General features: G+C 39.2%; 5 protein-coding genes across 5 annotated transcripts; 3 read left to right on the top strand and 2 right to left on the bottom strand.

Moving 5' to 3' along the window:
- Nucleotides 1–405: 405 nt before the first annotated feature.
- LOC122492319 (keratin-associated protein 13-1-like) lies at nucleotides 406–1224 on the bottom strand. Its single transcript, XM_043596034.1, has one exon. The coding sequence runs from the start codon at nucleotides 1182–1184 to the stop codon at nucleotides 657–659; it is 528 nt and encodes a 175-aa protein (XP_043451969.1). The 5' UTR covers nucleotides 1185–1224; the 3' UTR covers nucleotides 406–656.
- A 5251-nt stretch (nucleotides 1225–6475) lies between these two features.
- LOC122492320 (keratin-associated protein 13-1-like) lies at nucleotides 6476–7321 on the bottom strand. Its single transcript, XM_043596035.1, has one exon. The coding sequence runs from the start codon at nucleotides 7261–7263 to the stop codon at nucleotides 6778–6780; it is 486 nt and encodes a 161-aa protein (XP_043451970.1). The 5' UTR covers nucleotides 7264–7321; the 3' UTR covers nucleotides 6476–6777.
- Nucleotides 7322–28261: 20940 nt separating this feature from the next.
- LOC122492321 (keratin-associated protein 13-2-like) lies at nucleotides 28262–29118 on the top strand. Its single transcript, XM_043596037.1, has one exon. It carries the CDS (start codon nucleotides 28275–28277, stop codon nucleotides 28833–28835), a length of 561 nt encoding a protein of 186 aa, XP_043451972.1. The 5' UTR covers nucleotides 28262–28274; the 3' UTR covers nucleotides 28836–29118.
- An 18774-nt stretch (nucleotides 29119–47892) lies between these two features.
- Nucleotides 47893–48594, top strand: LOC122492322 (keratin-associated protein 13-1-like). Its single transcript, XM_043596038.1, has one exon. It carries the CDS (start codon nucleotides 47930–47932, stop codon nucleotides 48458–48460), a length of 531 nt encoding a protein of 176 aa, XP_043451973.1. The 5' UTR covers nucleotides 47893–47929; the 3' UTR covers nucleotides 48461–48594.
- Nucleotides 48595–55813: 7219 nt separating this feature from the next.
- LOC122492323 (keratin-associated protein 27-1) lies at nucleotides 55814–57244 on the top strand. Its single transcript, XM_043596039.1, has one exon. It carries the CDS (start codon nucleotides 55850–55852, stop codon nucleotides 56462–56464), a length of 615 nt encoding a protein of 204 aa, XP_043451974.1. The 5' UTR covers nucleotides 55814–55849; the 3' UTR covers nucleotides 56465–57244.
- Nucleotides 57245–72089: the final 14845 nt, after the last annotated feature.

Here is a 72089-nt window from a genome sequence, read left to right on the forward strand (position 1 = left end):
AAAAAAACTCAAACACCTTAACCAGTTAAAACTAACAATAAAATTAGCATAATATTTGGAAGGCAGAATGAATGAGTTTATTACATTATGTTCATTTGGGTTTTCATCTCTTGTGAATAAAATGCATGAACAAGAGGGCTGCCTGGGTGGCTCAGTTAGTTAAGCAGCTGACTTCTACTCAGGTCATGATCTTGCAGTTCATGAGTTCGAGCTCCGTGTTGGGCTCTGTGCTGACAGCTCAGAGCCTGGACCCTGTTTCGGATTCTGTGTCTGCCTCTTTCTGTCTCTTCCCACTCGTTCTCTCTCTCTCTCTCTCTCTCCCTCTTTCTCTCACAAATAAATAAAACATTTAAAAATTATTTTAAAAATAAATAAAAAATAAATACATGAACAATAATCCCACTATTTCATTAACGATAATTCATGTTTATTAACATAAATTCCATTAATTGATCTCACCATTTATTTAATTCCACCAATTCTATCAACTAATCCAATAAAATTAATCATTAAGTTCAGTATATGTTAGAGACAGGTTTTTTTGGTCAGTGCTTTGTGGCTGGAGAAAAGGTGACTGAAGACTTTTTCCTGAAGATCATGAAGATGATAGGTTCCCTGTTTAGAGATTCCACACACTCCTCAAAATGTCTGCGTCCTTAACAAGTGGATGTACAGAACCCAGATCCACAGGTTGGTCTGTAACATGATGACTGACAGCTCCTGGAGGAGAAGTAGGTTGGGCGGCAGAAACTGGATCCATAGCTCAGGGAAGGGAAACCACAGACTCCATAACCCAGGGGTCTGAAGCCACTGGATCCACAGCCCAGAGAGTAGCAGCTTCTGGATCCACAGCCCAGGGAATGGCAGCTTCTGGATCCACAGTCCACAGACCCAGGGTAAGCAGTCCAGCAGGGGCTGCAGAACGTGGAGGTCCTCGGGAGGGTGCAGGACGTCTGGCAGGGGCTGGACACCACGCAGGACGTCTGGCAGCTGGTGGGCTCACAGCAGGTCTCCTGACAGCCGCTGTAGAGGGAGGAGCCCAGCTGGCAGGTGCTGGGAGAGCAGAGGTCAGTGCGGTAGACCAGGTTGCTGGGGGAAGAAGAGCCACAGGAGGAGCTTGGGTAGCGCAGGTAGCCCCCAAGGGACTGGGAGGCGACGTTTCCAGAACAGCAGCTGTAGGGCATGTTGGCAGGAGATGTGAGTTCAGCTGAGTTACAGTGAGAAGGTTCTGAGTTTAAATGTCACCTCCTAGACTGGGGCATTTATATACTGTCAACCAAGGGTGTGGCATTTTTTACAGTCACCTTTCCCACACTTGGAATCTCTCATTTTCCTATATGTACATCAGTGATATTTTCTCTAATTGCAGATGATTCCTTCCATCTCATATTTGTGGGAGAATTCATCGTGATGTAGCACCAAGCCAACGAACCATCCCAATGTCAGAAATGCTATGACTATATGTCATTAATGCCAACTAATCACGACTAGGAAACCCCCTACTCTTCTCCTTGGCTGAGACTCGTTGTGCCTTTTGCCTGTACATTGGCTGGGGAATGCTTAGCTCTAAAGGCAGGGATTGAGATGAACCTCAGTGGAATAGAGGCACCTTATTTGTCACCAATGATTTTCTTTCTATAAATGTATTTCATTCCCTAAAATTACTTCTTATACATTACATTACCTTATATATATATACCTCTCAAATCCATTGGAAAGGGGAAAATAGATACGATAAATTGATTGAGAAATATGATGGGTCACAGAGAGAAATCAGGACAAGTGTTTAAAGGCAAAATGACTAAGCAAGATTAATTTGGGACAAAAATCTCAGTGGAGACCAGTTTGTACACGTGTGAAGAAACTCAGAGTCAAATACTCTTGAGGTGAAGGAAGGTAACTAGTGACACTATGGGTCTTTCCATCTGTGTGTAATTTCAATAAAAACAGGTTCTGTATTAATATAGTTTATGGCTTTTCATATACACATTGTCCCTTTTGTCACCTGTAGTGTCCAGTAATCCTGCTCTCCTAGGACGAGTCTTATTACACAATACTTTCTGGTCATTTTTATCTTTAGGTTCTTATCTTACTATTATCTCCATTGTAAAAACATTTTTCCCTACTTCAGTTTTCTTTAAGATTATTTTTCCATTGTAAAATATCCAAATATTTTCTTTTATAGAGTTCTCCACATCAGGCAAAACTTAACTAAAATGAATCTTGAAGCATTTTCTCCGGTTGGAAAGACAATTACCTCAGAGGGGAACTTGTAATTGCAGGAGGCAATAAAAAAGATTGAAATATAAGTGAATTGTCTAAATACTCACTGTGCATAACACTAATAAAGTGGTTTGTGGTTCTTAATATATAGGTAGAAGTAAACAGTAATTAAGAATGATCATTAAAATCTCTTGAAAACTTACTAACAATTTTTGAAATTATAAAAAAATAACTTAAAGGATAAAATTCTAACTTTAAACATTTTATTACCTCTCCCAAAAGTGAGAAAAGTGTGAAAATTTATTATTACACAGAGAAAATGTGTAAGCAGAAATTTGAAATTATCAATAATTAAGTTAACTCTAATAGACTAAATAATCTGTAGAAAATACTTAGACTATCAGACTGGACTAAAAACCAAAATTATTGTCTACTTAAAATAGAGTTTCTTCAATATAAGGAAACAGAGAAGTGAAAAAGTAAAAAGAATCATTAAGAAAAAGAAACAAAAAATGCTATCTCCGTTTTACTAACCCCAAAGTTTGCTGTATGACAAGACATGAAGATTGTTAGATGTAATACAAGATATTTCTTCACAACCATTCTGTCAGTCTTTCAGGATGATATCCATGACTTTGTAATTCATTTAGAGGATACCCTAAAGCCACACCATCCAACAGACTAGCTACTATCCACATATATCAAGTTCAATTAACATCAATTAAAATTAAATTAAATTAAAAGTTTCATTCTCTAGTCATATTAGCCACGTCTCAAGAGCACAATAGATACACGTGGCTGATGGAAGCCATATATTGGAAAATGCAGATAAAAATATTTTCAACAACACAGGAGTTCTACTGGACACAGCTGCCTTAGAGTTCACAGCATGCTTTGTTGACTTGCTAATATAAATGAACACTTTTACTATTTCCTGCCCAATGCAAGAATGTCAGAAATCCTTTTTTTAATTTTTTTTAGTGTTTATTTATTTTTGAGAGACAGAGAGACAGAGCACGAGTGGGGGAGGGGCAGAGAGAGAGGGAGACACAGAATCTGAAGCAGGCTCCAGTTTCTGAGTTGTCAGCACAGAGCCCGACGTGGGGCTCGAACCCACACACTGCGAGATCATGACCTGAGCTGAAGTCGGATGCTCAACCGACTGGGCCACCCAGGCGCCCCAAGAATGTCAGAAATCTTAGGGTCAGTTATCTTTACCCCAATTCATACACTATTATTTTTAATGACAGCTTCTCTTTTTTTTAATTTGTTTATTTTGAGAGACAGAGAGAGAGAAAGAACGAGAAAGGGAGGAGCAGAGAGAGGGAGAGAGAGAATCTCAAGCAGTTTCCAAGCTGTCAGTGCACAGCCCAGTGTGGGGCTGGATCCTACGAGCCATCATAACCTGAGCCGAGATCAAGAGTTGGATGCTTAACCAACTGAGGCACACAGGCATCCCAATTCATGTATTATTATGTTAGGATAGTCATTATTATAATTTCAGTTATGCTTATGTATATTGATAGGTATTTGCCTCCTTGTTTTTATGACCCAAATTTGCTTACATCTACCCAATATATATCTTTTGTTTACTCTTCATTTCTTTTTAGATCTTTTTTTGTATTATTTTGCTTCTGACTATATATAACTTTTATTACATATTTTAGTGCTGGAAAGGTAGTGACAGATTCTTTATGTTTTTGATTGTCTGAAAATTCTACATTTCTCCTTTAGTTTTGAAACAAATACTCACTAGTCAAGTATCCTAGCTTTAAAGGGTTCTTTCTTCAGAAATTTGAGGATATTTAATTATTTTCCTGCTTTCCTTTTTCTATCTGTTTAGAATTCAGCTGTCAATCTTACTGCGGCTTTTTTGAAGGTAACTTGCTTTTTCTTTCCCTGTTGGTGATTTTAAAGTTTTCTCTTCCTTTTTGTTCATCAGTTTTGACTCTGATGCATTCTCTTTATTTGTTAGTTTGAATATGTTCTCCAGAACAATCTCCAATTGTCTCTCCAGCTGTGTCTAATTTCTTCTTAATCCATTCAACAATTCTACATTTAACTTACTGCACTTTTCAATTTTAGAATTTTTAGTTGGTTATTTTAATATGTTTCTCTCTCTCTTAAAATCTTAAATTTCTCTTTTTATTTCCTAAAGTGACTTCTACTACATGATACATATTTTGGATTTAATCATTTCTTAACTTCTGAAAGCCTGGTGAATTTCCCAAGGGTATCAGATGATCTCTATCTACATCATCTATCTTTATCATCTATATATTCATCCGTATCTATATAAAAGTATATCTATAATTATATCTATACCTATAAAGTTATACCTGCATTTACATTTATATCTATATCTGCTGTGTAAAGAAATTATTGAAGGTCATCTCTATACCATACTAATCTAATCAAGCATTGAAATAATTTGGAACTGAGCTTTAGTTCATAGGAAGGGGTCAATATTTGAGGCTTACCCTAGTCCTAAGGTTTTGTTCAGAGTCTCAGACAATTTTTGTCAAAATCATTAGAAGTTTTCAACCTTCAGTTTTGGTTACCTGAGCTCATGAATTGCATCAGCCTCTCATTTGGATTTAGCAATATTCCTAATCTAAAAATAGTCACAAATTCTGAGACTTTGTTGTTGTGGTGGTTGAAACCTCCCTGATGTTTTGTCCCTGGTAATTTCTGAACATGTCACATATATTTTTTTTTATCTAGATTTTTCTAGGCAAAAGATATTAATTCTGAATATATACTTTTTTTCATTTCTAAGTATACCAATTTTTATCTTAGTCCCCCTTAGGAATAAATTTAAAATTCATAATTAATCCTTGGATACAATATTTAGCTTTTAAAATATGAAAGAATGATTAGAATTATGAGAAATAGAAGTAAGTGTCCGAGCACTAAACTATTTTAATGGTTTGAATGGAAGGGGGTAGAAACAAGAATTATTGTGGTTTAAAATGTAATACCTCTAAAAAAAACAAATAAAATGTAAAACCTCTAAATGATGGAGTGACAGTTACTCATCAACTATCTTTTTTTCAAAATTTTTAATGTTTATTTATTTTTGAGAGAGAGAGAGACACAGAGTATGAGCGCGGGGAGGGGCAGAGAGAGAGGGAGACAGAATCCAAAGCAGGTTCCAAGCTCTGAGCTGTCAGCATAGGGCCTGACGCAGGGCTCAAACCCGTGAACTGTGAGATCATGACCTGAGATAAAGTTGGACGCTTAACCAACTGAGCCACCCAAGTGCTCCATTCATCAACTATTTTTAACCATGTATTCCATTGACACACCTTATAAATATCTCCTTCAACTGTAAGTTAACTGAATTTTCAATAATTTCTTTTCTTAAAAAAGATTTTTTTTAATGTTTATTTATTTTTGAGAGAGAGACAGAGAGACAGTGCCTAAGCAGGGGAGAGGCAGAGAGAGAGGGAGACACAGAATCTGAAGCAGGCTCCAGGCTCTGAACTGTTAGCACACAGCCCGAGTCGGGAGTAGGTTCCTTATCAAAATCTATCTATCTTTGCATTTTGATATTCCTGGAAATACTTTGCCTAAGAAAACAGAGAATGATATCATGAAAATGAAAGATAATATTTGCCCATGTTTTTGTGTGTTTAAATACGCATTAAATCACCATTCCTGACGGTACCAAATGCTTATTATCTTTTAGTTTGAAACATGAGTCAAAACCAAGGTGGAAATCATCCTTAGGAATTTAGATTCTTCACTCTAATGTTAAGGCATCACTCATTACACATACATACAGAAGATCATATTGAGAACTCATCAGTGACATTACAGGTGCTTATCACCTTTACCAAGAAAGGGTGAGTGACTTCAAGTCAAACTACCTAAAATTAATACATAGTCATTTTCATTAGTGTTCAATTCCATTTTTCTCTCATGTGCAAGCCTCACCATATAAATCTAAACATTATTTTTGTTTTCTGCATTCCTTATATAACTATCAGCTAGTCTGCTACCTTACCACTTCTTGTGAGGGAATCAATCCCATTCCTGAATCTGAGATTTCCATTCGCAAAATAGTCTTCCACTACCTGTAATTTAAGTAAGAAAAATGTCTGAGGTCCCTCAAAATTAGTTCAAGTCCCCAATTTCTCAAGATTTCCAATCTATTTCCAGATGCAGATAGATATTTTCATAATGTCTTCTTTATCTATCACAGTAAAAAACTTAGCCAATAAACAACTAACAACAATAAACAGCTGGATATCAGAAGCAGTAAGTTTATTAGATTATAGTCATTTGGTTTTTCATACAATTTTGGAAGAAAATCCAATAACATGAATCTTATCTGCAATGCAGACTTTAGACCTTATGCTCAGGGAGTATATTCATTGGAGAATTTTTCAAATAAAATCTGTCAGCCAGTATTTGGGGGCAGACACTAGGTGAGAATTTGATAATCAAAGAATAAGAAGCTAATTCTTCCTGCAAGTGATGAAGACAATAAAGGTTATGAGTAGAGGTATTGGTGAGATGAACAGTAAGGTTAGAAATTTAGTAAAGTGATCAGTAGAAGCCAGATCTACACATTGGTTTGTAACAAGAAGACTGGTAGGTCCTAGAAGTCAAGAAGGATGGGTGACAGAACTGAGATCCATAGCTCATGGAAGGGAAACCTTGGACTCTGCAAGCCATGGGTCTGAAGCCACTGGATCCACAGCCCAGAGAATAGCAGCTTCTGGACCCACAGCCCACAGACCCAGAATAAGTCGTCTGGCAGGGACTGCAGAACGTGGAGGTCCTCGGGAGGGAGCAGGACGTCTGGCAGGGGCTGGACACCACGCAGGACGTCTGGCAGCTGGTGGGCTCACAGGAGGTCTCCTGACAGCCGCTGTAGAAGGAGGAGCCCAGCTGGCAGGTGCTGGGAGAGCAGAGGTCAGTGCGGTAGACCAGGTTGCTGGGGGAAGAAGAGCCACAGGAGGAGCTTGGGTAGCGCAGGTAGCCCCCAAGGGACTGGGAGGCGACGTTTCCAGAACAGCAGCTGTAGGACATGTTGGCAGGAGATGGGAGTTCAGCTGAGTGACAGAAGATTCTGTGCTTGAATATTGCTTCTCAAGTAAGGCATTTATATACTCTCAGCAATGGGTGTGGCACTTTACAGTGCCATCTTTTCCAGATTTGGAGTCCCTCATTTGCATACATGTAACTCAGTAATCCTCTTTGTAATTGGAGTTAACTAATTCTCTTCATCTTATATTTATGGGTGCACTCATTTTATAGCTCTATGTCAAAGAATTACATCCATGTTACAAATGCTATGACGATATGTAATTAATGCGTACTCCGTCATGGCCAAGGAAGCCCCTCTTATTTTTCTGGTCATGACTAGTTGTACATGTGCTCCGATTTGGCCGAGGAATGCTTTCTTCCTAAGGTGGGGATTTCGAGGCAGTCATCTCCGCTTTGTGTCAGTGTCTGAGAAGCAGAAATCTGGTCTTGATGAGGAACCTTCTAAAGATTGCCCCTACATCAAGCCATTTATTTACACTCTCTAATATAATTTTGCATCCAGTACCTACTATTAACAATGCTTACTATGTCCAGTCTAGAGGGCTGTTATAACAGGAAGCCAAAGAGATTGAAAGAGAAGTTAGAAATGGGCATAATCCTGAGCAAATATGTTGTAAAAATCTACTGTTTAGAAAAAGAAACAAGATACAGTGGTAGAAAGAGGGACAGAACTCTCTGGAACTTCTTCTGTCCCCCTAGAGAACTTGTGGATATTCTGTCTTTTAATGCAATCATTATCATATTGGTTCAAAATGAACTTAATTCATGGCTTTTGTATGATACATTTATATGTGCAAAATTTCCTGGGGTCTACCTTCCCACAATACTTAAAATTTTGAATGCTTTCTGAGTATCTCCAGTCATGGCAGATTCTATGTTTTTCTCCCTGCTTTTGGTGCATGATTCTGTCCCTGCTTTCTAACTAGACAGGACGCCAGCTTGCAATCTTGAAGTTTATAATTTGGGGGGACCTCTTTAAGAAAAAGAATACAACATTATGAATATAGTAGTAGATATAAACACGAATGCTAATTTAGAACAAAAATAATATTAGCAAATACAAACTTACAGGATGACAATAAAAACACAAATATCACAAAATCAAGACAACAATATGATATCAAAATCATCACTATCATCTGTAACATTTCCTTTATATTTATGGCCTGCATAGTCTTTGATCACTTTCACATATGACAATGATTTTGTCAACATCATTTTCTGTAGAAAGAATAGAATATAAATCACTTTTTCTTCCATAATTATGTACCAAAAAATACTCAAATTATTTCTGATGACACAGAAAAGGTCCTTTCAACATTGCTATTTATTAGTAACGCCACATCTGTAATGTCCTGTGTCGTTTCTCCTCAGCTGATGCTTCAATCCTGAGATCAGGCTTATCTCAGCCTGGTGTCCCTGCCTCACCTCCCCATCCCAGTCTGCCGGCCCTGGAGGCTGCTGACTTGTGTGAGAATCAATCAGCTATGGATCCTCAATTTTAGTGATCTTCTACTGGATAGCCGAGTAGTGTCTTGGTTCTAATCGTTCTTGAACTCAAAACTCCCTGAAGGTCTTTTATTTCTTTTCAATTTATTTATTTGTTTTGAGAGAGAAAGAGAGAGAGAGAGAGGCAGAGAGGGAGAGAGAGAGAATCCTAAGCAGGTTTCATGCTGTTAGCGCAGAGCCCGACACAGGGCTCAATCCCATAAATCATGAGATCATTACCTAAGCCGAAGTCAAGAATCAGATGCTTAACAGACTGAGTCACCCAGGTGCCCCACACCTCCCTGAAGTTCTGAGGTTCATCAGGTTGATTCTAGGAGCCAGTGGTAATACAGGCAGCCTTCTGGATCCACCTACAGCCCCAGCACTACTACAAGGACAAATGATTGACTCCCAGACTATGGCAGCACAGCCAGAGTGGTGGGTTCCCCCGAACCTCCCTGGAGGAGTGGAGTGGAGCCTTGGAAAAGGTCAGACAAAGAACCCTAAAGAGGACCCTCATGTTCAAGCTTCATTAGGTTAAATATGTCTCTGTCTTTACCTTAGTTGCTCTATCCAAGATGCTTCAACATGTGCTGGTGATATTCTGTCTGAGATATTGGAAACCTGCATGCAATGCCCAGGTCTCTCTTCAATATACCTTCCATGGAAACGTCTCTGTCCAGAGTCCCAACCTAACTTTCAATAATTGCATTGTTGTGGTTTGTTGTTGCTTTTGTTATTTTTCACAGGTCCTCTTTGACTCCAAGTTTTTTTTTTAACAAAGGAAAATATCTGATAGAAATATCACATCGTTTGAGTCTCTTGCCATTTCCTTCCAATTTCAAGATCAAGGAACTGATGCAACAGACACCAAAAGTCAAATATGTGGTGTCAGACACTCAGAAAGTATAGTGCGGTGGCTTATGGCATTGAGTTGTAACTCTGCTTGATAAAATGACTGTACAATTTTACTGTATATGTTTAAATTAACAACTTTCCTCATGTAAAAGCAGGTTCTGTTGCAGCGTTACAAAAAGAAGCACTCTGCAGGACTTCTATAAGTCCAGGGAAAGATGAAGTAGCTACATTCACATCAAACAGCTACTTTTAAAAAGTTTATCTTACGATCTTTACATTTTGAATTTTTCTTTCCTACGAGCTCCCAACTACTGAAACAAAAGTCCTAGCCTACACAATGCTGTGGGCACCATGCCTTTCTCAAATACTGGTTTTCAAAGAACTTCTTCAAAACGGTTGTCTTATCACAAGAGTGGCCCTTTGCTCACTGGATATAGGACAGTTGTTAACCAAAATAATAAAGTTAGCAAAAATTGTCCACAGTGACACAACCCTCCAGCTGTCCTCACAGGGACGCAAGGATGCCCTTCTCTTCCCCATACATCTGACTCTCCTCGAGTCAAGGAGGAGTGTTATACAGGTTGAGATCACAGATAGCAAACTGTCAGGTCCTCTACCAAATCCAGCCCACACACAAGTTTCTTCCATAGGCTTTTCATCAGACTCCAAATCAGTCGCCAATATTTAAAAATCAAAAGAAATCACACAGAATATGGAGGTCTGACATCTTCTAAATTTCTGACGTTCTGGTTATTCTGGGCTCCCTTGCTTGAGGCTGCCTGGAACAGACTACAAACTGCCCCATTCAGAGAAGATGTGCTCCGCCCCCCACTTCCTTACAACTTCAGTTACTCCTCTTTATATAACAGCTCCGGGGCCAAATTTCAGCGGCCATTAGTCATTAAGCCCGCACTATTATTTTGTTGTGTTAGTTAATGTCTCTATCACATGTGGGAGAAGGAGAGGTAAATGGAGAGACTTTGGGTTTTAGGATATTTTGTGAAAACGCACTGCCTGGGCACTTGAAGGATAGTCTTCCATATTTAATAGAGAAATATAATGTGTCCACGTTGGTGGATTGGGACGTAAAACGTCGATCATGAAACAAATCACAGGTCAGATGGACCACCTCACTTATGTTTAAATACTTTACACACCAACAGAACTTGACATGGTCTTTAAATACTGGGAAACAACTTAAATCAGTGGTGTCTTAATTCTGAATATGCAACAGAATTTACAAAGGGCCATTTTAGACATACGAACCAAGCAGAAAATAAACAATTTTATTTATTGACTTAGGTATGTATGTATATATGTATGTATGTATATATGCATTTATAATTTTGGGGAAAGCACAAGCAGGGGAGGGTTAGAGAGGGGGGACAGAGGATCCAAAGCAGGCTCTGTGCTAACAGGCTGACAGTAGTGAACTCAATGTAGGGCTCCAACTCACAAACCGTGAGATCATGACCTGAGTTGAACTCGGACACTCAACCAACTGAGCCACTCAGGTCCCCCCCAAAATGAACAATTTTAAAAACCAAGTGATTGAGCTCCTCAGGCCGTTCCACATGTGGTTCTAATGTACCACCATGGTTATATTAAAGGGTTAACCAAGTTAAATTAAATTAAATTAAATTAAATTAAAGGGTTAACATCTAGCCAGGAGCCCACAGGAGATGCTCATAGCTGTGTGACATCATACTACATGCCTGACAACTGTAACCACCTCTGTGCAGGGATTGTCTTTCCAAGAATATAAAGTACAACATTACAGAGAGAGAAAAGGAAATCTATTTTCTGCTTATAACATCATAATTCTATTGTAATGGGCAGTTGCTGCTAATAACACGCTGCACCCTCTCTTCTTGCTACTGTGCAGATATAATAGCTGTTACGAATGCTGTTGTTTGGAAATGTTGAAGATGGATTTAGTAGCATTAATATCCATCCTGCAAGATGCAGCACCCTAGGGTTTGAACAAAGGCTACGTGTCACTACCCAGCGACATTGTGCAGATGGCCTCATGATGAGTAGTAATGACTCACTATAAATACAGGAGAGAAGAATAGCAATTGTGACAGACTGTGATAGCTAAAATGGAAGGCAGAATAAAAAGGGCTTTTGCATTAGAAATCGGATGTGGAATGTGTGAGTGGAAGGAAGTGCAATGGCCTGGAGTACATCCTTGTAGGCGCTCCATAGACATGTTGGTTGCATGTAAAGGGAAATTGTCTTCATGTTTTAAATGCCTTAAGCAAAATAAATCATGTAAGAGTGTTATGTAAGTATTTATTTTTGTTCCTTCTTTGATTGGGCAGCTTAGTGAAGGTTGACTATGTGTATCTATTGGACACAGAAGCTTTTCTACTCCAAGGCCACGGCTCAACTAAGACCCATAGGCTTAATGTTTTCCAGATGATAACAAGTTTTGACCCAGTGGAAAGTAGTGAAATGAAGAGAAAGAGTAGAGACTAGTAGACGTGTGTGTGTGTGTGTGTGTGTGTGTGTGTGTGAACACCTTCCTCTCCTGCTACTTTGTGGAGGTCTGGCCTCTTCTTGAGGCTGGCGTGTCCCTGTCTCCTGCTTCATTTCTTTCTCTCCCAAGCCTTTGCTGACTGAAAGCACAGGAGTGGCATATAGAAGGCAATTCCATATTTACTCTGCATTTATTCATCTAACCTCTGGAAAGTGACATAGGATTAGGGGAGCTCTCTGTTCATGAATTTCTTCCCTTTCCAGTGCAGGGGTGAGAGGGGATGGTACATGAGCAGGCATGGGTCGTGGCATGCAGAGGGGAGCAGGAACAAGAAAGGTAGAGGAAGAAGTTATTCCAGGGCACTTCTGGATATTCAGCGGCTTCAAAGTAGAGGGTACTTGAGGTTTCTTGGTCCCCAGGGCTCCTTTACTCTTATAGTTAGGCAGGAGCCCTAGACAGAAAGACAGTTGATTTTCTCTAGAGAGGACCTTGTTTAATACTGCTTCATTGACTGAGCTGTGTCACGGTGGCTGGCTGGAGGCACAGACATAACAGAGGTCATGGTTTCCCGGTGTCTGTTGGAGGCAACTGGAGAGAGCACCAACATCAGGGACACCTCCAACCCAGGGTCTTGTTTTGGTGTCTTTGCTTAACTCCACTGACTCATTTTCCAATTTCAGTGCTTAAATTATATGATGCTAAAATTTGGTTCTGGTGCCCAGAGACTAATTCCTTTGCAAGTTCTGCCCCATTCAAAGTAGACTCAGGTTTCAATGAGAGGGGATAAAGGCTGTAAAACAAAGTTTAGCTCACGTATTCCTCAGGAAGTGTTGTCCGCGGGTTACGTCTTTCTTGCTGGCTACCTTTCTTGACATTGACTTTTTAACTCATGTTAATATCAGGATCTGATTTGTTTGTAGAGATCTGGAATTCCAAATAAATAAACAGGGTAATCTCGGGGCATTGTAGATTGGACTATGTTTGATCACTCAAGATTTGAAACTCTGGTGCGTTTCAGTAATGCCTGTTAAAACATGCAGGTCAGAATCCCACCAGCACAGAGGTGGCTGTGGGGAAGGGGCCTTCACGACTGAGAGAGAAGGTAATGTGAAAACTCAAAAGCAAAGCCTGGCATTGCCTTTCCCAGCACTATGATCTTGTGCCATTGACTTGAGCTCTCTCTGCCCCCACTTTTCTCATCTGTGACATGGGAATAAGGGTATCTCTTGCATTGGGTTATTATAATATTATAAAAATTAAAAGATATAATATAGGTAAAATACCCACAAAATTGTCTGGCAATTAGCATAGAGTATATGTGAATCTTTGCTCAAATAATCCAAGAAACCATTTCCCAAGTGCTTCCGAGGTATCGAATTTGAGAATCGTTGCTGTAAATATCTTAAATACATTTTTATTGCCTGAGTCATTCTTTAACAAAAGAGCAAAATGTTTATAATTAAATGAGAAACTTGGGATTTCCAAAAGTACACTTGCTTAAAAATAAGAGTATAGCAACTGCAACCCTCTATAGAAAGCGCTGTTTTAAATTTTCAGAAGACTGATCAGCAAAACCAGTGATAAATGATCTCTTAAGTTAATGGCTTAATGCTATGCTCACATGCTATGTTTCTTATCCTTCTCGAATGTCCCTTTCTTTCTCTTCCCAACCATCCCTTACTTCCTTCCTTTTCCTTTTCTCTTTCCCCCATCTTTATGTTTCACGCACCACTTATCTTGGTTGAGCCGTCTAGACCAGTAATACTGTCAGACCAAAGAAATGTTTCCATGTGTCCCATTGATTAATGTTGACCCTCCTCTATACTTACTTCCAAGAGTAGTTAAGCATTTCTATTCATTTATCTTACAATGCTTGCAGTTTAATTAGTTTTGTTGGTATTTTATTTCATTGTAGATCAGACGTCTTTGAACGAAAAGTTTCTAGCTCCCATTTAAAATTTCGCAATCCCCATGTCATAATGCCTTTTTAATCAAACATTCCCAAAGGCAAACAATTTCAAGATGATTTGCAAATGTGGCCCTGATGACACTGTTCACAGCTGCACATATCTGGCCTTTACAGTTTTTAGTCTGTTGCTTTTCCAGAGTATTTTAGGAATTGCCAGCTTCATGCATCCCATCTTAATTTCCCAGATACAGTTGACCTAGAGGAAGGACCACCCTCCTCTCCTCAGTTCCTGTGTCACCATAGACTTGCAGTAATGTTTATTAAGAAGATGATACAGGCAGTTTTATTATTGGCTTTATTATTTTTACTTGTTGACAGTTGAAAATACGTGATCCTCTGTTCATGAACCCAGATTCTGCTGCTTGGTTCCTTAGGAAACATAAATAGAAGAGTCTGGTACCTTGTCAGTATGAGACACTAGGAAGTGGAGGGTTGCAGGCACCCTGCGGTGCTGCATGGATGGTGATTACCGGATTATTGGCCATGAAAATAGTCACCTTCGTCCTATATGTGAGAAAGGGATGATCTGTGTCTCTTAAGTAAACGAATAAAACATATTCAGCCATGTCTGTGCAAAGGGAGATCAATTTCCTTTTCATTAGATAACTGATTTAGTGAAACCCCGGAGGACTCTACCAAGTTGTTTTCCTCATACACACACCCAATGGAAAGGGTTTATAAAGTTCCTGAGGAGACAATTCACCCCAAGTCCTCATTAGACCTAGAAAAAATTGACGTTTGGAGACACTATCTAATCAAAATTTTAAAATGCCTTTTTTCCCACTTTAATGACTGTTTGTCTCTTGTTATGGGTTAAATTGTGTCTCTCAAGATTCATATGTTGGAGTCCTAAACCCCATTACCTCAGAATGTGACCTTATTTGAAGATAAGGTCTCTAGAGAAGCAATCGAGTTCAATAGTGAGGTCATTGTGATGAACTGTAATCCAATATGACTGTTGTCATAAAAAGGGGGAAATTGGGGCAAAGAGATATTCATGCATAGAAGGAAGGAGATACTGAGAGACCCAGGGAGAAGAGGGGTGCCTACAAGCCAAGGGGAGCAGCCTGGAACAGATCCTTCCCTCACTGCCTTTAGAAGGAACCAATACTGCCAATACTTAGATCTAGGTCATGCAGCTTCCAGAGCTGTGAGACCATGCATTTCTGTTGTTTAAGCACCCAGTCTGTGGCACTTTGTCAAATTAATACATCCTTCATCTGTCAGAGGGGGGTCCTGTCTTCCCAGGAATTGAGTGACCACAGTCATTGACTCTATCTTCCCATGTCTACCAAGTTTCTGCTTGTCACCAGGGAACCTTCCAGCTATCGTGTGCCCACTTATTATCACTCTTCCTCACCAGTCCTTCCAGAGGATGGGACCATGAGCTTGGGGCTGTGGACTCTAGTTTCCAGTGTCTGGGCTGTGGATCTGTGGATCTGAGAACTTCCCCACCTCTCATGTTGAATTGGGCCTCTTGACACCCCTGTTGTTTCTCTAGGAGAGATCTGTCTCCTTTTTCTTGACCAAAATGTGTTCAGAGGTCCATAAATCAGCATGTTGTATTTCTAAGATCTCAAACAATGAATTTTTAAAAACTTTATTACTAAGGAAGCACTAGATCTTTTAAGTCAGGAACTGCCTATCCATTTCTAATAAATGAGACCTATTTTAATTCACTGACAACCTATGCCACAAATAGAAATATGCAAGTTGCTACTTCCAAAATTATCTTTCTTCCCGACCTCATTCCCAACCCCCTTCCCTTCCCTTTCTTAGGACACATTTTATTTTCTCTACTTTCTGGATCATCTCTTTCTAGCATGTCATAAAGGAATAGAAAGATACCACCTTATGTTACAATAGTTTACTTAACAGAAATTTGGCTCATGTTTCTATTTATTTCAGTGTGTTTTATATGTTTTTAATCAATTTTCTTTGGCATGAAAATGCATTGGTTCTGCTTCCCTTAAGGTATGCTAACCATTTAAATGTAAGGTATAGGGTTTCTGGAGAATATGCAAACCAGGTGCCTCAGATATTGAAATCACTGCTACAGTTAGATTCTTAATTAGATCTCCTTTTTCTCTTTTTGCTTCTCTTTCTTGGTCTCTATCCAAACTTTGAGCCCCAAGCAAGATATTTTCTAAAAAGCCCAAACAATGATTAGCTTCTCCCCATTCCTCATGAGATAAAGCAAAGAGTACAGCTTAAGAAATGGGCTGAGAAAAGATCTTTCTTTTGTTCTACCTGCTTCATTTGAGACCTGTGTTGTCTCAAAGAAACAGGATCCAACCTAACTCTTATCCAGAAATATATTCCAGATCCCTAACAGAGTCAGTTGGGGAAAATTTGAGAATGGATTTGGTGCTAACAATCAGACTATAATGATCTCATAGACTTTATTCATTTGCCCATTTGTTTATTTATCTGTTTATTTATCTATATATTAACTCAACTATTCAAAATTAGTAAATATCTATCTTGTGTAAGAAACTCATGTTTATGAGAGCAAATGAAATGAATAGAATGAGTGAGCGAGTGAATGAATGAGTGAATGAATGAATGAATGAATGAAAAGAATGGAATTTGGGGGCACCTGGGTGGCTCATTCGGTTAAGAGTTCAACTCTTGATATCAGCTCAGGTCATGATCTCATGGTTTGTGGGACCAAGCCCCACGTCGTGCTCTGCACAGAGCCTACTTGGAATTCTCTCCCTCTCCTCTCTCTCTGCCCATCCCTCACTTGCTCTCTCTCTCAAAATACATAAATATTTAAAAAATTGGAAACAAAGGGAATTTGGAGTGAGACAAACATGAATGTGAATCTTGATTCCATTACTTAGGTGAAATTATCTTATGTAAGCTTTGTTTGCTTCTGTGTCTGGCAAGTGTAAACAACAGTGGAATGTATTTCTTAGGAGAATTAAATTAGTTTGTATATATGTAAATTCCTGGAATAGGTTTTTTTCATACACATTGATCCTACTTCCTTTTCTTTCCATGTAACTTCTATGTTATTCCATATCCTTTTGTTCTGATCTCTCTTCCAGGAAATCTCTTTCTTACCCAGGATGACTTTTTGGCTAAACTTTTTCAACTTCTTAGTATTTGCATCTGTGCTTTCTCCGATATGAGTTTGCTTTTAATTATTAGCAGTCTTAAACCTGTCTTTCTATAGCTTCGTATGCTCATGATATGTGGCATGTTAATTAGAAATTAAAGTGATTTTCAGGGTTGACTCACAGAAAAGCGATGAACATTTTTGAATCAAGGGGGATCTTTTCAGAGAAAAGTTAGAAAAGGCTTCATGGGAACCATTATTTGAGGGGGACCTAGACTGCAACTCTGGAGTTGCAGTTGAATCAAAAGAAGGATATATTCTGAAAAGACATAAGAATTTGTAAAGGTTATATAATCAGGGTGGAATTAAAATAAAATGTTTATTGAGAGAGAGACAGAGAAAGAGATGGAGAGAGAGAGAGAGAGAGAGAGAGAGATTCCCAAACAGGCTCCACACTGCCATTGCAGAGCCCACACAGGGCTTGACCCCATGAACCATGAGATCATGATCTGAATCAAAGTCCAGAGTTGCACACTCAACCAACTGAGCCACCCAGGTGCCCCCAGGGTGGAATTTTTTTTTATATATTTATATTTTCTTTTAGGGGAGATAGATTTTGAGTATCACTGATGTTTAGGGTGGTGGCATAAAGTTGTAGTAGATCTTAAGAACTGATTTTCTGCTTTGAATTAGTAAGCATAGACAACAGTGTAATTAAAATTTATTTTCAACAAGGGTGCCTGGGCGGCTCAGTCAGTTGAGCGTCGGACTTCAGCTCAGGTCATGATCTCGCGGTCAGTGAGTTGGAGCCCCTCATCAGGCTTTGTGCCAACCACTCAGAGCCTGGAGCCCGCTTGAGATTCTGTGTCTCCCTCTCTCTCTGCTCCTCCCCCGCTCACGCTCTGTCTCTCAAAAATGAATAAACCTTAAAAAAAATAGAATTTATTTTCAACACAATTGTTGAAACGAGAAAAACCGAAAATTGTTGAAACTGAGAACAGGTACTGAGCATGCCCCAATCCTGATCATTCCAATATTTCTCACTTTGTGCTCCTAATAGTTCTTCAGTCCTTACCCTGCCCCCAACCTTTCACTCTCTTCCTTCTCAAACATCTTATCCATCTTCCTTGTTACTAAGGCAGTATAGTTACGCGCTAAGAGTGTGGACTCAGATAAAGCTATGATGGTACATGGTCCCTGCTGCTTTGGAGCTCATCTATAAGAGAATAAAAATTGTAGAACTGTTGTGAGTTAAATAGAATGATTTATGTACCATGGACCAGGTACCAGCACAATGCCTGGTTCATATAAACTGCTTCTTAAATATTATCCACTATTATCAAGAGAGAAAATGGAGATTCTGCACTGTATTCCAAAAATAATCATTAAACTCTCTGTTTTACCTGCATATTACAAAACAAATGAACAAACAAACCAAAAAACAACTGGAAATGCTCTTAGGTGTGTTTCTAGTTCCAAAGAACTCGTCAGGACTTTCACGCAACTTGAGTGAGTTAATGATAGCAAACTCAGTGACGTCAGAACTAAGATGTAAATAATCACGAGTATAGTGTGTGAAAACTCACATTTTACAGCAAATGGCAAATGTGGTTTGCAACTTTAAGTGAACAAATACATCTTAACAAATGTAGTTTCTCCTAACAAAGATTCATAGTCTCATATTTCAAGTCAAGAGTTCTTAAAACTATTATAATAAACATTTCAATATTACAGGAAATCAACTTGTACTTTTGGTAAATAAATACACAGAATACATCTGTCATTGTGATGAGATATAGAGTATATACAGATTTAATTTACATTGAATAGTACTGGCTTATGAATTATTTTTAACATTCTTTCTTTTATAAAAAGACAAGACTAATGTCTTTCCCAGACAGTGCTTTACCTTTTCAAAACACTTGTGTTGAGAGAAATTTTGATTTCCTTTAAGTGTTACTGAGATTTTAAAGCTTGTGATTTTAAATATAACATAATCCAGAATGACCCAAAGATATTGAGATATCCACAAGTTTCATATTATTAATATTATTGAAATAAATGAAGAAACAATAAATCAACAGAAGTAAATAGCAGAGTGACAAATCATTACACTTTTCTGATGAAAGAATTTTTTGCTAACACTTTAATGTCTGGTACTTCTTTATTTTCTAGCATTTTCTAATGCCTTAATAACGATCTGTCATGGTTAACTATAACATTTCCACTTGGCTAATTTACAGTGCCTGGTTAGTTTTCAAATACCAATCGAGATGTAGTGATGATTATTACAAAAATCAATAGATTTTGAGTATAGCAGATTACTTCCATAATGTGGGTGAGCCCTAACCAACCAGTACAAAGACTGAGGTTTCTTGAAGAAGGAATTTTCAAGGTTGCAACATAGAAACCCTGCCTGAGTTTTCATCCTGCTGTGTTATGGAACCCAGACTCAAGACTGCCAAGTCAGGATGAATTTCCAGTCTGCTGACTGGTTTTATAGATTTCAAATTTGTCAGTCCCACAACCACACACAACCCTATTGTAAAAAGTAAATCTCTTTGTCTCTGTACACACACACACTCACACATATGCATATTACACCTATACATGTGTCTATTATGTAAATTTACTGTACCTATAACCACCCGCACCTATTATCTGTTCTGTTTTTCTGGAGAACTCTTTTACGCTCTCCAAGAAATGAATGATGGTCTTCATGTTTGCTATCCATATCTTCTCTGACCAAATTGATCATGTACTTCTTGAATCTTGCTTGAACTTAACTAGGGAGGAAATGTACCCTTCCTTCAAAACCGGACAAAGAGCAAAAACTAAACAACAAACTGTGGTCATATGAAAACTCATTATGAAGACTGAATTCTCAGAAAGTAAATTTTACCTTAGAGTCATAGAACTTGGCAATTGTCGGGACCTTCAGGAGCCATCTGGTCCTGCCTCTGATCTATGTAACAGCCTGAAGTCAACTCCTATAATTCAGTGTTATTTCCACCATAATACACTAGAATTCACTTTTGTCAGCGTAAGAAATCAGATGTTGTAATCTGCGGTTTCACACACTAGCATTTCCTTGATATGTTTACTAATATCTAGTTCATATCTCTGCTTTATTCAGGTCCTAGTTAGGCTGTTTCTCTTTTGACTACAGTGCTGAATTCAAACAAACAAAGCAATAAGGAACATAGAAGTTGAATGCAATACTGAACGCCCTTTCTGGTCTCTTAATTTTTTTTTTTTTTTTTTTTTTTTTTGCCACATTGTGCACATCTTTGAAAATTTCCAAGATGGGGCTTTGAGAACTAAGGTTTGGAAACAGTTGAGGAGTTGAGTGTTTTCTAATCCTCTTAAAAGAATCAGCAGTGTTTATCAACCGACAAGCAGACTGAAGAGTGAACCTCCAGCAGGTTAATGATGCACCCAGCACCCAGGGAATGATCTTTACTTCAAATGCAAGGTGAAACCTGTCACCATATCCTGCCACCTTAGTAACGCACTGCTAAATAAGGTGCTGAGAGCAAGTGAGGTAGAAAAGTGGCTATGCGTGTCCATACGAAATGACGCAGAGGAGAAAACTGGGGCAGCTGCTCAACGGGAGCATGTGTTCTATTTTGAGGCGATCAAGTTCAATACGATTCAAAAGATGCTTGGTTTCGTTAAAATACTCTTATTACAGATAAGCAAGAACGTTTCATTTGAATGCACATCTGAGAGAGGAGAGGTCTGTGACTATTTTGGTGGAAATGATAAGCAATAAAACAAGACAAATGAGATAATAAGTAGGAGATTGTTGGTTTTATGCCTTCTGGATTCATGTTTTGCTCCAACAAGTATCATTGAACTTACTTCGTTCGCTTTCCAGCCAGAGTGGCCCCAGCAATGGCTTATGCAGTCCATGTGGTCGGGAGACAGGTCACCACTACTTCTGCCTTTGTCACAGCACAAGCATATTTATATGACCACTGTTGCTGGATTCTGAGCTCATTTGCTGGGATATCTTAGGTAAAATGGGGAAATTCTTTGATACATAAACACTAAGAGCTCAAGCAAGAATAATAAGACATCCTGGGTAGCCCTATACCTATAAAATAAATTAAATTGACCACGGAAAACCTTCCTATAAAGCAAATTTCAAGCTGACGTGGCTTCATGGGAAAATTATTCAAAATATTCAAAAACAAATTCTACATAAACTATTTCAGAAAAGAGAGGCATACACACTTCCCAACTAATTTTACAAGATCAACATTACCCTTTTAGGAAACTAGACATGGACAATGTTATAAGAAAATTACAAACCAATTCCCCTCATACATAATAGGCATTAAAAAAAAGTAGAAAAAACATCAGTAAGTCTAATCCAGTATATGTTAAAAGCATAATATCTGATCAAATGCTAAAATGATCAGAGATGTTTTTCCCAGGAATGCAAAGTTGATTTCAATATTCAGAATTACCCAGTGCAATTTACCATATCAGAAGATTAAAAATTCAACTACACAATAATCTAATAAATGCCTAAAAAAGCACTTGGAAAACTCAACATGCATGCACTCATGGTGAAAGCTCTCAGCAAGCAAGATTTAGGAGAGAACTTACTTGGATAATTGGCATCTACAAACCACACTGGTGGCATCATGGTTAACAAAGAAAGACTGAATGTTCAGGAATAAAGCAAGCATGTGCTTTGCCCACTCCACTCAGCATTGTGTTGAAGTTTTTTTCTCTTTTCTTTTTTTTTTTTTTTTTTTTTTTTTTGAGAATGAGAGTGAGAGAGAAAGAAAGAATGAGCAGGGGAGAGACAAAGGGAGAGGGAGAAAGAGTCTTAAGCAGGCTCCAGGATCAGAGCAGAGCCCGATGCAGGGCTCGATCCCATGACCTTAGGCAAAATTGAGAATCAGATTCTTAACTGACTGAGCCACCCAAATGTCCCTGGAGGTTCTACCCAACATGAGGAGACCAAAAGAAAAGAGTCATACTTATCTTAAAAGAAGAAAAGGGGAGCCTGGGTGGCTCAGTCGGTTGAGCGTCCGACTTCTGCTCAGGTCACAATCTCGCGGTCCATGAGTTCCAGCCCCGCGTCAGGCTCTGGGCTGATGGCTCAGAGCCTGGAGCCTCCTTCGATTCTGTGTCTCCCTCTCTCTCTGCCCCTCCCCCGTTCATGCTCTGTCTCTCTCTGTCTCAAAAATAAATAAATGTTAAAAAAAAAGAAGAAGAAAGAATATTGGCTTTGTTTGCAGATGACATGATAGCCTATGCAAAAGACTTGAAATAATTCACAAAAATATGCTACAACTAATAAATGAATTTCAGACCATTGTAGGATACAAAGTCACATAAAAATGTAATTCTACATAAAAGTGATGAGCAAATAGAAATTGAAATTTTAAAATGCCACTTAAAATAGCATGAAAACCCGCAACATATTTAGCTGTAAATCCAACAACACATATGCAGGATTTGTGCACTGAAAACTATAACCCTTTCATGAGAGATAATAAAGAATGTTTATTTTTTAAAAAATTTTTAATGTTTATTTATTTTTGAGAGACAGAGACAGAGCACGAGCAGGAGAGGGGCAGAGAGAGAAGGAGACACAGAATCCAAAGCAGGCTCCAGGTTCTGAGCTGTCAGCCCAGAACCCGATGCAGGACCTGAACTCACGAACCATGAGATCGTGACCTGAGCTGAAGTCGGACGCTTAACCGACAGAGCCACCGAGGCGCCCCTGAAGTATTAAAGGATGTTTAAATAAGTATAGAGACAGTTCATGTTCATGAAACAAACAAAATGAAGATTTTGAATCTCCCCCAGTTGAACACAGATTTAACAAAATCCCGATGAAAATCATATCAGGTTTTTGTGGAAATTGGCAAACTCATTCAAAATTTATATGGAAACACAAAAGAACTCATATAGGCAAATGATTTGGAAAATAAAGAACAAAGTTTGGGGATTTGCAATCTAATGTCAAGGCTTACTATAAACCTGTAGTAATTAAAGCATGGTAGTATTGGGTGGACGTACACATTAATGGAACAGAGGAGTAACTCCAGAAATAAATCTGTACATGTATGATTAATTGACTTTGATAAAAGTGTCATGGTGATCGGTGGGCAAAGGGCAGTCTTTCCAGCAAATGGTACTAAGGTAATTGGACATCTTTATGACAAAAAAAAATTCCTTCACTCAAACGTTGCCCCCAATACTAAATGTATTTGATAAATTGTACTTAGTCAAAATTAAAAACATCTGCTCTTGAAAACACTTTGATAAGAAAATGAAATGACAAGCCATGAGCCACAACCTTGGAGAAAATATTGGAGAAACACATATTTGATAGAAGCCTTGGATCTAGGATATATGAGGGACTCTTACAACTCAATTATATGAAGCGAAACAACTCAAAAATGATTTAAAAACTTTGACTACATACCACTGAAGGAGAGACATCAAAGGCAAGTAACACGTCAAAAGATGCACAATATTATTAATCATTGGGGAAATGGAAGTTAAAATCACATGTCGCACCACCACATGCCTCCTAGAGGAGGCAAAATAATAATGGATAATGGCAATGATAAATCATGATAATAGGTCTAGTGCTCTTGAGGATTTGGAACAACTGGAACTTTGCTGTTGGGAATGCAAAATGCCACAGCCACCGTGGAAAAACAGTGTAGCAGTGTTTTTGTGATGCTAAACACGTAGTTGCCATATCATCCAGCAATCCCATTCCCAAAAATTTATCTAGAAAAAATGAAAACAAAAAGCATGTCTATGAAGAAACCTGCATATAAGTGTTCATGGCAGCTTTCTCCATAATTGCCCCAAATTGGAAATCATCTAAATGTTATGGATAGTGAATGGAGAGCATACATACAGTGAAATGCCACTTAGCGATGAAAAGGAAGGGGTTATTGAACTATATGACAACATGAATGAAACTCAAAAGCAGTGTATTCTGTAAAGGAAATTAGCCACAAAAAGCTGTGTAATGGGCGATTCCATGTAGAGCGCATTTCCGAAAAGAAGAGCCTATATGGACAGAAATTCAGATACATGGTGGGAAGCCATTGACACAAACAGGCACAAGGAAACCTTGGGTGATAATGGAAAGCTTCTATATTTCTGTTGCATTGGTGGTTACATGACTGCATATGTCTGTCAAAACTCATTGAGCTGTATGCCTAACAGGTGAATTTCGTTATGTGTATATTTTACCTCAATAGAGCTGACCTTAAAAAAAAAAAAAGTGAAAAAAAAAAAAAACAGTGAAACAATCAAGTGGAAGGGTCTATTTGCAACATACCAAAGATGAAGACATAAAATAAAGAATACAGAAAGAACTCCTAAGAAAATAATCTGAAAAGCAGAATAACTCTATAGAACCACTGATAAAAGGTAATAACAAAAAAATAAACTTGAATGAGTCTTGGTCATATCACTGGCAAATGATGGAGTCAGGATTCAAACCCAGCCCCTCTGAATCCAAGGCCATGCTCCTAATTACTACGCTAAAATTGAAAATGGAACTGAAAATTCCTAGCAACTCTACCTCTACATATATACCTGATGGGAACTCTAGACGTGGGCGTGGGCGCAAATATGCTCCTTGCCACATGATTTGTGATAGTGAGGAATCAAAAATAATAAGGAGATAGATAAGTAACATGTGATAGTGTTATATTGAAGAATTCTATATGGTAGCAACAGAAAGAAACCAGCTCATTATATTATAATAAAGTGGCTGTTTGCACAAACTCTTGACGATCGAACCAGTATCTGGGTTCAAATCCTGTATCTGCTACCGACTACACGAGTGGCCATGGGCGAGTAACTCAACTCTCACCCTCTCTAAAATAAGAACCATGGCAATATGTGCCATGTGGATTATTAGGAAGACTCAATGAGCTGATATTTGTAACAAAGTCCTTCGAACAGTGCCTGGGACTTGAACGTGCTACTGAAGTGAAGATAGAAATATATAAATATCAACATGAATATATTTTAAAGGTAATTTTTTAATGAAAAAGTGTATTTACAAATATATGTGCAATAAGACTGCGTTCTTAGAACTTAAAACAATAATAAGAAACAACAAAGTGCAGGGGGCGCCTGGGTGGCGCAGTCGGTTAAGCGTCTGACTTCAGCCAGGTCACGATCTCGCGGTCGGTGAGTTCGAGCCCCGCATCAGGCTCTGGGCTGATGGCTCAGAGCCTGGAGCCTGTTTCTGATTCTGTGGCTCCCTCTCTCTCTACCCCTCCCCCGTTCATGCTCTGTCTCTCTCTGTCCCAAAAATAAATAAAAAACGTTGAAAAAAAATTAAAAAAAAAAAAGAAACAACAAAGTGCATACACTTATTAATATGTGTGCAGAAAATTTCCTGGAAGATTCCTGCAGACTGAATGGGTTTCCACTGGAAAGATCCCCCTCTCTGTCCCTCCCCTGCTCGCGCTCTTTCTCCCTGTCTCAAAAATAAACAAAAATTTAAAAAATAGAGTATAGACTTAAAATGGTCAGTATGAAGCAGGAAGGGGCTGTGGTGATCTAAGAGGAGTGCCAACGCCCAGCAGAGTCGACCAACGAGACAGGTGATCTCTGGCAATGTCGCAGCTTGCTACCTTGGCCAGCTTGCTAAGTGCCTGAGACAGAGGCCAGGGCAGAGAGACGGAGTGATTTTCCTCATCCTTTACCCAGAAATCGGTCTTTCCGCCCATACTTAACTACAGCCTTTAACATTTGCTTACTTTGAAAGGTATTGAAAAATATCTGAAAACGTTGTGAAAGGAGATCGTCATCTTAAAGACTGAACCTGATGACAGGCAGTGCCCTGGAAGAACAATCACTCCTCAAGGAATTCATGTCATTAAGTTACTTGTGGCCAGTGAGTCCTCTAATGCTTGGTTATTCTATGTAGTATTGGTATTTTTCCATTTCAAAAAAGATGTTTTGCAATGTAGCATTTTTCTTCTGACCTATCCAGACGACTTTTTTTTTCCTTAAACACTTTGCCTGTGCTTATAGGAGTGTTTTATTAGTCCAGGATCTACCTCTGAACTTAATAGTCACTTCAGTTTAGTTTTGTTTTTCTCTTCCTTTCAGAGAGACACATTTATTAGCATTTATGAGCTATTCACTGGTATCTGTACAAAGTGCACAAATGACTAATGAAAAGTGTTAGCCTAATTAGGAATGGGTGTGGGAGATGTTAATTGGAATTGACTTATTCCAGAGTTATTTCAATGTTAATTCCCAGGACTAGGGATCTGGCCTGGAAAAGCAAGAACTTCTGAATGTTAGAAAGTCTTAGAAAGTCTTTTTTTTTTTTAAGTAGAATCAAGGATTAAGAGGAAGAAAGAAAGATTATGCATTGTAATGGAGTTAAAGTCTGGCATTTTAAGGCATCCCATGTGTTGGGGGTGGTACAAACTTCTTTAGTAAATTTAATAGGTGTCCATTCATAAAGCATAACTTATTTTCCTTCAGTGAATCAGAGTGATGGTTTAAGTATTGCACAAGGGCACTTCGTGTGATGCATGCCACACTTTGGATTCTGCATGGGAGAGATAATCATAAAACAAAGTAACTAAGTGCTCTGAGGCAGCGTGCTTTGGAATTCAGCAAGGTAATTTTCAGGTAGTTAAGGAGCTTTCTTTTCAATGACAATTGTAAATGCCATTCCTCTTAGTTAAACCAAATAAAATGTCAGATTCTAAAGAAGACGAATGGGCACAAACGAGATAAGAAACAGCCCTTTTTCTTCTTCTTCCTTATTTTTCCCCCATTAATCTAAGTATGGGTTATCCAGGTTCTTTTCTCTTTCTTGAGCTAGAAAGTAAAATATACTTCAAGTGCATACAGATCAGTGATGCATGGAATTCTACTGTTGAACACTATTCAATGCAAATATTCTTAGGAGAGGTAAATAAGGCTTTTATTAGGCTTTTATATCGTAGTATAAATAAGCTTAATAGATACTTTTCTGAGACAAGTTAAAGTTAAATTTGCTTTTATATTTGCAGAGTATTTGAATCTTGACTCTGCATAAGGAGACCGTGGTTCGAGCTTCTGTCTTTCTTAGCAGTTAGGAGAAATTTACTGAACCTCTTTGAGGCATAATTTTTCAATGTGTGGGTTGACCAAAGATACTAAAAACCCCTGTTGCTCTAATATTTCAAGTTAGTTGCCTCAGAAAATGTTAAATGTTAATTCCTGAAATATTATTTTAGATGAAAATTAATAACTGCCACTCAGGATACGTCCTTTCATCAAGAAATAAGGCTAAACAACAACAACAAAACTGTATGTTGACTTGGGCAAAAACAGAAAATAATGCTTGCCACAAGACCGACTCATCAGAAAATATATGCAGAAACTCAGTTCCAGCCAACACTTCTAGTTTAAGTCTCACTCAAAGTGTTGTATTTGCCTCTTAAAAGAACATCCTCTAAGGAAGGCTTTTAAGCTTGTATTCCCTTTAAGGAAATCCATGGGCATGAACACCAAGGGTAATATCCATACCTCTTAATTCCAGTGACAAGCACAAGACATGAGAAAGCCAGGCATATCACAGAAAAAGGCAGGCTGAGTGCTTTGCCAATGAATCTACAATTTAATTAAGCTAAATTAATAGATATCGGTAATTACATGGATTAATTTGAATAGAAAAAGAGTAAAAGGTTCAACTGATTGTCGGTGCTGCTGAATGCAGTTAGTATTTGGAGAAATCCATTCAAATGTGCTTGTGAGGCAAAGGACAAACCACTGATTCTCCTGATAACTTCGTGGAAGTGAAGAGGAAGCTTATGCAATTCCATTTGGTAGGGCAAGGACTCACCATCCACATGGACCATAAGGCGGAGGCTATTTGGGAATATGATGACATATAACTTCAAAGATCAAATCACAGAGAATTTCTGGGGAATTAAATTGAGTAGCTTCTTCCTAAGTGTATCAGAGTGATTGAAGCACAATTATGTGAAGACGTGATAAATGAGACTTAAGCAATAACCTAGAGAGGCCTTCTTGCATAAAATGACAAGCGCGGAGGAGGGACATCTGGACGGTGACACACCCAGGTCTAAGAGTATATATAACATGGAGTCCCGACCATGGCATTGAAACTCAGAGCATCTTCTGACGCTCACTCAGCTGAACTCCCATCTCCTGCCAACATGACCTACAGCTGCTGTTCTGGAAACGTCGCCTCCCAGTCCCTTGGGGGCTACCTGCGCTACCCAAGCTCCTCCTGTGGCTCTTCTTCCCCCAGCAACCTGGTCTACCGTACTGACCTCTGCTCTCCCAGCACCTGCCAGCTGGGCTCCTCCCTCTACAGCGGCTGTCAGGAGACCTCCTGTGAGCCCACCAGCTGCCAGACGTCCTGCGTGGTGTCCAGCCCCTGCCAGACGTCCTGCTCCCGCCCGAGGACCTCCACGTTCTGCGGTCCCTTCCAGACGACTTATTCTGGGTCTGTGGGCTGTGGGTCCAGAAGCTGCTACTTTCTGGGCTGTGGATCCAGTGGCTTCAAACCCCTGGGTTATGGAATCTGTGGTTTCCCTTCCCTGAGCTATGGATCCAGTTTCTGCCGCCCAACCTACCTCTCCTCCAGGAGCTGTCAGTCATCATGTTACAGGCCAACCTATAGATCGGCCTTCTGTAGATCAACTTATTGAGCTTCCAGACACTTTGAGCAAAATACTTCAGTCTCTTTTTACAGCTGCTCTCAAAGGGTTTCAGTAATGTTAGCTAACCCCTCTCACCCCTCGCTCTTCACCCTTTCTCCAGCATCGAGTACTGGTTGACTGTCTAGTTCTTTCAGATGGTGAAATTAATGAATGACCAAAATATTAAGTGCATGTGTGTAATTTTGAAACGATTGACTCAGAATTACATAAATTCTTCTTGCAGGATGTCAGTTCTGTTTGACCTAATAAACTCATTCATTCTTGCATCTGATACGTTCTCATTGTTCCTTATTGATTTTCAAAATTTGATTTGCGATCTATCTTTGGGGCTCCAGAGCTTCAGAACACCTAGGAAATGGTTTTGGATTTCCCTAGGAAAAGGCAGCAGGCATATGGTAAAATTTGGGGGGCACTCCACTGCCTAAGACCTAATAAGTGTGTATGTCTTCCACCATCAAAGCTGGAAAGGATTTTTATTTTTGAGAGTATGCCCATATAAAGCCAATATTCTCATCATATTTTTAGTGAAGACACCTTCTTCTGCCAATTATAGTTGGTTTTGAGTTTACATTTTCAAAGCAGTATTGAATTAGAGTTTGTCCAGAGATGTCAACCAGGTGAAAAGCATTCATAAAATATATAAACTATTTGAGTAAATCTGCTATGTTGACATGAAAAAGAGAAAATATGAAGTGTTAGGGGTTGAAGGACATCATGACTGTCTTTAAATATATGGTAATATGGGTTATACAGTGTGTGTGTGTGTGTGTGTGTGTGTGTGTGTGTAAGAGAGAGAAAGATATACAGAGTCTGAAGGTTTAAAATGAGCAATGGGAAGAGTTATAGGGAGAAATATTTTGGCTCGTTATAAAGAAATATATATTTGTGAATTATAAATTTACAAAATTATTATGACCTGGGTACACTGAAGCTATTCAGTTTCTCAACAAGTAGAAAATGAATAGCCACCATGTTTGTTTGTTATAGTGACTTCTTCACTGAATTAGAGGTATGGTTAGATACCTTTCAATGTTCTGAACCCACATAAGTATCCTTGGGATCCACTGCCCAGTAGTGGTAGTGAGAAGAGAACACATTTTTGTAGGATACTATGCAGATCCCAGGCAGGACACCCTTTGTGTTTATTTTCAACTTGAGCAAGTTTTTGTCTCAGAGGCTAAATGTAGTGTCAGAATTCAGTTCAAACTTTTTCATGACATGTTAAGTGAAAACTCATCATGAGTGGGAGAGACACCAACAAAGATTTACCATTTACTCTAATCATGTGCCATGAATGTGTATTGATTTGTCTTCCCTGATCCCTTTTCCCCAAGCTTTTTCTAACTGAACCTGAGAAAAGAGAGATTCTTTTCTCTTATATCCAAGGCAATAATGGGCTAAGCACGGAGGCATCAGAACCAGGTCTTCTGGGCCCAGAAACCCTCCCAAGAGACAGAAAATAGAGGAATAGAGAAGAAGGATGTAGAAGTTCCTAGTGACCCAGGAGACTCCGGTTTCCATCATTCCTTAAGCCAGCTTTATTAGCCCTTCCTGTACTTGGATTATATGAGCCAATAAAGTCTTCTTTTGGTTGAAACTAATTAAAATAATTAAAATAAAAGAATATTTCTGTCACTCACCTCTAAAGAGTTATAATTAATAAAAATGTGTCATCTAGGTGCAGAGTTACTCATTGACTTTGGTGTAAATAAACACTTAAAAATTTTTTACCAGTAAGAAAACAAGATTCCGTGAGACTGAATTTCATCATTAGCAGTGAGGAGGGGCTAGTAAATCTTCCCAGTATAACGTGGGACGAGTAGAAGGTAGAGTAAAGAAAGCTTCTCAGAAAGTAAACTCAAAGGGGTCACAGTGGCTTAGCCAATGAGAGAGTCCTGGGGACACATTCAGCAAGCCTAGTGAAACTAGAAGTTTCTAACTTGAGACAAGGAAGGCCCCACAAGGAGTGATGAGCACGGAGAATGTTTTAAACAGAGAACAACTCCAAGATGGAAGGAAGGGACATCCAGTGACACGGAACATCTAGTACTGGAATGACTTCGAGATTTTCCCCCACTCTAAGAAATTTCCCCCACTCTTAGAGATTTTTCCCCACTGGGGATCTTTGAGGTGAGATGCTAAAAATTAAAATGGAGAGGCAAGGGAGGGGAGAGGAAATGCATACATCGGCATACCGCTAATCTGTAACCATTTCCAAGTATAGTATGAAGATGCAGATTTCAGGGATCAGGCAAAACGAATGCCTTTTGCTCCCTTCATTCTCTGCATGGTACTTTTCTCGGCATCTCATCACTGCTGATTTCCATCTTCCTATTTTTCTTCCCTCACCTCTCTGATCTCCTTCTCTCCTTCTTTTCTCCTCCTTCTGCCTCTCCTTCTCCTTTTCCTCCTCCTCCTCCTCCTCCTCCTCTCTCTCTTGCTGTCTCTGTCCCTCCCGTCTCTCTCCATAATGTTTACCTCTTATGTGCACTCTGCTCTTTTCCACATCCACCCTCTGATGTCCTACAAGTCTGGGCACCAGGTAACACCGGTCGATGACTGTTGGATGATGGTGACAGAGTGTAATGGAAAGCTGGACTTTATCATTGCCTGAGAAGAAGCTAAGAGTGAAGAGGGGCACTGGCCTTTCAACCTTAGTCTGCTCACTCATAACTACCCCACTTCTAATGCCCTTACAACATGACATTGGCTCCTTGCTGAGAAGTCAGCTCACTGAATATATCTTGAACTACAACTTTGCATGACATTCTTTTGTGAAGAATGCTGGGGGCTTAGAAAAGACAAGGAATTTTGCCTGTAAAGGGCTAGTTCACGTGTAGTGAAAGAGACAAACTTCCTCCCATGATCTCGGTGTGAAGGGTGGGTGTAAGTGGGTACCAGAGGAACCTCAGAAAGAGGTAAATGCTAGGCAATGGCACAATCACTTGGAAGAATATTGTGTGGGGTTTTAGGAGGAAGAGTGTGAGTTCTTTTCATTGAACTATAATATGTGGACTGCAAGAGCTAAGAGATTACATAATAATTAAAAGTGAGATGGTGCAGCCCTAGGGGTCCAGAAATCAAGACAGAAGCGACACCCATGCTTGACAAAGCCTGAGCCTTGTGTCTGGCGTGACAAGATGTCAATGATAAAAAACAACCTTCACATTTGATATGCAGGAGTGGTCCTGTGGGCTCATTCTTGGGAAGCAAAATTAATGTGCTTATTTATGTGACTGGGGACTCATTCAGTTGCAATTAACAGTCTAATAAAATGCTAACACACACAGGGTAGACTTCAGGGATGCACACTACAACTTGAGAAGGCACTGAACTCCCAATTAAGGGAACATGAGTTGCTTCTCAAGTTCCAAATATTTTAGGCAGCTATTCAACAAGAAATCATACCTCTTACAATGCCTTACCTACTGTTCCTCCAGGAGTTCCCCATTCTGTCCCTTTAGGGGTTTTCTGACTTCCTAATGTTCTGCTGTGTCTATCCTCATTCCATTGATTTACTTTACTGCAGCGTCTCATTCTTAAGAGGCCACTCACTGTCAGGGTTGTGCAAGGGATTGCCTCCTTAAATGCTGCACCCCAGGCTTCCACCCAATCTCCCCAAGCCCCAGTTCTGGATGCATTTACCTCTATTTTGTAACTAGGATGTGTATTGACTATCATATGCACGCCAGGCAAGAACTGTTGCTTCCTGCGGGCCCCACCATGCTGCTGACACGGAGTCCTGGGTCTAGAGACATAATAGTTGCCACTTCTGGGTGGTGGACCCTGTTTCTGCCACCCAACCTACCTGCTTCTGTAAACTGTGTATTTTGCCGGCCAGTCTGTGTATGTAAATGACTCATCAAACTGCTGCATGATCGCATTTTTTGTGTGTGCAGACTACACAAGCTTCTAGTGATGTTGAGCACTCTGTACACAATCGTTATTATTGTCAAATAATGAGTATTCCCTTATTGAACTGTGGTCTTTCCCCGGATAAACTGTACTTGTTCTAAGATACCCCCTGTAATTGGACAAGCGACCTGGAGAAAAATAGCCTCTGTCCATCACTCCTTCCAGCTGATTAATCCACTAAAAATTATAAACTTTTAGTAATGTTCCATTTCAAGCCTCATCCTTTGCAATGATGTAGATCCTCATAAACAAGCATAAAATAATAAGGAGAAATGAGATTGTGGATATTTAACTCAATGGAACCCAAACTGGGCACTCTATTATTTTTTGTTTAGTGTGTATGTTCTGGTGTATCTTTTCAATGCTCTGGGTTTTGAAGAAATATTGATCTTTTTGTGAAATATACACCAAATTTTTAGCTTAGAAAAATGTTGCTATATGTAGGATTACTATAGGTAGACCAGGCTTTTGAAATCTTTTAATGTTATTTCCCTTGTATGGTACCATGTATAGGGAAGGAGAGCAAATAAAACATGTGTTGGGACTCAGGTTCTATTCCTGGTTCCCTTGTTAACTAGATTTTGATCTTATATACATCACTTCACTTCTCTGGGTTTTGTCTTCCATGTATATAAAATGAGATGGTCCTCGATGATCCGCGATCTCTAAGATTTCTTTCAGCATTAAAAAACAATTCATGTGATATGGTAATAGTGTCATGTGGGGGGTGAGCCTGTTAATGCCCCTACCGCAGTTTAAATTCTTCTTTGTGGCCTGGAAAGGGAGGAATGGAAGGCAAATATATAAAATGTGACATGATATAAAACATATTAGCATTAAGAGAGAACTTCTCAAATAGTAAAATCATGTTTCTCATGTAAGTAAAAAGCAAACACAACTGAAACATCTTAGTTCACTCATTAATAAATGAATGAATAGAAAGTTACAACTGGCTCAAAGGAGAATTCAAAGAACACAATTATGAAGGCTGTCGGAAATGCTGAAATGAATTTACAAAGACAGCTACAAAGTGGTCACTCTACAGAGGAGAAGTCAATGGCACTGGATGGAAATCATTTCAATTTCTACAGATGAGAATCATTCGCATTATTATCAATTTTCTGCAACAAAACAGATGAAAAGCAATATAAAGTGGAGATATCCTGAAAGCTGAGTGAGACAAACCACATAGCAATTCATTCCCATGTCCCCTAATTCAAAGTCTTTCATGATTTCTGACAACAGTATGTGAAATCAGAAATGTGAATTGTAAAACATATTAAAACATGCAATCCATGTGAACAATATTTTTTCTTTAATATAGAAAATAAGAAGAGAGGGAAATTATATACACCGTGGCATGGAAAGACCTACCTTTCAACTTATGCTTTTCTGATGGCACTTTGTCTGCTATAGGGATGTGTGGAAAAGGGACACAGGGGTGTGATATTTTGACTTTACATTTTCTTCCTGCCCTGCCCTGCCCTGCCCCTCACCTCAGTTCAGTTGCTACACCACTGCTTGATATCACTGTTTAGGAAAAACAAGATTCACTCTTTTAAAATCTCAGATTTAATTAAACTAAATAACATTATATAAATGTAATAGCCGCAACAGGTGGTCCATTTTTCAGATTCATTACCCTTTTTAGTTTTTCTAACATGAAAAAGTTAACCAATAGCTCCCACCTTGATTGTAACAGTGGTTACATGAATCTATCATGGGATAAAATCTATCATGGGATAAAAGACAGCTATACAAACACACACACATACGCACAACAAATGCGTATATGTTTAAATTGGTAAAACTGAATAAGGCTGTAGTCTGACTGACAGTTTTGCACTAATGTCAATTTCCTGGTTTTGACATTGTGGTACAGTTAGTTAAGATGTCACTATTGAAGGAAACTGGGTGAAGTTCAAGGGATTCTATGGTCAAGTTTTGCAACTTGCTGTGGGTCTATAATTATTTGAAAAAAAGAAACAGTTAAAGGAAAGTTAACCATATGTTGGCAATCTAAGTAGACTATCAATTGGTTAGATGTGATATACGGTTTATAACAGGTGTTTCTGGAAGATTCATATGGGCACGCTAACGTCTGTGAGTTAAAGTGACAAGACACAGTCATCACTGATATAAGAAAGCTCTTAGTCTGCCAAGGGTGGATATGGGGGTCGTGAGTAAAAGTCAAAGGATTACAAATTGCCCAAAGTTTTCCTTTTCTTCTATGTTCACCAGGTGTCTATCTCAGAAATTGTAAGATTTCCCATCAATCTCCTTTTTGCTTCTTGATGGAGTCAGTAAAAGTCTTCTACTCCAAATGACTAACGCCCCACTTCCCAATGTTTATCACTTGGACCATCGGTCTTAAGGACACGTAACAGATTAGACACAAACGTACATTTATGTGATGAATATTGGACTAACCAAATTCAACAAGTTTGCTTTCTTCCTCTTTCCAAGTTTTAAACTATACTGAAGCATATTGCAAATTCCCAAAGGAAAGAAGATTATAGTCCCCCCACCCTCACCATGGTGGAGTTTCAGAGACCCTACGCGAGTTTTTTCCCAAGTCCTTTGGGCCAGATAATATTGTAATTTTTAGTCAAAATCTATCCCTTGGACAATGAGGCATTGTCCTTATTTTAGGGAATTTTTGCAAACGGTTAGCATCTAAATTTGTCTTTGATGTGCACTCTCTTTTTGATACTTTAACAGCAAAATAATCCCAGTCATGTAATTGAAAGGGAAGCTGTTATCACACTCATAATCATAAAAAGAGTGAATAGTGGCTGATTCTGTGTTTTTAACAGCTTACTCTTCCTGCCGGGCAAATGACCACAGAGGTTAATGTCTTGACTATAAAATTGATTCCAGAGGACTTCACTTTCTGTGTCCTATGGATTGTGCAAGGTGAAGAGGTGTCAGTGACTGTTCATTTTCTCCAGCTTATAAGCCAAATTGGAAAAATGCTTTAGCTTCAACAATTTGAGGGTGATTTCTCACGGTCTATTATTGCGCTAGGTAAAGCAGGAAAAACAAACAGTCAAACCACATTTAGCACATCCTCGGGAGCCGCAAACTTCATTCTGAGAGAATGATGTGGAAATGTTCTCCTAATCGATTGTCAACACATGAAGGGGAATGCTTTGTACAGCAAGCCTGCATTTCCTGAAGTCATGAGATGGAACTCTATTCAGTTTTTCATTTTCAGATTCTCGACGGGAAAAGAATATGGTTGTGAATTTTCAAACGGCTTACTTTTTACTTTCCTGCTCCATACCTTTTGTACGTGCGTTAACGCTTTGCCTGGGACTGTCTCCTATCCTCTCCGTTTTAATCCTATCTTCTGAGGCGTTTTAGGTGCTAAAAAAGCTTAGTAAGAAAGCTTTACCTCATCTGCATCATGCATTGGTCTTCTACATTTGTAGATTGATAGTGCGGCTTAACAATGTAGAAGGTAAGGCTGGGGAATGAAATCTGGAGACAGAGAGACCCAGTTTTAGGTTTTTGGCTGTATAAAGTTTTTATTAAAATAATTGTTTTAATTAAAAAGAATTAATGTTTATTTTTGAGAGACAGAGAGAGACAGAGTGAGAGTGGGGAGGGACAGAGAGAAGGAGAAACAGAATCCAAAGCCAACTCCAGCCTCTGAGCTGTCAGCACAGAGCCTGACGCGGGGCTTGAACCAGTGAACTGCAAGATCGTGACCTGAGCCGAAGTTGGGCTCTTAACTGACTGAGCCACCCAGGTTCTCCAATTTCTTTTAATGTTTATTTTTGAGAGAGAGGGAAAGAAAGACACAGAACATGAGTGGAGAAGGGGCAGAGAGAGAGGGAGACACAGAATCCCAAGCAGGCTCCAGGCTCCGAGCTGTCAGCACAGAGCCTGATGTGGGGCTCAAACTCACGGACCGTGAGATCACAACCTGAGCTGAAGTCAGACACTTAACCGACTGAGTCACCCAGGCACCCCTATTAAAATAATTTTTAACACATGACTTAACGTATCACTATACACTTTTTTTATACAAAAGTTGAAAATAATATTAGTTAACTCACAGGGCTATTATGAGGAATATATATGAGAATTATGGAATATAGAGTAGAAGGTTAGATTTTCAATTTATCGAGGGCACTGTGCTTCAGGCCCTCTTGATATATCCCCCTTGATATACGATGTGCTTATCATTTACATGGCAATTAACATCCACATGTCAATTGTCTCTTAGCAAGTAGGGAAAGCATAGAATAGACTTTGGTCTTCATCACTGAGATACCAAAATATATGCAAAGAGCATCACTTTTGCAGGCAGAGGCAAAATAATGGTTGCTTTTTTCAACAATGGAGAAATACCAATTTTGTGTTCTAAGGTTTAGTTGTAACTCATTTAATATATCTCCTTGCTTAAATCTTCATTCGCTGTTTCATTCTTCAGGCAAAAATATGCAAACCTTCCTTAAAAGAGCCCTTAATTGCTGACGTACTACTTTGGATAAATCTCTATAACTTGTTGCAGCATATGATGACAGCCACTGAAAAGTTAAAAACAAACAAACAAAACATGAGTATTGGAACGAAGAGCCACCTGGCACCCACAAGCCCACCAGATCCCATTCTTGGGGACAATAGTTTTAGTCATTACTCTATTAATGATTTTGTTGGGAATGCCAAACAAAAACAAAATTACTAATAGTCTTGGAACTCAAAGTGAATGAGCAACAGACATCTTATCTTTGCCTGTTGAACTTTGAAGTTTTGCCAATATGGATAGAGAATGAAGGTGCAGTGCCTTCAAGCTGCTGAATCCACATGAACCGGATGCTATCCCCAAAGCTCCGGTCGGTTAATAGGCCTTTGACTCCTGAATGATGGGACTTGTTTGTAAGTCATGACTTGATTATTACCAGAAACTCCTTCTTCCCCAAACGCAATGGAATTAAGATAGCTCCTTGTAGCAGTAGGTACAGAGTCGGGGCTCTCCTGTTAACCAACCAACATCCCAAACTGTGCCTGGGCCCCCACGCCACCCTCCAATCAATGGGATTGCTTGATCATCAGAATACCACAGTCAGGATGCCTAGTTTCATTTTTCCACCTAGAAGATCTTCTGAGTTTTTGTGCTTCAGAATCATTTCTTAGAATATTTGAGCATTTAGATAATCCCACTTTATTTTTTAAACTTGTGCATTAGTCTGTCAGCTGTGCAAGGGAACCCATTTAAGCTATCCAAGCATGTGACTCCTAAGGAAACACCATGTGTATTTGAATCCACGACTCACACACTTATTAGCTATTTGTCTTGTACATACTGTAGGACCTCTCAAAAATTCAATTTCCTTTAATGTAAAAGAGAGATAATGATAGTATTTATATCACAGGTTTATGATGAGGAACGGATGATAAGATATCCAAAGCCACGAAAAGAGTTCCTTGAATATAGAAAGCACTCTATAAATGTTAACTATTATTAGATTATAAATGTATAGAACTTATGTCCAAAAAATAAATGCACATGGGTCCCTTGACCTAACTCTCTGGTTGCATGAGCCATAAACATCACATTATTTTATATAGCCTAAAACCAAACATTTATACTCTCAATTCCTAAGCATTTTAAATATCCACTAAAGTACATAATAGTGTGCTCTATTCCCTACCAAACATCAGAAATATATTTTGACATAGTTTAAGCCAATACTTTTATAGTATACACACACACACATTTTATCTTGGGTCAACCTAATTCAGAATTTCCTTATAATGCTTTTTCTATTCATCTTTTTAAATTTTTTTAATGTTTATTTATTTTTTGAGAGAGATGCAGTGTGAACAGGGAAGGGCAGAGAGAGAAGGAGACATAGAATCCGAAGCAGGCTCTAGGCTGTCAGTACAGAGCCTGACACGGGGCTCAAACTCACGAACCATGAGATCGTGACCTGGGCCGAAGTCGGACGCTTAACCAATGGAGACACCCAGGCACTCCTTTTTTTAAAATTTTTTTAATTTTTTGTCTATGTTTGAGCAAGAGAGGGAGATGGCAAGTGGGGGAGGGGCAGAGAGAAAGGGAGACACAGAACCTGAAGCAGGCTCCAGACTCTGAGCTGTCAGCACAGAGCCCAACATGGGGCTCAAATCCACAAACTGGGAGATCATGATCTGAGCAGAAGTCGGACCCTTAACCGACTGAGCCACCCAGGCACCTCAACGACTTTTTTTTTAAATATTTCTTTTATACTGTGATCCCCCTGGGCAGTGCTTTCAGTCCTGGTCTTCACTCCAGAGCTTGTCTGGCCTTCAAGCCACCACATTCCTCTATCAAGGTTAATCGGGGCTTTTTAGATGTAACCCGTGCCCTCACATAACATGGAAATGTGATATCTGTAACATTGCTTTGGAAATTTTTATTTGTTCCACAATTTTCAATGTGCTTGAAGAAAATAATTTGGTATTTGCTTTACTGCTTCTAAACACAGCCCCTAAGGGGCCATTAGAAATTTACATGCTATACGTTTGATGGGAGATTACTTTTTAAAAGAATTTGGGCTGAAATTTCCAATTTCTTAGCTAATATAATTTAAGTCCACTTACATGAGACATTCCATATTCATCCAGCTGGTAAAGAGAGCCAAGAAGAATTATCTTTCCACAAAACTCATTTGATTCTCATGGAGTATCATGATCATGGAATGATCGTTGTCTTTTATGAACTATTTCTGTCACACATATTAGTTGCTACGGAACGTAGGTACATGCTTTATTATACGGCACACCCCATGAGGAATGATTGAGAAAAGAACCACAACAAAATACAATACCATAAGCAGGGAGGAAAGAGAAGGACTGTATCTCGGCATCCTGTAAATGACCTTCTGAGTCACAAATTACACCAGCAATGGTGACCCACTGTTCTGAGTACACAGCAATCACCTGAAATCCAAGGCAAAAATGTAAGCTGGCTTTTACCTCCAAAATACAAGGAAGCATATTTATAACAGTGTTGATCTAGTTGGTTTAAGTTAGACAACACACTAAGGAGATACTCTTATGCAAATTGGAGAAAGATATTAAAGTCGGCTGTCAAGAACGTCTCACCCACAGGGTGAGCACATAAGCCATCTAAGCCAGCAGGGAATAGTCAGATACTCCCTGACATGATAACAAATGACTTAGATAAAGTGATAATAGGTTACAACTGCTGGGTTGGAAACTTCTCGTCCTTTTACAGAATTCCCGGTCTACCTAAGTCTTATCTTGTGGCCTCGCTTACCCCAGCTACAGCGTCAACCCACTGAACTCTGTTCTCCCGATCTCTGCCTAGATAGGTCTCTCGGTAGTGACTCAAGACAGAGTTTGCAGAAGTCCACCAGCAGCTAGGAACTATCCTTTTTCCAAACACTATGAATTCAAAGCCTTCCGTTCTTTAAATTGTAGATCTTGCAATTCCCAAAACCTGAACTGTCATCCCAGCGTCGTCTGTGAAAACTACTTTTCTGCCACTGAATACAGACTAGCCCATAGGACTGGCTTTTGCCTCTCCGTACTCCTATAGGTACTGTTTCTTTCTATTATACTCATTAGCTGCAACCCCTCACTTCAAGAATTGACTGACCACCAACTATTTAGTTTCTCTCAGAGATACATGTTCTGTTATCATTACACAAAGAATAGTCAAAATGGAGAAACTGCCAGATACTAAGAGAAATATAAAATAAATTTTGGGGCGCCTCGGTTGGTTGAGCATCCGACTTCTGCTCAGGTCAGGATCTCACAGTTCCTGAGTTGGAGCCCCGCATCCAATTCACTGCTGTCAGCGAGGAGCCCGCTTTGGATCCTCTGTCCCTCTTTCTCTGCCCCTCCCCCACTCATGCTCTCTCTCTCTCTCAAAAATAGATAAACATTAAAAAATGACATCATAAGTTATTTGATATTCTTTTTCTACCATCATGTGCAGAAATGTTTCTGTCTCCTCAGCTAAACTTTTATGGATTTTGAACCTGTTCATGTTTTCCTTTGATGTTTTTTAAGAGTCATTGGCCCACTGGGGTTGCACTTCCTCATATTGCTAAATGCTATGTGGATAGCTTTGGTTGCTGATTTTATAAAATCGGTAAGGACCGCCCATTTGCAAGGAAGCGTCACTCGCAGTGAGCAGCGCCTAACGTATAGAGTTGTGGAATCACTATGCTCTACACCTGAAAGTAATGTAACATTTTGTGTTGCGTATACTCAACAACACACAACAAAAAACCAAAAAGCAGTGACCCTTGAGCAAACACATGGAAGATGGGAGGACACTAGTACTATGCACTGTTCCCCTTTCTTTTCGACGTCCAAGAATGTTAGAACTGAATTTGAGGCTCAAGAGGCCCCCGTGGTCTGCAGATGTATGGTCTTTTGTCCCTTGGAGAGGCAGGACAGGACAGCGGTTAAGGGCATGAGCTCCGAATTCAAACCAGATTCAAATATTGGTTCTACTGCTCACTAGCCACGTGACTTTGGGCCCTATATTTCATCTCTCTGGGTCTCTCAATGAAGATAATAAGAGCACCTGCCTCCCAGGGCTCTTTTAAGGATTAAATGAAATAATGTATGCAGATTCCTTTGCATGTAGGAAGAACCCTAAAATTCAGCTGTGAAGGGCGCCTGGGTGGCTCAGGCGTTTAAGCGTCCAGCTTTGGCTAAGGTCATGATCTCATGGTTCATGAGTTTGAGCCTCGCGTCGGGCTCTCAGCTGACAGCTCAGATCCTGGAGTCTGCTTCAGATTCTGTGTCTCCCTCTATCTCTCCTCTCCCCCACCCATCTCTCTCAAAAATAAACATTAATTTTTTTAAAAAAATTAGCTGTGATTACTTTTAAAATATCCACTATGTGCTAGGCAGGCACTGTTGCAATTGTGGTCATTTCCAAATTAGAAATAAAAGAAAAGAAAAGAAAAGAAGAGAAGAGAAAAGAAGAGAAAAGAGAAGAAAAGAAAAGAAAAGAAAAGAAAAGAAAAGAAAAGAAAGGAAAAGAAAAGAAAGGAAAAGAAAAGAAAAGAAAAGAAAGAAAAGAAAAGAAAAAAGGAAAGAAAAAGAAATGAATGTATGTGGTCTCTGATCATGACATGTTTATAATCCAGGGGGAATATCTACCTAATTTGACCTTTCTCCAATATTCAATACTTTTTTGACTACTTCCCTTTTTTTGTAACACATCTTTACCTTGATTTTGTTTGTTACACTCCTGATTTTCATTTTACTTCACTGGCTATTAACTCCCGTCTTTTGCAGGCTCCTCTTTGCAAATTCCTTAAATGTAAAAGTTTCTCAGGGTGCCACGTGGGCCCTTTCTCATATCATTCTATGTGTTCCTGGGTTTTTATCATTTTTATTGGGGGCAGCCAAGCACTGTGGTTAAGAATATAGACGATTGAATCATACTACCATGGTCTGAACCCTGGGATCCATTCATACTCCTAGGAGACCCTCTGATCCAGTCTTCACATTGCAGCCAGAATCATCTTTGTAGGAGGCAAATTTGATCTAGTTCTACCTATGTTTATAACCTACAGATGGTTTCTCAATGCTTCAGAATCATATTCCCTTGTCTAAGCCAACAAGGACAGATGAGTTTGGGAATCCAGAGTTTTTCAGATTTCAGAAAGATAATGGGGTGGATTAGCCATACCCCGGGTAGTATCTAGGACAATGCCCCATAATCAAACATACTGATTTATTTCTGAGGCACGGCATAAGATATCCACATGGAGAAGGGGCAGAAAAAATTAATCTGCATAGTTTCCATTAGTTTGAGCCATGCGATTCCATCTAAGAAGAATAAATATTGCATCGTCTTCGTCCTCCAAATTGGTTCCAAAGGATTTTTGATTTTGCAGAGATTTCGGGACCTTTAAAGGATGTCCAAATCCCTACCATGGCTGACAGAACCACTCGTAATTTGGTTCCTGTCTGTCTCCAGCTTCACCTTTCATCTCTTCTCTTCTGACATTCTTTCCCGACGCCAAGCTTCTTGAAACAAGACCCCCCTTGCCTGAGTAACTCCTCTGCCTTCAGCCCTTAAACTGAGCTGGAGAGGTGTGCTATCTTTTGAAGATAAAATTAGGGCATAGAGGTATCCGGTGCAAGATAATGGGGGGGGGGTGTCAGATCATAGAATGACATGCATAAAATACTTAGAGATATGAATTCAAGTTTACAGAGGTCAACATAGACTTTTGAAAGCACACTCTGAAAAAATGCACAGGATACAGAGTTGAGACAGGTAGGCCCAGAGGATTGGGGGCACACTGAGGAACCACCTGCGGTCTCAAAGATAGGAAAGCTGAGACACAGCAAGAAAGGAAAGCAAAGTATTCTAATATGTTTCAGAGATTAAAAAAAGTAGCAAGACATGCTGATCCAAGATGGGAGATGGGAAGTGAGGAAGCAGGCCGGGGTGGGGGGGCGGTTCTAGATGTCTCCTGGACATCCCATTTTCAGAGTTGCGTAGATGGTGTACTATAATTTAGGTGGGTGAAAAGGCACAGAAGCAGATCTGAGCTGGGAGACTCTGTTTATGAAGGCAGTTAAACTTCTGCTGGTTTTGCTGTTTTTGTGAACATCCAGGGGGATAGGCGGAACAAGGGAAAGTTCGGAGGTCTAAAGACAAAATGAGATAGGAGATATTTAGGTGGTGATAAAACCATCAATTTCCTAATTTATCCATTAAGAAACTAGACACAGGCACCTGGGTGGCTTAGTTGGTTAAGCGTGCAACTTCGGCTCAGGTCATGATCTCACAGTTTGTGAGATTGAGCCCTGCGTCGGACTCTATGCCGACAGCTGGGAGCCTGGAGCTTGCTTTGGATTCTGTGTCTCTCTATCTGCTCGTCCCCCACTCGTGCTCTGTCTCTCTGTCTCTCAAAAAATAAATAAACATTAAAAAAAAGAAAAACAAGTATACAACTTTGATCGTTCTTGAGCAGAGGATTCAGTGCTGAACAGGAAAGAGTAGAATTATTGTCTGCTTCCCCCACCACCCACTCCTCACCCAGAGATTATAGTCAGAGATGTGCCACTCAAAAAAATGAGTCATAGACCACGGTAAATCAGTGATGTTACCAAACCTATGATTTAGTGAGGCTAACAATTTTAATCATGCAAGACTTCCTAATGTTCTTAATGAAGGAAGAGATGCATTGATTTACCTGTTGGCATACACCATTTATCTCATGGCAGAGAGTAACAAACTCCATGGACTAGCTGTATTCTACAGGGCAGACTAGCTGCTCTAGTCTACAGGGCAATTTAAAAATATATTATATTGTCAAATTGGTTTCCATACAACACCCAGTGCTCATCCCAACAGGGGCCCTCCTCAATACCCATCACCCACCCTCCCCTCTCACCCCCCAAACCCTCAGTTTGTTCTCAGTTTTTAAGAGTTTCTTATGTTTTGGCTCCCTCCCTCTCTAACCTCTTTTGTTTTCCTTCCCCTCCCCCATGTGACAATAAATTTCATATTTAAAAAAGTATATATATATATATATATATATATGTGTGTGTGTGTGTATTATAAAGATGATAGAATTAAGTATAAGGTAATAGATATCATAATAGGAAAGCCTAATTTATCCTGGGATCCAGTGGTTATAAAGTGAGGAAAAGCTTAATTATCGTAATTATCCAGGTGAAGGAAGAACACGCAGGCAGGGAAAATAGCGTGTCCTTGCGGTAGGAGAAAGCTGGAGAGAGTTTAATGGTTCAAGAGGGAAAGGGTACAGTGTGAAAATGAAGTTAGAGCCACGGGCAGGGGCACAACTGGGCAGCCTCGCAAGTCACGTGGACGATTTGTGTTTTATCGCACATCTATTCGAAAACAATGAGAAAGTTTTAATCAAGAGAGTGATACGACCGGCTTTTCACCTTAAGATTTTTCAGGCAGGGATAGGGAGAAGAGATTGGAGGAGACGTTTTCTGAAGATGAGGCGGACCACGCTGGAACTCTTTCACAGCCCGCCAAGAAAGGAGACCACCTTGAACTCGAGCAGGTGTTCTTTCCCAGAACTGCTTTCTCCCCCATGCAAGTGTTGGAGACATTTTTAATTGTCCTAATGAGTGTGTGTGTGTGTGTGTGTGTGTGTGTGTGAGAGTGTTGGGGGGAAGAGGTGTGCTACTGACCTCTAGTGGATGGAGGCCAAGAGTCCTGCCTTACAATGCACAGGACAGTTCCCACAACTAAGAATTACACATCCGAAAATGTCACTGATGATGAGGTTGACAAACCCTCTACTACAAGGCAGGACTAGATGGATTTATGATGAATTTGGAAGACAGAACGGGTCGCTTTGGGGAAGGATTGCATATATGAGGAGGATCCTAAGCATTTTGAGTTAAGCAATTAGATGGATGGAAACGCTGCTTACCTAGATAAGAAAAGAAATATTTCATTCTCCGTAGGGAAGAGCAAAAGTTCAATCTCGCACACATGAACGTTTGACACCCTTATGAAACCTCCAAATTGAAATGTCTGGTAAGTAATTGGATATCGGAGCCTAGAATTAAAAAGAGGCGTGTATGAAAATATACATTTGAATGGCACAGAATATAGATAGTATTTTAAGCCATGATGGGGACGTGCCTCCTCTATAGGCAGCATGTGTCAAGAGGTGAGCACTACGCCTCAGGAACTGTTATGTACAGGAACCCAACTAAGGTTACAGAGAATTAGGTGGCAGTTAGAAAATGAGGAGTGTGATGTTATGGAACTACATAGATGAACATGTTTCAAGATCAAGGGCACAGTCAGTCACTTGTGTTGAATGTGATTAAAGGTTCACATAAGATCGCCCCAAAATGTCCATTGCATTTAGCAGCATAGAGCCACTGCTGGTGATGCCAGTGAGATTTCGGAAGAGTGGTAAGCCAGAGAGAGAAACTATGCTTATTGAAAAGAGAAAAAGAAGTAAGATCATTGACAGACTGAAGGCACACTTTCTTAGAGAATTCTATCCTTAACAAATTAGGAGAGCTATATCGTCATGAAGGAAATGACACTGTGTGACATTTTTGGATGGGAGAAAAGTTGACCTTGTCATAAGGCTGAGAAAGCAGAACCATTTGAACGGATGGATGAGAATGAAGCGGTTTGAAACAGAAAAGAAATAATAATTAATCAAGGCCCCAAGGCCAGCTGTGTGTAGAGTGGGGGTGGGGGATAGATATCTCGGGTCACTTCCCCCACTGAATTTATACTTGGGGATTATATTTAATCATGAAAGAGACTTATTTCACTTAGTGTTTTCATAAAAATAAGTTTTAAAAGAAAAAAAACCAATTAGTTTATATGCATATATTTGTTTTGGATAAGTACAAAAATAAAAAGTTAATGATTTGATATATTCCTTCAGCTCAGAAATAACTCAGGAGTACCCACCACGTGCCAGTCGCTGGGGCAAAGAAGACTAAGCCCTACTGCTGCTGACCCTGAGGTATTTCCCTGCATGTGGCTGTTCTGCAAATTCAGAAGGCTCAAGTCTAACTCATTCTGCATGACCCATATCAAAAGGCATCCCTTGCAATTCCTTCTCTATCTGTGTGTGTGTGTGTGTGTGTGTGTGCGTGCACCAAATGGATAGCTTATCACATACTAAGATTCTGATGTGAGAAGAGTCAAAGCTCAGCTGAGATGAACACCTGTCAGATAGGAGGGATTTGATTTTGCCTTTAAGGAATGAAAAGGATTTAGAGAAGTGAGCACAACATTTGGCAGAAATTTGTAAGCAAAACAACCAGCAAACTATTCCATTGGTGCCAGATAAGCAAATACTATAGGAGATTAGAAAACAAATCACCTGCAAAACAAACAGAAAGATCAAATTACATAAATAGCTTTTTGTCTCCAATTTCTAAAAGATGCTTGAAGGCAGAAGTTGGATATTATCGTAAGTGGGGGGAAGAAAGGCATCTCTAATTCCAGGACTTTTCTTTATACCATTGATTTTTTTTATAGTCATAAGGATGATTTTAACTACTTGGTATGAAGGTAAGTTTTATGCTTCTTTGTCTTTCTAGAACGATGAGCAAAAGAGAAGCTCAGCAGGGAGTGAAATGAATCACTCTCCGAGGTGTCTCATTTCTCACTCCCAACTGAGTTGGCAAAGGTTAGCACACTATTAAAAATTCAAGTTTTTGCAAATGCGCTTCATCGGTAGTCAAGTCACTCAAAGTATATCAGTTTTTAGCAATTATTCTCAGCGATAGGCTAAGTGTTTGCCAAAGAATTCTCTGCCTCACATGGAAAAAGAATCCAATAACTCCATACTGGATAAAACATGAGTTGCTTGTTGATGATAAGCTAAATGAGAGGACAAATAGAAGGCAGTTTGAAACAACCATCTCCATGGTAACTTTGCATAAGAGAAAACAGAACTAAAATGATTAAGAAGTTGTTCCTTTAGTGGCGGCATTTAGGGATTTCATAAAAGAGGTAAGACTCCATATGGAGGCCCATCGGATAAAATGCAAATGTTATCACACTGAAATGTTATTTTTTCACGTGGGCATTCATTGCTCACATGATACTCGAAGTGAAAAAGACAAGCTTCTCAAGTTGTTAGCATACCATTGTGGTTCCTTCTGGCTTTGAAGAAAGGCACACGTGGGTCACTAAATTAGTGACAATTCCTATCTCATAAGGTTGTTGCAAGGATTAGATGATGCCACAATTTTCAATGTTTTACGCATGGTAAATGCTCAATAAAACATACATAAATATTTGGGAGGGGGGTGTGGGTGACTGTTAGGAGTGCATTGGTGGTAACAAGTTATACATTCACGCTCAAAATGCCCACGGTCAAGCTCGTGAAGAAGGGAGGGCACTATCTGCATCATGACAAATATCTTTGAAGGCAAACCACACCTTAGTTCCAGAAAAAAAAAAAAGCGACAAGTGCCTTCTATAAATCAGAATAATTAAACAGCAGTTAAGAACACATGAATGTGTTCAGTTATAATTATAGCCTAGGATAATTAGTTATTTTCATGACAAGACATGCACAAGAATGGCAAGGGTCTGCATCATACCCAGTGCAGTGAGGGGATATATATGCATATAAACATGCCTGGCAGATATCACAGTATCTTCTCACTGTAACTCAGCTGAACTCCCATCTCCTGCCAACATGACCTACAGCTGCTGTTCTGGAAACTTCTCCTCCCACTCCCTTGGGGGCTACCTGCGCTACCCAAGCTCCTCCTGTGGCTCTTCTTCCCCCAGCAACCTGGTCTACCGCACTGACCTCTGCTCTCCCAGCACCTGCCAGCTGGGCTCCTCCCTCTACAGAGGCTGTCAGGAAACCTGCTGTGAGCCCACCAGCTGCCGGACGTCCTGCGTGGTGTCCAGCCCCTGCCAGACGTCCTGCTCCTGCCCAAGGACCTCTGTGCTCTGTAGTCCCTGCAGGTCAATTTACACTGGATCTCTGGACTGTGGATCCATCAGAGGCTACTGCCTGGGGTATGGACCTAGAAGTTCCTACTCCCTGGGCTGTGAATTCCAGGGCTTTGGATCCCTGGGTTATGGAGTCTATGGGTTCCCTTCCCTGGGCTATGGGTCCAGCGTCTACTGCCCTACCTACCTGGCTTCTAAGAGCAGCCAAACTTCCTATTGCCAACCAACCTGTAGATCTGGTTTCTACCACCAACCAACTTGTTAAGGATTCTGGACCTGGACTTCACTGCCCTTCAAAGTCAGTCTCTGCAATTATCTGGCTAGAGTCTATATTCTACTAGCTAGAAAAGTGATAATTAAAAAAATCCTATTAATGTGAGACCATTTATCTCATAGAATACCTATTCTTTTTTCCTTCTATTTTTCTTCTATTTTCCTTCGTACTTCTTTTGTTCAAAATGGACCAAGTGGTCTTTTTTTTCCCTTCAAATAAACTCATGTAATTTGATATTGGATCATAAGTCAATGTTAATTAAAAAAAAAAAAAAGATATCCATTGGGAATTTCAAACCTACTATGTTTTCTCCAAAAAGAAATGTTTAATTTAAGAAACAGGTTCCCGGGTAGGCAGAATTCTCTGACAACACATTGCTCGTTCCCAGGAATTTTTGGCAAGTGGAATCACAGCTTGGGCTGGAGGTTATTCTAAACTCTTCCGCTTATAATCATTTCGGCCTTATTAGGTACCTTACTTTGGTTAAACTACTAATGGGTCTAATCCAAGAAGAAAAGTTCCAGAGACAGCAGTGAATACACAGCTTTGAGTGTATTATCCTGGCTGCATCAGATGAGGAAATGTCAAAACACTTTTCATGAGCTCCTTTCACCCACTTTTACAAGCAATTATGGAATTTTGAGGTCCTGATATTATACTAACAGCAGTAACTGGGTATGATGAAACAAATATCTTAAGTATGAATGAAACTAAACATGTATACATTTTATTATACATATATATATAATATATTATATATTATACAATACATATATATATTATATATATGTATATATATATTATATATATATAATATTATATAATAAAATTAATTCACTTTCTAAGAGTTCTTTCTCAACTTGGTGCTTAACTCTCTCCTCCCTTGGTCACTGGACAACCATCTGTTTTCAAAGAAGTCCCTGGGAGCTCCTGGAAATGTAGCCCTATCATGAATAGATAATATTAAGTGAGCAGGAAGATTGGACCTCTTGATATCTTGGGCTTAGATCTGGATGTGATACCCAGGTAGTCTGCTAAACTCTCTTGTTTGGGCAAACACAGTCATCTACATTTGAAAATACGTAAGTAGGAAGAAAACATGTGTAAGTGGATCTGGGTACTCATTGCCATCGCCCTCACAGGCGTTCTTTTCCCTCCCCCCACAAGAACTGTGCTTTGTTTATGTATCCCTGCTTATCTGAGCCTAGTCAGTCCTTCGAAAGAACGTTGCTATGGCTCCCACTTTCAGGATGGAACCTGGCCAGTACAAGGGGACACCCCAATCTTCCCTGGAAGTGATTGGTTCAGGATGGAGCACGTGCTCTGACTGACGCCAATGAGAAACAAGGAGTGATGTGGACAGGTTCTTCCGGTTAAAGTTCTTGTGGAGTTTTGCAGAGCAACCATCTCTTCCTCTAGACCTTGTCGTATCACGTGCATTCTTCTTGTATGCGGCCTGAAAATGACACCATCACCTGAAAGACAGTAAAGGCAAGAGAAATGCAAGGAGTAGAGCCCAGACTGTCTCCGGACTTTAGTAAATATGAGCCACTAAGTTTCACTTACTTAAGCCGTTTTGGAAAACAATTTCTGTGACTTGGAGTTAATGTTTTGGCAAATTAGACCCTCATTTAAAGGCTGAAACCACCCCGCCTTCCCAAGAACAGCCCGTGTAAGTTTTTTTTTTTAATGTTTAATGTTTATTCATTTTTGAGAGAGAGACAGAGCACGAGTGGGAGAGGGGCAGAGAGAGAGGGAGACACAGAATCCGAAGCAGGTTCCAGGCTCTGAGCTATCAGCACAGAGCCCGACACTGGACTCGAACCCACAGACCGCAAGATCATGACTTGAGCCGAAGTCAGATGCTTAATGACTGAGCCACCCAGGTGCCCTGAGGTCTGTCTATGTTAAAGACAATTTGCAGGCCACCTTTGCCCTGTCCCAATCCCTCTCCACACGACCCCACGTGCATTCCATCCACCAACATGCACTCCATCGACGCCACCTACTCCTTTCCTCGAACACATTGTGCAGTACAGTCTTCTCCCTCTAGAAGGAGTGTCATGTCTTTCTTACTCTTCAAAACCCACAGAAATATTCTCTCTCCTCTCACTTTTTTTAGGTAGACTCCACAGTCAAAAGAGTTGATATTCCCAACACAATGGTAGCATTAAATATGCTTATATTTTTGTTAATTACAAGGTTACTATTGTATATTTTATTTCAAGTATTATTTGGTTTAACCAGTACAGTTTTGTCTACCCTTGTTATATCCTTGATGCACACAATGGGATCTTACCTAATGAAATCCCAAAAGTAGTACATACTCGATAAAGGTTAATCTGGTAGATGAATGAATGAAATCAAGCTAGGGTTACAATCCCCAGGATGCATCATGTCAATGGCAACAAACATTCATTCATTTTTGCTAGTTGAACTCAATTGGGATAAGCTGGTTGTCAGTAGGGTCATTCATTTTCTGCTCACCATTGCTACCAAGAATGATTTAGCACCATCTTAATGATGTATTTTCACAACAGCAGTAACCATAGTGTTAAGTGGGAGAACTCAAAAATTAATTCCCACTTCTGGATCACACAAAGGCAGAAACACAACTTCACCAAAAGCTGACCTCAGAGGCAGGCCAGAGTAAGTGCATCTGGGAAAAGGAACAAAAGCAAATTTATAATTACTATTTATTACTCTAAATAAACTATGACACTTTCACATTCAAGACATAATGGAACAAGGGGTTAGGAAATATGGAAGTTATTACTCAAATGGCTGAGATACTGTGGTCCATTCTTTTTTTTCAATTACTCTTTGTTAATGACTACATACACCCTGTGTACTACTGCCTTTCTTTCTTTCTTGTTTTCTTGCTTTCTTGCTTTCTTTTTCTTTCTTTCTTTCTTTTGAATCAAAGTGTGATATCATTGAATTGAAAATGACCAAGAATTATCCCAAGAAGCAAAATTATTTAGAGATATCTTCATAGAAAAAAAAATGATGTCACATGTGAATCCTTTTATTATCATGTTCTAAGAGAATCAATCATTAGAAACATATAAAGCTGGCAAGAGACCATTTCCATATTCCACATAGGATCATTATTATGGTTATAATGTCATAACTCTGAGTATTCCAGAGACTAAAAAAATTTTTTTCTGTATGCATTACAGTGTCTGAGAGGCATTATATGGTACTTGACTCACTTTACAAAATGGTATATTTAAAGGAAGTTGGTCATTCCCTTTGGCACACTTTTTTGAGGTAGACCAATGAAAAACACACTTTCTTTACTCTCAGAGTTGCTCCCAAATACAATAGAACTATTCATTTTAAGTCATAGATTTCTATCTGCATGCATGGCAACTAATAGTCTACTAACTTCAGTCTTTGTTCTGTTAAAATTTTCATAAGTAATCTTAATAAAAATTATATGGCTTAAATGAAAGTGCAGATTTCATTCAGTAGGAAGATTTGACAAGATGCCATTTAATGTCCTTTCAACTCTAAGATATTAAGATTCTGATAGAAAATCATAGAATGTGACAGCTAGAAAGGACCTTTGAGATCTTCTCATCTAAAGTCATTATCTTGTAAGATATCCAAAAAGGCAAAGTGACTGGTCCAAATTCATGCAGTGAATTAATAGAACCAGGGCTAGAAGCCAAATCTCTTCACTCTTGGTCTAGTATTCTTAAACTGCCATGCAATCTGTCTACATGAGTGACCTCCTGGTTGGAGAAGAGGAATGGATTTAAATTAACTTAAGTCATTTGGTTGGTGAGATAACACTAAGGCAAGGATAGAGGAAATAAATTGTGGGAGAATTGAGCTGAATTATGTTACTCAAGGGCGATTCTAATTTATTTATTTATTTATTTATTTATTTATTTATTTATTTATTTATTTTTACTTTAATACAGCTGAACAAGTGATTAGAAATTCAACACAGGCACATAATCAAACATGAAAGTAATATAAACTGTCCAACTTTATAACCATCAAGTGACAAGCCCTTGAGAGACAGAAACAGGTTGACTAGATCTTTAATGGGAATGAATCCATTCCCAATCTGATCCTTAAAAGAATAAAATGTGCAAGAGTTATAGATACAAACAACATAATCTCAAACACACAAAAAAAGATAGTGCTTTTATTTTACCTTATAGTTTTATATCAATCCAAGATTTATGTTGCCATCCGAACAACATTTTGGCTTGCACAAACATCCTTAACCTGATGAGAAACAATTACTACTTTTATTCATTTACCATTCAATATGTGGCAGGCAGTTGGGTATCATATATATCATCTCATTTAATCTGTAAAACCACTTGATGAGATTGATACCCTTACAGTTTTCATTTTAAAAGCGAGGGAGCCACGGCATAGACATTTAAGAGAAGCGTTTAAGGTTTGTGATTGTAGATCTTGGCTTAGAACCTTAACTGGAGAATCCTTGTATTTAATTTCTTTTCCACAAGGATTGTTGATATTGCACCCTCTGGTGGTAAGGATGTGATACTGCAGCAGCAATCATTTTTCTCCTTCCAGACCAAGAGAGACCAAGGAATTATTCAATCATTTAGTAGCAAAGTGTCTAGTCACCATAAGCAATCAGATGACTATTTCTACCTATTTCACAAGAATACTAGGAGATATACTGTATAATTATCATTATCCAAGTGCTTACAAAGCTAACATTTAGTTTTTAGTAGGTTTCATGGAAACAATCTCAAGGTGACCAGTTGTCCTAGCATTCATCATTCCACAGTAATAAGCCAAGTAACTCCCTTTATAAATCTAGCACCAGTGAAAATATGTATTTACTCCTTGAACCAAAATTGCATGCCAAAACACCTATTAATTCAGCACTCAGTTAAATAGAATGTGCAAGTTAATGCTTCAGCCCAAAGAGAAAAGGACACATGGGGTGGCCTTATTCACAAATGACAGACCCAGCATCACTATTTGACATTTGGAGATTGGGAACCACACAGGTATTTGCTAATTTGCTACACATTGTGAGGTTAATGAGAAGGCACTCTGCTGGAGCCAGTTGTGTGAAGGCTGGCCTCGATGATGTCCTGCCTCTGTCCCCTCCAAATCTGGCAACAGGACTTTGTCATGCTGACAGTGAAAAGTGGTGCTCTTTTTCCACGGCAAAAGCTTTTTAAAACATGCCTGCATACGATCAAACATTATTTTAAAATAATTGACTCAGCCTCTGCCATGCTAATAAGTGGCTTTCTTGATGACTTTGCTCTTACTTCACAAAGGAGTAGCTGAAAGGTAGGCAATGGTTATTTTTTTTTTCTCTTTAAACTCTGTACCCTGGCCAATTCTTGAAAATCTTGTGTATGTCAAGGTTTCAGAACTCCATCCCTTGAGACATTAACTATAATTTGAATACATTTAGCACCTTCCATTTATTTAGCAGCTTCTATTCATTAATTTTTCAAAACACATCAATGGAGCTCTTATTATGTGCCAGCCAGGCTCTGGGCTCAGGGCTGAAGATAGAATAGTGAGGAAGACATTCACACTTTTTGCCTTTATGGAACTCATAGTGTAGGGGCAAAGGCACAGTGAAGAAGCAAATAAAATCATTATAAAGTAAGATAAGTTCTATGAGGGAAGAAAAACAGACTCTGAGAATGCAATCTTTTCTCAAACAGGGTGATGAAGGCAAGCCACCCTTCGAGGTAGCTCTTAAGCTGAGACACAAAAGATGACGGAAGAAGCTGTATGTCGAGTCCGAGAGGGCAGAAATGGGATGAAACAGACAGGCAGAGGCACGTGCAAAGTGCTGAGGCAAAGAGAGGCTAGACATGCTCAAGGGCCAAGTAGAAGCCTGTGCCATGGAGGATGTTGGGCAGAGGGAGATGACAAGATTTGGAGTTAGAAAAAACAGGCAGCACTCAGGTTTTGCAAGGTGCTGTGTAGGCCAGACTAAGGAATATGGATCTTAGTCTCAGGGCAATGGAAATCCATTTAATATGAGCTACAGTGGAAGAATTCCATGCAATGATAAATACAACTATGCATAAGATTTAAACGGGTTATTGGGGTCATGTGGACAGCATATTGGGATCTTTAAACACACAAGACTGGTCATTCAAAATCATAAATAGCTTGCATGTGCTATGAAGGCCTTTTGCACAGGTTGAGCAGGCAGCTTGTCAGGCTGAATGAATTCAGGTGCGTCCGTTGAAATATATGACATCCCCAGGCCATCACATATTGAGGAGGACTTGTATCAGGTTCCTGAATGTTCTTGGTTTTCTTCAGACCTGAGAAAAGGAGCCAGAGAATGGTGCTAAGAATGCACTTCTATTGTTTCACAGTCAAGAGCTGAGCTAAGTGAGTTATAGAAGGTGCCATAGAAATTATGCTCGTAGGCCCTATGTTATGAGTATGACACTATACTAAGTACAGTGGCTAATGTGATAAATGTAAGACTCAATCATTCTAAAGTAAAAAAAAAACAGGGCACAACAAACAAAAATGAAAAGTATATCTGAAAGAGGATTGTTACAAAGGCAAATATCACCCGTCGAGAAGCACAAATAGAAGTAAAGACACCACTTGGTATAAATACAGTCACCATAAAGAATGTGTCAAAGTCCATTGATAATTCAGAAGAAGTAGTAACCTGCAAATAGGAAGATCCGGGAAAAGCTTCATAAAGAGGCAACATTTATATTTGACCTTCAGTAAGAGGAGGGAAACAAAATGGTAGACAAAGAGAAAGACATTCATAGGACAATGGTCACTGTCAGTACTTTGGGTGAACAGTAAGAAAAGATTTCATTGTCGAGTCCTTCCCACATCCTGATCAATTGGACAAAGATCTGAGTAGAATGAGGGTTGGTTTAATTGGATTGGCTTCTGACTGAAAATGTCTTGATCACATTATTTTCTTTTGCCAAAAGAGCCTCTCTGAAAACTCTAGTGCTGAATACTGATTAGTACACAGTTGGCTATTTCCACATACATTTGTTTTGTCCATTTACCAATATGGAGAGTCATGGTGACTAAGAAAAAAAAAAGTGTTAGCTTGGGAGGCATGTTGGGACTCGTATTTGACAAACTCCACCCGTATGAGTCAGCTTTGGGGCTAACATGAAAGCTATATTGAGGACTCAAAACTGATCAGCTTCTTTGTTAATAGGACATTATCTTCATATGTTACTAAACAAAGTGCTAATGAGATGTTATACTTCAAATTAGCTTAAGCAATGAGGTGGAAAGGAGTCTTGAGAAGAAGCCAACACCCAGTTTTCTGAGTATATAATCTCGCCAAAAAGGAATCTTCAGATCTGGCATGCTGGGTCCTTAAGACCGACTTCAATCAAGGGTTTCAACAGTATGTCCGAGAGCCAAGGCCACTCTCCCAGGAACTTCTACAATGTCCCACCACTCTCTGCCATTGTACATGGGTCTAAGCTCATAAGCTTTGAAGATGGATTTTTTTTACCCAGCAGCTGCCATGGCAGGACCTGGCTCCTGGACGACTTTCAAGAAACCTGCAGTGAAACTACCAGCTGCAAAGTGCCCAACTGTAAACAGGAACTGGGCACAGAGCAGAGCTGCATGCAAAGTGCTTGCCTCCCCAGAGTTTTCCAAACAACTTGCTCTAGTTCCAGGCCCTGTGAAAAGACAATATGCCAATCAGGACGTTCCTCAGCAATGTTGGCGTGTGTTTCTCAGCCTTGCCAGTCAGGAAGCAGCCAGAAAGTTATAGTCCAGAACTGCCAGCCTGTGAGCCACGTGGCAAAGAGTTGTCCACCCAAGACTTATCTGTCTAAGAGTTGTCAGACTCTGGAATGTGACCCTGGCCAATGTCAATCTCAGAGCCCTGAATCTGGTTCCTGTAGGCCTCCGGTCTATGTCGCACCAGGGCCACAACTCCTGGAATCTTCTTCTAACACTTATGAGCCAACCTGCTGTGTTACTGGTGGTTTGCAACTGCCTAGTAAGTGAAGAATGCAGAGAATGTGTAGAGGAGATAACATAGTCTAATTCAGATAAATTGATTTTCCAAGGTATCTAGGAACTTTTATTTCTCTAAATACGTATTATTTTTTGTGTGTTTGTGAGTGAATGGACAGGTCTTTTGCTGTCTACAAAGAGAAGAGATTTTGGTTTTTGCTCTTTGGGGCATTTCTGGTAGGAAGCTGGGATTGGGAAGCGTGTTAAATATTTTAGGTCACTAGGACACTATTTGCAGAGCACTGAGAGTTGCAACCAGTAACTAACTGAGTACTGGTTATTATCAGCGGAAACACTTAGCACTGAATCTGGTTTATTATAATATATGAATGTAATGTGCGCCTAATCTCAGAAATCTAGATTATATTGTAGTTTAAAGGGACCCTGAACCCTGTCTAGTCCCATGAATCTGATGGGTTCAACTCTATCAGACGTTGTCCGTGTTGTTAATAACATCAGAACTGCAGTTGAAATCTGTATCTACCCCCTGTCCATTCACTATTTTATCTGCTGTATCACAACTCTCTTGTAGTCAACTGTGAGATTGAATCTATTGCTGGAAAAGTGCAAGAGAATTTTCAATTTCACTTCCATGGACTTCATAACCACATAGTAGCCAGAGAGCTTTGAATATAATGAGCTCCGGCTTAGTGGATCCACTGCATTTCTGCTATCCGTCTTCTTCTTTTCACTATTTCTTAAGTGTTTTCTGAGTTGGGAAAACACTCTTCGTGTTAAATAAATTTACTGCGTTTAGAATTACAAACTTAATTGTCACATTATTTTTCTTCAACACTTTTGTGGGTTTTACGTTACTGGGTTTTCTTTTTCACCAGATGAAAATGGTATAAATATTTGGAAGAAAAAAAAAGAGAATATGTTCCATTACAATTGTTTGTATAGTATGAAGCAGAATAAAAGAACATGGTTGTGGTAGTCAGCAGCAGAAAGGGAACATCCTCAGTATGAAGATCATAAAACCGTGGGGCCAGAATGTGTGGAGATACATTAATTTTGCTTAGAATAGCTTGGCTATTGAGAAGCTATGGGTGTGCTCTTAAATGGAGTTCTCGGTTTTCAGAGTGACATACGGGAGTGGTGAAGAGCATGAACTCTGAAGTCAGATTTTCCTGGGTCTGAATCTCAGCCTTGCCGGGTGAGGGTTGTTCGAAACCCTACCGTGAAGCTCTGTACAAATTATTTAACAACTCTCACCTCCGTTTCCTCAAGTTCAAAACTGCGATGTTAATGATAGTTCCACTGTGAGACTTAATAAGTTAATAATTTGAAAGTGCTCAGCACATGACCTTGTATATAGGAAATGCTCAGTAAGATTTCCCAACATGATTAGCTAGCTCGGAGACACCATACGAAGAGAGGCAGCGATCTGTAGAGAAACCCAAAGATCTCTGACAGATTAGCAGCGCCAGTCGTCCAAAGAGTGAAAGGCTAGCTGTTTTGGATCTTGAATGATGCAAGTAGCACCTTCCACCAAAGGAAATGCTAAGAAAACATACTCCATGCCTCGTGTAGGTGGGCTGGCAAGTATCTGAGTTTATGACAGAGCTGATGTTGATTTGCACATCTGTTATCCTAACAGAGGTGATTTAAGCCTAAAATCCATAAACTACCACGAACTGAGGTGCTGCCATAGAGGGGTGGAGTTGATAGAGAGCTGAGGCAGGTCTGAAAGAGGCTGAATGAACACTGTTTGGTCTCATCAATATTAACAGAGCATATGGCAGCCACAACAGCAGAGCCTTCCTGCATCAGGGGACCTTGACATTGAGCTTCTGAGCAGAGCAGTGCCGGCAGTGGCAGAGCACTGTCAACACCAAGGAGAGCTTTCATCTGCGTGGAAGCTTCTCAGTATTCCTGTCACAGCCAATCATGAAAACACGGTTGAAATTCATGCACAGTGAAGATTGTTACTAATGCAACTCAAATGGGAGGGCCTGGGAAGAGTACAACTCATTTTGGCCACTGTTTCTGAAGACAGGAGGAAAACCAGCTCTTTCATTTGCCTTCCAAGTATATGTTCCTTTAATGGGTGTGGCTTGTTGGGAGACAGGATATTGGTGCCAAGTGGCTAAGTGGCTAAGTGTGGTGCGTGTGTGTGTGTGTGTGTGTGTGCGTATGGTGAGCAGGGGAAGGCAGGAGAAGGGAACAGCAATGTTAAAAAGCGTTTTTATTTTTCCACATACTCTGTGTATCATCCTAGACCTTAATTCATTCTTTCCAGGCTGAATGTGATCACTCCCCTAAGGGGAAGTTAGCTGAAGAAGGGGTCAGTATCTATCTAATCTAACCCAACATGGAGCACATTGGAACTCATTATAGAGAGAAATTATGTGGATTCAGGAACTAAAGATTCTTGGTATTGGAATAGATAATGGTAGGGCACCTGGGTGGCTCAGTCAGTTAAGAGTCTGACTCGATCTTAGCTCATGTCTTGATCTCACGGTTTGTGAAGCCTGCTTTGGATTCTGTCTCCCTCTCTCTCTGCCTGTCCCCTGCTCATGCTCTGTCTAAAAAATAAATAAAAACATTAAAAAATTTAAAACAAATAAAATAAAATGGATATAATGTCTAAATCACTGAATTATTGTGACAACTACATGACATCATGGACATTAAATGCTTAATGAAGTATTTGTGTCAACTTATGTAAGAATCATTTGACATTTCACCTGATAATTTGCTTCTTGGGCCTCAGGCTCCATTTATTCTCATGATTTCTCTATACCGGATTTGAATTTTAAGACAGAGGCCAGGAAAAGCCCTTCCATTATAGGTACAAAGGTTACACACAGTATGGAACATAACCCAAATAGTCTGTGCAGTACTCTCAAAAACTGTAGAAGTGACTCAGTGGGTACATGCTAGAGAACATTCCTCATAGATCAAGGAAATTCCTCCTGCTTGAACAGAAAGGCTCTGGTTGGATTTGGTCATTGGTATCACCTACCCTAGACTCTTCAAGATATCAATAGCTTAATAGCATGCTTTTCTCCCAGAAGCTAAGCATAATGAATTTCAGGAACATTTTCTTGCTTATGCAATTCAGTGCCAAAAGCCATAAGATGACTCTTATTAATTTGGTCCTAATTGTTTACCAAGCACTGTATATGTACTTTTCAACTTTAAGTTTAAACAACCTAGTCGGATGAGTACAATTTTTTTATCTTCATTTTTTTTCAATGCGGATGAAGACACATATAAATTAAGAAATCCAAGATCATGCAGATGGGAAATGGTGGATCCAGGATTTTAATCCAGTGAGTTTGACTTCAGAGCTTGAGGTATAAATCCTGACTACCAGATGACATTGTATGTTTTGTCCCCAGAGCAGCCCAAATATGGGGGAGATCTCTGTGTCCTATAGAGGTTCTGAATAAATAAATTGAAAATTAGTCTGGTTATATTTTATTGTTGTATAATTGTATGTCATCTACTGAAACAATGGCGAGAAAGAAACAAAGTTGTGGATGAAATAACCAGGGAACTAAATATAGGTGATTGGATGCCTTAATTACAACCAGGAATGCTAGAAAGGATTTAGGCATATTTCACTGGAGTTTGTGAAATATTATAGATTTTCAATATCTTACAAAAGAACATGAACGTTAGATCATGTGAAATTATGTAATCTAAGTACAAGAGAAGGTGTTTAGACAGTATGGAGTCAGATGTTTCTACAATGTAAGCTTGACTATCTTGATGTTGTTAGCAATTCTGTTTTTCATACCCTTAGTCCCTATGTCTTTCTAGTTAACTATGTTCCTTTTCAAAACTCTGAGCCTGTTTTAGACATTAGGGGGATATGAGAACATTTTAAGTTTATTTATTTATCCAGAGAGAGACAGAGACAGTGTGAGTGGGAGAAAGGGAGAGAGAGAGGGAGAGAGAATCCTAAGCAAACTCCCCACTGTCAGCACAGAGCCCCACACAGGGCTCGAACTTACGAAGCAGCAAGATCATGACATGAGCTGAAGCCAACAGTCAGAGGCTTAACCCACTGAGCCACTCAGGTGCCCAGAGTGGCAGCATTTTGTTCCGTGTTGCATCGGAGTCACTGACACCTTTCTGGAAGCCAGAATATCTTTCCCTAGTTCTGGTTCCCGTTTCTACCTTCAGCGACTTCCTGTTACTCCCTCAGTTTGAAATTCATTCACTGCAATTGGTATTCTTCCCCTGGAACCCAAATGGAAATAATGATAATCAATTACAAAAATAGCTAAAGACGGAACAATGAGCGCAAAGCAAGAGTCCTTTTTGAGACAGTTGATTACTCACTGATACTGGTTATATCAGAGCTATGGCTTTGGTTAGCAATAACATATACTCTAGGGAGATAGACACAAATAGGGTAAAGATCTAAAAATTAAATGAAATTTTGAATTAAAAAAACACATCTTTGTGGTTGCATAGTATTAAGAATTGCTGGCTTTTGTATAATTTTCTCTGGTATTGTATTGTATTGTATTGTATTGTATTTTAGAGAGATAGACAGCATATGAGCGTGGGAGAGAGGGAGGGAAGGAAGGAGGAAGGGAGGGGGGGAGAGAGAGAGAGAGAGACGGAGAGAGAATCCCAAGGAGCTCCACAGTCAGAACGGATACTGACATGGGGCTCCATCTCATGACTCAGGGATCATGACCCAAGCCAAAATCAAGAGTCTCACACTCAACCGACTGAGCCACCCAGGTGCCCCTCCAACCCCCTGGCTTGATAGAAAGAAATTCACTAATGGGATTCAAAAAGAGTTATTCCTTGGAGCCCAGAGGCAAAACCAGTGTGCTTGGATCCAGTCACAAGAACAAAGGAATCTCAATACTGAAAATGGTAGGGTCACTGCCATTCTTCCATTACTCAATATGATATTGCTTCCAGTGCAAGACCAATTCCCCTGCAGGAGTTCAGAAACTACTAATTGATGAAGATAGTGACAAAAGGAGATGGAAAGGCCAAGAAAAGACTAAGTATAACACCTCCCTTATCAGGACACTGCTTACCACTAGTGCTTTGTGGACAGTGGCATGCTACTTATTTAAATTGAATATGCAGAGTGGAACACATGGGTTAAAAAACCCTTTTCCACTATAGACCCTCTCAACGTTTACAGTACGGTTATTAACGGTTGTTCATGCTTCCCCTTGAAATGAGCCTCATTCACTCTGACACTCTCCATGTTAGGAAACCTATGTAATAATGCATTTTGAAAGCCCCAAAAACAAAGAACTATCCTCTAGACTTCATATTGTGTTAAATTAGGTTGCAGGAGAGCGTGAACCAAATAAATTTTAAATTTTAGCATATCAATATTCTCAAGTGCTATAACGTATTTATCCAATGATCAGATTTATAGATCTCAGTCAAGGTTTGTAATAATCACAGATATACTCACCAGATAGTAGAACACCCATTACTACTGAAATAAATACTTTTCAAAGTTTATTCTCAGGAAACAAAAACAGGCATTAGTGCCGTTCTGTCATTTTTCACGTCTAGGTTTGTTCAGCAGGTTGCTCAAAGTGGGTTTGCTCCCGGTTTCCTGTGTCCTGTCTCCCTGGGGCTGCAGCTGGTGGGGGGCTTGATCCCCAAGAGTCTGGTTTAATTTCCTGCAGTAAATGAGTATGGCAATCAAAGTATTGATCTTGAAGTGGTCCTGGAGGGACTCCTAATGCCAAGCCAGTAGTTGGAGACCCTTAGGCTACAAATGGAATTCTAGGCAGTCAAAAAAAAAAAAATGCTACATTCCAGCCCACCGAGCTTTCCTCTGGAGGACAAATATCATCCCAAACTGTGTTTGTTCTGAAAAATGTCCAATCAGAGTTAAGTGTTTGCCATACCTCCATCATGCTGGTGGCCTGAGCATTTGTAGCAAAGGCTAGCGGACCATTTTTACATGGTTTCGTCTTATGCTTCTTCATTTCTATCACAGTTACATTTTCATAGAAGCATATTTTCTTCTAAATGTGTAAGAGATCTTCAGTGAGATTCGCTCATATAGTTGAGCAAATATATTTGCCAAGGGTATGTGATTTACTCAAGCAGGGTCACAGCTAGAACTCAAACTTAGTGATTCCCATTCCAGTGCCCCATTGGCTGTACTCCAAAGTGTCCCTTATGAGAAGTTTATTAAAAAATATTTAAATGTACTAAGCACAATAATTTTTAATGAGCCCTGTATGTGCATTAAAGGCCACACATAACACATTAAAACCTTTATTGGATCATAAATGTGACCTATCTTAAATTAATATGCCAGCTGTAATAAACATCAATCTATCCCCAGAATTTCAAATATGTTTTAACAAAGGTTGGAATATTGTTTTTCTAAATGCATGGTTTGTTGAATGGTAAATAAAACTATAAGTCCCTTGTTTTAGAGATTCAGTGGGTACTTTTCTACAGCTGTAAGTAGCTATCTTCTCTGACATTTAAATGACTCGATTATGTTTATCACCATTTTTGACACTCTGAATCAGAATAAAGCCTGCACCGGATACCAATACTCATTACTAAAAAGTTCTGGAAGACACAGCACTAAAGGGGGAATAGCACAAAGTATGGGGTCTTTGCCTAGAATCTGCACTAAGGTCATCTTGTCTTTTTAAATAATTTCTCCGCTACAAACCACAATTGCGATTCCCTCAGGAGTTATTGCTGTGTTTCTGTCATCTCCTCAAATAACTCTTTCCTCCACGTGAGCCTTGGAGGTGACCTCTGCTTAGCCAGCAGCAGCTGTGACAGAACCCGGCTCCTGAAGGAATGCCAAGAAACCAGAAGGGAACCATTCACTGCCAACCAATATGCCTCTGCCCAGTTCCTATAAGCCACCCCTACACCACCCTGCTCATGATGTGTCCAGAGCTTGCCACATAACCATCACTCACCTTTTTCCCCTGAAGTCTTTAGTCCCTACCACCTGGCAGCTTAAACTCAAACGTTGGGCTACATGGACAGTAATTACTGTCCTAGAATTCACATGGCTCATGGCTCATCCATGGTTGGATTTAGCAGCTGCTGACCCCTGGTGGAGTTCTTTTCTTGTTAACAAATGAGCTACATATTCAATAGCTTTTGTCTATGAGTTCCATATCTTATACCTTGGGGTATATTAAGTAATCCCTATTAGTTGCTGATTCCTAAATAAAGTACGTACACATTTCTACCTAGCCTAGTTGGAAGGGGTGGCCGGTCTCTTATTATGTTATATGACTGTTTTGTTGTAAATAAAAATCTAGTGGAGTATCTGGGTGGCTCAGTCGGTGAAGCATCCTATTCTTGATTTCAGCTCCGGTCTCGATCTCACACTTCATTAGATCAAGCCCTGCATCAGGCTCTGTGCTGACAGCATAGAGGCTGCTTGGGATTTTTTCTCTCCCTCTCTCTCTGTCCCACCACCCCCCACCTACCAAAAGAAAGAAAGAAAGAAAGAAAGAAAGAAAGAAAGAAAGAAAGAAAGAAAGAAAGATCTAGCATACCCATCTATTGCTATACTATTCAGACTTAAGACTGCTTATTAACTAAGCCATATTTATTCTTTTTCTTTGTTAGTTTTCTTCTTCTTTTTATGCTCTTTAAGCCTTTGAAATATGTTTTCAATATGGCATCAAATTGTTTTCTTTATCTTCAAATAAATTTGATTAATCTATGCTAGTGACTGCTGCATAAATGCATAATTTTTGATAATTATTTCAGTATTACTATAATTATTGTACTTCTACTAAAATTTATCTTATTGAATGATTGTTGAAACAAATAGAGGTAATTATGATGCTGCAATGCCACAATTTCAACTAGAAAATAGAAATCTTTGGAAAGGGACAAGACAATGAGAACCACGAAAAATCTGAGCTTTTACTCTGCTTGCAAGCAAACAAGTTAGCTTAGCACAGATTCATGGAAGCTGGCAGAAGACATGACATCTATGGGTCAGAGACAAAAGGTTTATTATTCGTGGCAGTAGCAGAAGCCAGAATATTGCCATTACACCAATTCTCTGACCCTCAATTCCCACAGGGAATAGGAAGCCTCATGATACTTACATTGGCAGTGAGTTGTTTAATAGGAAAGAAAACCTGAGATTAAGAAGCCTAGATTATTAAAAAAGAAAACATAAACCTAGATCATCAATATGATAATGGGAAGTAAGCATACCTGTTTTTTGACCTAGAGAGAAATACTATATTTATTTTCCAAAACTCTTTACTATACAAACATGATTGAAAAGATCATCCAGAACAGAAGGAACCAGTGACTTTGTTCTCAAGACATGTAGAAATGCTATAGACCTACAGGGACCTTCCTCCCACCCAATATATAACCCTTATTTCTATACTGCACTGCTCCTGATGCATTTTCCCAGAAACTTCACAGAACATTTAAAGGAGTTCATTGGGCCTTTGTCTTCCTTGTGGAAAGAGACACATAGGTCTTATGGGTCCTACCCTTAATCATTCATCTCCTCAAAGTGACTGATGTCAGGGTATGGGGGAGGGAAGAATCATCAGGTGTTGAGAGAGAGAGAGATAATGGATATCAGCACCAATAGTGAAAGTGGCTTTACTTTTGGTTCTTAACAGTGAGACACCAGCTAGGGGCTCAAACAATCTTCTAATGATTTTAGTACATTCAATGTGGGGTGCTTTGATTGGATGCATGCCTGCAGATGGTGAAAGAATTCACCCAAAACACAACAAAAGAGAAAGAAGTTTATTGAATATACTGCAAGGGAGTGGCAGATGGGACAACAAAGGAAAAACTGCCTGCCACAAGGTAGTGGTGAGGGGCCACAGTTATGGGACAGAATGAGGGTGTATGGGACAATATGAAATTTCCCCTTTTTTGGTAATCTTAGGAGCTGTGAGTGGTTGCAACTGGTCAGTTAGACCTCTGGTTATTTTGAGGTGGGTGTCTGAATGAGCCTGTTTTCATTCAGCTCAGTGGTTGCCATGGGCCCTTTTGCCTTGTTCATGTTTCCATTGCTCAAGCTTATTGTCTAAAAGTGACGTCTACATCCGATGTCTTATATTAGGCAAAAAATAATCGTGCTCACTCCATTTATTTAAACATTGGGAATCTTTTGGCTCAGCAGTCACAGCCAGGTTGTCTTCCAGCTGTGGATCACAAGGCTTGTACCTTTGGCTACTTTGGATTTGAGACACACAATAGCAGCTATTTGTTAACTTAGCTAAATACAACTGAGCCTGGGACATCTACTGCCCCATTATTACGATAATGTCTCTTTTATACTCATCCAATTTCAACACAAGGGCCAAAGGAGATTTCCAAGTTGGTGGGTGGACTGCAAGAATTCACTCAGAATTCTTAAAGTCAGTTTTTCATTCTACAGTGGGTCACATTTAGCAGCATTATAAACCCAATCCAAGGCACTCAATGCCTCATCTATGGTGTCCCACAAGAGTATGAGTATTTGGAAATGTCCTTGAGAAAACCAAAGCCTCCTTATAGTGAAAAGAACCCAATGTAAAAACTCTGACCTTTTACATTTATCTCTAAATGGATATAAAGAGGTCAGGCTGCAGGAGGGGCTGAGCTGGGAGATGGTTCAACTGTTCACTCTTCCTTCACAGGAAGGTGCACACCACCTTCTAATCCTCCAAAACAACCAGTCAAAGTTTTAACAATTTAACGAGTTTCTGATCTTAGCATTAGTGAATTTTCTTCATTTCAAGCTCAGTGTAGGTGTATATCTCTATTACTGTTGTCTGAAAGATGGTGGAAATTTCCGCCCATTCAGATGCACCTATGTACCAGTTATTACGTGAAGGAGAACTTGGGATGGACTTCCAGATTATAGAAAAATTCCTCCTGCTCAAATCAGATACTGTTGGTCAGCTGTTTGTGAATCTGTTTCCTAGGAGTTGGCCTTTAATTTGCCTGCCCAATTCCTCCTTACTAACAGACAATGAAACATTAATTAACAGACAATAAATGATGCCCTATTAACCATGCAAGTTGGTCAGCATGTTCACTTGATTCCAATGAGCTTCCCTCAAATTCAATTCATCAACCTGTGAGGTCTTCTTCTTCCCTCTTCCAGAAAGCTCTGTCTCTGACAACTCCCATCTTTGTTGCCAGGGGAAAAATGACAATGCAGGTGACTCTTTGTGAGGAAGGGGGCAGATGAATGGATAAGTGATCCAGGGGATTAACAGCATTCTTGTGACTACTTAACACATCAAACCCATTACCACTTCCTGTTTTTGCTTTTCTTTTGCTGTTGTTGTTGTTGTTGTTGTTGTCATTTGGGTAAAAATTCCTTAAACTTCTTATGGAATAAACCAACCAATCGCTTCTGGTTTAGATTTTAGGTTTGGCAATACTTTATTGTCTCAGCATTCTGCTTTCCAAGTCAACACATCAAAAGAAAGTCATTACTGGGCAAGCAAGGTAGTCAGCAAATATTCTGAAAGACCCATGGTCACTCCAGCTGGAGCTTCTCCAGTTTCTTCACTACTTCAATTTTATGCTTGACCATTAAAGCCTAAAGTCAGTTCATTCATACCTAAGCCTAATATTGAACTGCAAGGCAGTGGATGGTTACTATGAAAGAAATTATTTTTTATCATAAAATTAAGTCTTGTACAGCCTTAGTGACGTTTCACTTCACTGTCAAGATATCAACTAGTTTAGTTTTTTTTTTTTTTAAGTTAAAATACCAATTGCTAAGTAATCCAATCTACAAGCATTTCAGATAGGAAAGAGTTCTCCATTCTTTTCAGACTCTGCATTCCTCCAGACAACTCCTGGTGAGATAAGGTAGATGAGAATGGAATATCAGTCTTTTTTAACTGTCAACATGAAAAACGAATAGTTATCATTTATGGTAACCAATCCCCAAGTTTTCAGAGTGTTTCACCACCGATTAACTTACCTAAATAAAAAATAAGAATGTCTCTAGAAGAATTGGTCAACAAAAGAGATAAAAGGTTTTTAAGTATTATGAGAAAACTTATAAGGGGGAAAACCCACAAAAACTCCCCCACTTGGGATAACACTATTCTATGAGAACCTGGGAGTAGGCTGTGATAAAGATCAAGATAAAGACTTGAATTACTTAAATGTCAGTTTTTCAACTGAAGAAGAGTGATTCTCTAGCTTTTATGGATTGTTATAAAATAATGCTTCAGAGGAAACAAATGTGTTAGGCAACTCAGTCTTCATTGGCCCTGAGTTCCTTTCTATGTGGCAGGATAAGGGTTTGTTAGGGCCAAACTCCCAAGAGCACCTATTGATTTTAGTGTGACTGCGGAGTTGCTGACAAGTCATAGCATTGACATTTTGATCCCATGTTCTATTAAAAAAAAAAAAAAACCTAGAAACTCTTTATACTCTAAAATGATATTTCTTATTGTAAAGTCTTTCCCCAGAGTTTCAGTGTGCCCACGGAGTCTGGAATAAAAAAGGGTCCAGGAGAGGTGTTTTGTTATGCAAGGAAATAACTGAGCAAGGATCCTCTGTGACCTGGAGGTGAACTGCATTCTTCCACTGGCTGTAAAGTGTGTTATGTGAAAAATCCAAGACAAGCACAATAATAGACCTAGACCTCCCATTTTTTAGGAGGTTTATAGTAAATCTTTGCCTTGGCTATGAAAAGCTCTCAAAGAACCAGAGACAAATTGGTTCTAGTTTATAAAACTAAGGGCCAAAAGGGTTGAAGATATACATCTCCAACCAAGTGAATAGGTCGAGTCCTTTAAGTCAGAAGGATTTGAATTAAGACAGACAGGGCTCTGTCAACCCCTTATCAATTCTTCTCAATGGCTATTTACCATCATGTATATTGATCTACGTGAGCATCTTCATTCCAACATGAGAAATACTTGAGATAAAGGAAGAGAAAATAAAATGCATAAACTAGATGAATACAGTGACTAAAGCATTTTTGTTCATTGTTTGAATCAATGTTCACAAAAACAGGATATTGGGAATTTTTAGCAATACAAACAGACTACAATGTCTTCAACATAATTATACAATACAAATTATATTATACAAATTAAACAATATAAACAGGCTATAATGTCTTCGATATAATTATTACCAAGCAGCAAAAAATAAGACTTGAACTGAATAAATAGAAAGTATGAAATGATTAGTGCAATAGATGATAGGCGAAGTGGAATCAAGATCCAAGGAAAAGAAGTGGCTTCTGGTTGGACAGAGATGAAGACTTCCTCATAGTGATGATATCTGAGTTGAGCCGTAAAGAGTAAGTGGGATGCAGGTAAGTGAAGAGGGAGGAAAAGTGTTCAAGACAGCAAAGAGGAAACCAGCAAAGTAAGTGAGATGCTCACTGGGAATGGCAAATAAGGTCATCTGGAGTTCCATATAAAGAAGAACTAAAGGACTCAGGCTTGGTAAGGTATGTGGGGATCCATGTCCTGAATAGCTTTGAGTGAGAACTTAAGGACATTTGATTTTATTATGTGGACAACAGGGAGGTATTCAAGATAACTGCAACCGAAGGAGAGACATTGCCTGAGCTATATTTTACTACTAATCTTGTCCTTGGGAATATGATAAAGATAGAAGTTTTGGTGAGGATAGTTTTATACTAGTTGCAGCCTATGTGACTAAGAGAATATGGTACCATAAGTAGAAATCAACTCCATGGAAGGAGAAACCAGCTTTGGAGAAAGCACTATGGATATATAAATAATTAGCATGAAGGGTAAGGTGTCCCAGTGGAATGATCTAGCAGACAACTATAAATGCAGGAATACAGATCAGGAAAGAGAGCAAGGCTGTCATTGTAAATACAGCAGAATTTATGTAGAGCTATTAATTGAACCCTTATAATTAATGAAATGCAGATTAACAAAAATGCAAAAGAAGAGAATTGAGAAAAATCTATATTTTTGAGAATGGAAGAAAAAGAAGTAGATATGAAGACAGAATGGGTGGTCTGTGTAATAGAAATAGAACCATGTGGGGTGCCTGGGTGGCTCAGGTGGTTAAGCATCCAATTCTTGGCTTTTGCTCAGGTCATGATCTCATTGTTCCATGCTGCCCACACAGAGCCTGCTTGGAATCTTTTCTCTCTTTCTTTCTCTCTGCCCCTCCCCTGCTCACGAGCATGTGCACTCTCTCTCTTTCAAAATAAAAAAAAATAAATTTAAAATAAAAAGAAAGAAACAGAACCATAAGATTAAAGGATTGCCGAATAAAAGTAGGACAAGGTATCAAAATAGAGAGTATGGATAGCAATGGCACCTGCCATGGAGTTAAGACTGAGGCAAAATTGCCATTTTTGCAGGGAATTCATCACTGGTGATCTTTGAAGGTCACAGCATACAAATTGGTGAGGACAAAAACTAGATTTCAAAAATATGGATCCAAAAACATAGGGAAAGACTTTTGAAGACATGAATGTGGTTAGGTAAAGGATTCTTAGCTTAAAAACACAAACTATAACTTAAAAATAATCACTTGAAATTCATTAAAATTAAAAATGTTTGCTTTTCAAAAAGTCCCTATTACATGAATAAAGACAACCCACAGATTGGTAGAAAATATTTGTAAATCTTATATCTAATAAAAAGACTTGTATCTAAAAATATTTAAAGAACTCCCCAAAGTCAACAATAAGAAAACAAACAACCCAACTAAAGAAAAAATGGAAAAAACATTGAGCAGTTTCTTTACTAAAGAAGATATACAGATGGAGAATAAGCAATGAATATGCTTGGCATTATCAATCCTATCACATTAAAGCTGCAATGAAATACCACGATATGCTTAATAGAATAACAATCTGACTATACCAAATGTCTGAATACACCAAATGTTGAAAGGCATGATGGAGCTTGAACTCTTACACCCTTCTGGTGGGAATATAAAGTGATTCAGTCCGTTTAGATAACAATTTGAGAGTTCCTTAAAAGTTAAACATTGACCTATCATGTCATGGAATCTTTCCATTCATAGATATTTACCCAAGAGATATGAATGTACATGTCCATTCAGAAACCTGTAGGGTACACTCATGTTCATAGCATTTTTGTGTTTGCAATTTCCCAAACCTGCATACAGTCCAATTGTCCATCAACATATAAATGAATAAGTTACATTATATGTGTATGGTGGAACACTGCACAGAAATATAAGGAATGAACAATTGATACATGTTACAACTTGGATGAATTAAATATAAGAATACTATTACAGTAAATATAAGAGTATATTCTGTGCCATTTCATTTCATTGAATAAAAGGTTAGAAAATGGAAGCTAATCCAAAATGGCTGAATGAAGATGGTTGTTAGAGACAAAGGTAGGAGAGCGGGGAGGTGGAGAGGGGTAGGAAGGAGGGACTACAAAGTTCATGAGGAGATTTTGGGAGGTAATGAAGATGATTATTATCTTGAGTTTTGATATATACAAATGTCGAAACATCATTAATTGTACTCCTTAAATATGTTCAGCTTGTTATATCAATTATACCTTACTAAAGCTTTTAAAATATATAGGCAAAGGGAGGAGATTGAAACAGACCTTGTAAAGGTGAAAAGGACACAATTCAAGGGCTTAACTGTGAAGAGTGGAAGGGATACTTCCCCCTACACTATCTTTAATACAGGTATGAAGGGATGTGTTAATAGAAAACAGTTTTCTAACATCATCTGGGGGAAGTTCTTTTATAATGAATGAAGTGGGAATGAGTGGAGAAATTTTGTGCAAATCATGTGTAAACCATAGTCTCCACACTCAAGAATGTTACAAGATACAAAGATTCAGTTGAAAGTGGATTACAACCTTATCAGTTACCCAAAACTCTACATTGCTGATTAGTGAATTAACTTAATTCTTTCAGTGGATTATAAATTATTGCTTTTACACACAGCATCCAACAGGGGTGCTATAATTAGACCACTTCATTATGTTGTAGTTTGCAGTGGACTGACTCCAGATAATGGGTTGTCTCCTCTAAGCCAAGCTAAGATGAATATTAATCAAGGATATTAGAAAGGACAAGATAAAAACTTGACAAAGGGTTTCAATCCCCTTCAACCTCTTTCTATCTTCATATTCTTTTATATTCCTTGAAAGTTGACTTTCCCTGGCGAAAACGAGCAGATGATGAGAAAAGTATATAAAAGAGATTATTGACTTGACTAAGTAAAGGTCAACTTTTATTTGATGAAGAAAACCTAAGTTATATTTTGTGAATGCTTTCATGTTAGTCAGCAAATATTTATTACGGATCGACTGTTTCTTCACATGTATATGATCACTCCTACTTGAATACAGATTTTGTGATGATTAAATCAGTAAATACATATAAAACACATAGAATAGTGTCTCATCTAGAATAAGGACTCAGTAAATAGTAGCTAATAAGGGTTCTGTAATGTAGTCAAAATATAAGACATTACAGCACATACAGAAAGAATGTTTGCTTACAACGCAAAAGAATTTGTGTGTCCGTGTATGTGCATGTGTGTGTGTGTGTGTGTGTGCTAATGCACGCATGTGAATTAGGTAATGATAGTCGCACAGATTTAAGGCCAGGGAGATTTATGTTGGTAGGAAAATATTTACAAAGAAGGGGCTAATTTAATTGAGGTACGAATGATTGATAA

Source organism: Prionailurus bengalensis, chromosome C2 (assembly GCF_016509475.1).
Source record: "Prionailurus bengalensis isolate Pbe53 chromosome C2, Fcat_Pben_1.1_paternal_pri, whole genome shotgun sequence".
In the NCBI taxonomy this organism is placed as follows: domain Eukaryota; kingdom Metazoa; phylum Chordata; class Mammalia; order Carnivora; family Felidae; genus Prionailurus; species Prionailurus bengalensis.

Bases quoted from the DNA above. Each gene is read 5' to 3' on its own strand.
- LOC122492320 (XM_043596035.1), bottom strand. From the start codon at position 7,263: ATGTCCTACAGCTGCTGTTCTGGAAACGTCGCCTCCCAGTCCCTTGGG.
- LOC122492322 (XM_043596038.1), top strand. From the start codon at position 47,930: ATGACCTACAGCTGCTGTTCTGGAAACTTCTCCTCCCACTCCCTTGGG.
- LOC122492321 (XM_043596037.1), top strand. From the start codon at position 28,275: ATGGCATTGAAACTCAGAGCATCTTCTGACGCTCACTCAGCTGAACTC.
- LOC122492323 (XM_043596039.1), top strand. From the start codon at position 55,850: ATGTCCGAGAGCCAAGGCCACTCTCCCAGGAACTTCTACAATGTCCCA.
- LOC122492319 (XM_043596034.1), bottom strand. From the start codon at position 1,184: ATGCCCTACAGCTGCTGTTCTGGAAACGTCGCCTCCCAGTCCCTTGGG.